Source organism: Abramis brama (assembly GCF_963993115.1).
Source record: "Abramis brama genome assembly, chromosome: 11".
Lineage (NCBI taxonomy): Eukaryota > Metazoa > Chordata > Actinopteri > Cypriniformes > Leuciscidae > Abramis > Abramis brama.
Window position 1 is genome coordinate 31910376 of NC_139973.1, and position 51262 is coordinate 31961637.

The following is a 51262-nucleotide window of genomic DNA, read 5'->3' on the forward strand; positions in this document are numbered from 1 at the left end:
GAGCTAATGTCAAGGGTCCATATTCCATGTGAATAAAAATTTCAATATTTCTCTAAGGTTTTAATCCAATTTAATTATAAAAAAGAAAAAAAACTGAGTGCACTTTAACACTTTTTCTTTTAAGACTAAATGTTACAACTCAAGCTATATCCAACCACTGTTTCCAAGACTTTGTAACTTATCTATCATGAACAAGGAATTGCTATCCTCAAAGCTGCTGTTATTACAATCAAAAAATGAAATGAAATATTGTAAAAAGATTTACAAAAATATTGTATAATAGTTTTTCCAAAAATGTTTATCTTTGGGTGACTTGTGTTTGTAACTTGTCATATTTTCAATCAAAATTGACATTAAATTGCCTAAGAATCACCGATATGAAAGTTATGAAGTTAAAAGGAAAATGTTGTCATTATTTACTCACCCTTATGTTGTTCCAAACCTGTTTAAGTTTCTTTCTTCTGTTGAACACAAAATAAGATATTTTGAAGAATGTTATTATAACTACAGTTGACGGCAGCCATTGAATTCGATAGTATTTTTTTTTCTATGGAAGTCAATGGGTGCTGTCAACTGTCTAGTTACCAACATTCTTTAACATATCTTCTTTTGTGTTCAACAAAAGAAAGAAACTTGTACATGTTTGGAACAACTTGAGGGTAAGTAGCCTATGACAAAATGCCCCTATCCCTTTAATATAATAAATACTTAAATAAATCTCTGCAGCGCTTTTCAAGATGTCTAAGATAGGTTACCTATCAAGATATATCTAAAAGGGCGTCCACAATTCTTTAATAAAGATTATAACACAATGTGAGTGTGAATCACATTATTGTGCATAATATGATTTACGAGTTTGTCCATGGTTTGTTCAAGCAATAGCGCCACTGTGTGGAAACAGGGTGGTGGCGCTATGCTGATGTTGTTCTATAACATTGGTTCCCAACCTGGGGTCCGCGCCCCCCTCAGGGGGGCGCCAGAGTTCACAGGGGGGGCGCGGGAGCGGATTTGCTTTGAGGTGAATAAAGATGCATAAAATGTTCCACTAACAATTTTATATAAAAATATTTTTTCAAAGTTTTTAAAAAATCATATGCTTACAATGCCGATTTCAATTACAATTTTGTTATTTCAAATGTAGGCGCGTTGCGCGTGGCAAGCGCGCTCATAATGTAAGAGACGCTGGCGCGACCACAACATTGCCCAACATCAAATGGCAAACGTAATGCAAGCGGAACGAAACTGCTCGCTATTGTGTGGTTGAAGGACCGTTTATCAGTTTGGACCAGTGCAGCGCGAGCCGATCGTGATCATGCAACACTGTTACTACACAGCGCTAAGAGATCCAGTAAAGAAAGCATTTGAATTCGCCACTCAAGTAAAAACATCGCTGCGAGATCTAGTGAGAAACATTCACATTTCTCCGTTATTAACGGATCAAACAGCGCTGACGTGGAAACCTGGAAGAAACATTGTGCCATAAACTATCCAGTGTCCACAGATCAGCAACATTCACCATGGATTTACTGTAGTAACACTAACTGCACCCATGGACGTTTGGCAGGAATAGTAGGCATAATGCCTTCAAGTAACATTACGTCGGTTTTATTTTTACATTATGAATACAATTGCTGCCCTCAAATGTTAATCTGAAATAAAATAAACCTTTGTTTATAACTACTACAATATTACATTTCATTTTTTCCAAGGAGCTGTTTTGTTTTATATGCTCATAAGAAGAGTGAATTATAGCTCCAGAATTGCTCAAAGTAAAAAAAAATAGCATACTTTATGATGTTAGTTTTAATATAAAAAATAATAAAAAAAATGAAATCAAGGAAATTTATCTGGCATTTCTTTCTTTTTGCTGTATCAAAAACGTACCGAACCGTGACACAAGTGTATCATATCGAACCGAACCGTGAATTTTGTGAACCGTTACACCCCTAATATATATGGGGGGGGGGGGTCACAGATTGTTAAATATGTACATAGGGGGGGCCCCAAGGAAAAAGGTTGGGAACCACTGTTCTATAAGATCATAATTTATTTTTCTAAACAAAACAATTCATCATAACAGCTATTTTCTCATAGTAAACGTTTTTGTTTTATTAGTTTGGTGAAGTAGACTTGAGCGCCTTTTTTACGCGGTTTTTTTTTTTTTTTTTTTTTTAGAGTCACCATTCATTTAATTCTAACCAAAAACTTTAACTGACGCTCATTGCGCCCACAGGAGTGCGCAGTGCTGTGGTGCGCGCGCACCTGACACCTGTCACACTGTGACGAGTTTCTTGCTCTTCTGATGCACGGGAGCAGAGCGGATCTTCACGAGCGCTGGGTAACACTCACACACATCACCGAAGCTGGATCAAGCCGTCCGAACCCCTCCAAACTTCCACTGGGCCGGGCCAGCAGGCCAGCAACCCCCGATCTGGACCGATGTGCTGGCCGAGATGTCTCGACACATTTATATTAGGAATAAGATCGGCGAGGGAATCCAAGCGCCTATATTTCAGGTGACCATGTTAGGACTTGAGATAAGATATAACGTTACATTTTACAGCAGCCTACTTTGTTCATTTTATTGGATAACTTTATAGGCTATAATATGAATATAATCGTTTTTGGTTGGTATTTGTCTAGTGCTTGTAAGTATCCTACTCTCAGTAAAACTGTTTTGAAGGATTTTTAACTGAAGAACCCTACACTTTGTTTTAAGTGGCTTCTGCAATTTTGTTGTTTTTATTGTTTGGATTGGGGCGTCAAGGGCACTTGTCTGAATTAAAGCGTTGAGACATGTTTACTACACTCTTGTGAATACAAGGTTCGAAAAAGTGGGTTTACGCAGCGATGCCACAAAGAACCATTTTTGGTTCCCCTCTGAAAGAAAAACTTTCAGTGAACAGTCCTTAAAAGAACCGTTTTCTAAAAAACAATTAAAGAACCTTTTTCCACTGTAAAGAAGCTTTTTGTAGAATGGAAAGGTTCCGTAAAATAAAGAACCTTTGTTTTAAAGAGTGTAGGCTACGCTAAAGTTTATCAAATCACGTAAAATAAGCACAAGTAAATGCCTATATTTAGTATATAGAGAGTATAATAAAGGAAACTAACTTAGATCACCTGACTACTTGAAGAACAGCCTTAATGGTGTGAAATGAGCACATTGACCTACTTTTTGGTGGCCCTATTAAACAGCCTTTAAAAAGAACAAGCTCTATGTCTATCCTCAACACTACTATTGAACTCTAGAGACGCCTAGAAATAGAAACAAATCAGACCTGGCTAATTAATGTGTCCCTGTAGTGACTATTTTTTGTCAGCCCACCCCCTGTCTCTCTATTGCTCCTTCAAATTTCCTGTTTATACAGCTGTCATTTTTTCTTCCCATGGGTATGGAAGGGTTAAAGGGATAGTTCACCCAAAAATGAAAATTCTGTCATAATTTCCTCACCCTCAAGTTGTCCCAAACCTGTATGGGTTTCTTTTTTATGCTGAACACAGAAGAAGATATTTAGAAGAATATTGGTAACCAAACCAATCCCCATTGACTTCCATAGTTGTTTTTCCATATGGAAGTTAATGGGGCCCATCAACTGTTTTGTTACCCATTCTTCAAAATGTCTTCTTTTGTTTTTTTGGGGGTTTTTTTGTTTTTTTTTTTGAGTGAACTATCCTTTAAATAATTCTGAGATAACCTCAAGCAGAATGACCACTCTGTACTTTTTCTGCTTCTATACTGTATAGCACTCTATTAATAAATTGCACCGATAATTTACATTGATGCAAGTGGCTCTTATTACCGACTATCTTCCTTCATTAATGGCGTCAGTGCAATGTTTTCTGTTGGTACTCTCTCTCCCATCACCCAAATTTGGCTAACTATGTTTCTACCCAATGTATAGTCTAGTTATATTTTACCCATTTCTAATTTATTTATTTGTCTATACTATAGTCTGCATACTATGTATGTACTGTACGTTTCTTATAACCTTGATAGCGGCTAGCAAGCAAATTTAATAATTTTGTCCAACAAATTCAATACTGATCCTGCTCCTTATTCTGATTGTGAGCTATTAATATCAGTAACACTTATAATGGTCTGTCATTAAGGGATAGTTCACTCAAAAATGAAAATTTTGTCATCATTTACTTACCCTCATGTTGTTCCAAACCTGTATGAATTTATTTCTTCTGAAAGAAGATATTTTAAAAAGAATGTTGTTGACCAGACATTTGACGGCACCCTTGACTTCCATAGTAGAAAAAAAAATATTATGGAAGTCAATGGGTGCCGTTAACTGTCTGGTCACCAACATTCTTTGTTCAACAGAAGAAAGAAACTCATACAGGTTTGGAATAACTTGAGGGTGAGTGAGTAATGACAAAATTTTCATTTTTGGGTGAACTATCCCTTTAATAGGTAACTGTGCAGGAAGTAATACAGGTCAAATGAGTGGCCCTACATTAACACTTCAGCTACTACTATTAAGTAATGTGGAAAAAAAACGTAACTAATTGGTTAGTAATATCATATTTAGGACTAAAATAGTTCCTTAAGGAATCAATAATTCCTGAATGTGATTAGCCTCATTAATAATCAACTATGACAAATTTGAAAGAATTACCAATTAATTACCAATCACAACATTACCGTGCATCTGAGATATAATCACTTGACTTTTTTACTCTGAATATGTTCATAAATTGCACCACAATTACTCAAGTGTTACCTAATCACTCTGCAGGAACTACTAGTGATCTAGAAAGTGAAAAACATGTTCAGAGTAAAAAAGACAATATCTTACATCTCAGACACAGGTTAGTTTTGTGATTAGTAATTAATTGGTAATTCTTTATAATTTGTCATATTTAGTTAACAGTTCTTAATGAGGAGAATCTCATTCAGTAATTATTGATTGAACGTCTAGGTTACTTGTAACGTCTCGGTTACATATGGTAACCCTCGTTCCCTGAGGGAGGGAACGGAGACGTACAGTACGTTGTGACTGACTGATAGGAATCTCGCTAGAGAGGCCAATCTACTTCGAGTGAAACTAAAACGAGCCTATACACATTGGCATGCAATCATTTGCATCAGCTGTTCAGCCTCGCAGCGCAGGTATAAAATGAGCAGCAGGCAAATAACATTTTAGTTTTTTGCTGAGGAGCCAAGCCTGATAAGCTGGCCACCCCGGCGGGCAGCAGCAGATGTGGCGACGGGACGTACGTCTCTGTTCCCTCCCTCAGGGAACAAGGGTTACCATATGTAACGGAGATGTTCCCTTATCGGTCGTTCACTTTAACGTACGTCGTGACTGACTGATAGGAATCCCTACAAAAGTGTCACAGCTGCTGCACCCCATCCAGCGCCCTGTGTAAGCCTCTACCCCTTCTTGCCTGGAAGGACCATAGGAGAGGGCTTAAACAGAGTGTATCTGACACTGTTGTTCCATGATAACCCATACAGTGAAATTATTGGATAACACTGGGAAAGCGTGCCCTTTCTATGGAGGGAAGGGATGCTGCGGAAGCCACAATCTTCAAAGGAGTTATGTGGAAAGATACATATGGACAAGCCTGAAGGTTGTACTGCATATGAACATTGGGTGACTTAGCCCAAGGGAAAGACAAAGGCTTCGATTAGGTGCAGCCGTGGAGAATACACATATGGGATCCCCGTAGGGTCACACATATGGGACCCAGCCTAAACCAGGTTCTCAAGGATTCAACGAATAAAGGCCTGGCACCGGACGCTCCGCCATGTCCGGGCCGAGGGTGTTGGAGGACTCACAGGTTTTTCACTCTGGAGAATATAGAGCACAGTAGGGTGCAGCAAGCTGACAGAGCCGGGCCTCTCAGTGCTTCTACCCGTTTAGGGTGAGAACACAGGAGGAGACCGGCTCTACACGTAGGCTATAGTATCTAGTGAACGTGTTAGGTGTCGCCCAGCCTGCAGCTCTACAGTTATCTGTTAGCGAGGAGCCACGTGCCAGTGCCCAGGAGGTTGCAACGCCTTTCATCGAGTGAGCACGCAACCTGAGTGGGCAGGGCACGCCTTGAGCTTGGCAAGCCAAGGCGATGGCATCCACTATCCAGTGGGCCATCCTCTGCTTGGAGACAGACAGACTGGCCTCCGTAACAGACAAAGAGCTGGTCTGAGGTCCTGATGCTTTGAGTTCTGTCCACGTACATACGCAGAGCGCGAACGGGACAAAGAGCAAAGCCAGGGCTGGGTCTGCCTCCTCCAGGGGCAGCGCTTGCAGGTTCACTACCTGGTCTCTGAAAGGAGTGGTAGGAACCTAGGGCACATAGCCAGGCTGGGGTCTCAGTACAACATGGTTGTCTCCCGGCCCGAACTCTAGGTACGATTCGTCGACCGAAAATGCTTGCAGGTCCCCTACCCTCTTGATAGAGGCCAGTGCAATCAGCAGCAAAATCTTCAAAGAAAGAAGCTTTAAGTCCGCTGACTGCAAAGGCTCAAAGCAAGCATCCTGAGGTGCTCGAAGCACCAGGGAAAGGTCCCAAGAGGGTATGGAAGGGGGTCGAGGAGAGTTTAACTCGTACTATCTTACAGCGGTTTGCAACGATTCTCCTTTCCCCCACAATGCATTGCATTACGTCACCTTGGGGAGAGAATTTACCAAAGCCCGCCTTGAGAGCATTGAGAGTGACTAGAGAGACGAGTAGTAGACGAGAGTATTCAGATAGCGCAGATTATAGATAAATAGATAAATACATAGATATAGATAGATAGATAGATAGACAGACAGATAGATAGATAGATATAGATAGAGATGGGCGACCAAAACGCACTCACTTCCCTACAGCACAAGCTTTCCAACGCAGTTTCCATGGGACGGCACCGCCCACACAAGCACCTGCCAAACACAGCGACAGACACGCAGCGGCTACGTTTGCAATAACATTTTCACCGGAGGAAGAGATAAACGCTTAGAAACGCCCATATAGCTAGCATGATGCCTTCTATTTCTAGATGACAAAGTTTACCAGTACTACGACACTATGACAAAGGTTACCGGTACTTATCTGAACTAACGTCATGATCACTGCCACTAGATATAAAGAAAACGTTGATTTTTCACTCGGTGCTATTCAATGACAGTAAAAAAAAAAAAAAAAAAGTGTTGTTATTGTGCACTGCTGCTCGTAGACTAGCTCCAGTGCTCATTGCTGCGTTGCTAAATGATAGCAACTCACCAGGACACTTCACCAACTCTCCACTCATTCTCCTCGGACCATGCATTTAATTGGCTTTGAAGGCCATCAGTTCTTGGCAATTCCTCATTTGCCCTCTCACGTCTGGCAGGTTCGAAATTATACGGCTGCGGGCCATCATACATGTTGGCTCTTGCCACCTCTTCCTCATCCCAGTCAGTCGCCATAGTTCTAATACTAGGCTGAGGCTACCTTTCCTCCACTTCTCCCCAATGTGACGTCATCACCGAATTGCGTAAAAAAAAACCTGTTAATACCAAAAACGTAAAAAACTGGTCTTTAAGACCATTTTTGAGACATTTTAAAAATGATATACATATCTTGAGTGATTTATGTACCCATTAATCGACAGTGGTGGTTAAGGCGAGACACTACAGGTGAATAGGGTAAAATTTTAAAATAATAGATATCACCATGAAACTTCCTCAGTTGATTACTTACACAAGTATATAAAAAAAATGTATTACAAGTTTTAGAAATGTGTATGTTTAATTATGCAAATTAGGCATTATCTCATTAAATATGCACGATTTTGCATATTTTTTTGGTAGATAGATCTGAACATATGATAAAGCCAGGTGCAAAATTCTTTTTTCATTTTGTTTACACAAAATTTCAGGATATATGCTTTCATTACCTAGGAAATCAAAATATACTGTCCATAGCCTTAAAAAATCGATTTTCGACATATTTTTTTGATTAAAATGTCACATAAATCAGGCCAGGAATGATTTATTAACAAATCCCTCTGAAAATATCTTCAGAATACTGCTAAGTGTATAACTGGAAAGTTTGGTGTACATAGGTGCTATATAGGCTGAGATGTTTGTACTGAAGAATGACAAAAAACTCATTTTGAGAAAACGGCAGTTAAAGATTTAAATAGCTCTAAATGAGAAATCGTCGTTAGCTTTAAATCCCCCTTTGGACATTCACGATTGGTTACTAATAGAAAGGAAATGCCCATATTTGGGTTACATAGCGTTGTGCAGGAGACTAAGAGCTTTACAGCGATACCGGTCATGACAGACTTCAGTAAACAGACGGAGGCTCACGGAGCTCGGCATGTGGCGTTGGAATACTAACTTCCTGGTAAATTCGGGAGAAATTTACTGCCGCAAGTAAACAAAATGTAATAAAATAAACATCTTAATGTATATTTTCAGCGTTTTCTTTATAGCAGCTTGAAAGAACACATATTAAAGGAGTAAACTAGCCCAAAATCTCAAAACTGACCACTGCATGAAAAATTGATGTTTTTGCCTGCCGTGTCTCGCCTTAACCTGCAACATGGGCTTTAAGGAACCGGAGCTTGTTGGTCTCCCTCATGTCGGCCAGACACAGCCAGAGATGACGTTCCTGGACCACTTGTGTGGACATCGCACAACCCACTGACCGCGCGGTGACCTTCGTCGCACGAAGCGCAAGGTCCGTTGCGGCACAAAGTTCCTGGAGAACTTGTGGGTCATGACCACCCTCGTGCAGTTCCTTCAGTGCCTTGGCCTGATGGACCTGCAGCAACGCCATGGCATGCACGGCAGAGGCGGCTTCCCCATAGGCTTTGTAAGCCTTGCCGGTTAGGTCCGACGAGTACTTACAGGCCCAGGAAGGGAGACGCGGTTCTCTGCGCCAAGTGGAGTTAGGGCACAGCTACATAGCAACAGCATGTATCCCTTAGCCGCCCCCCCATCAAGGGTGGTGAGGGAGGAGGAGCCACCGGAACGGTTTCTGGCAGTAAAAGGTGCCGTCCACATCCCCGTGAGCTCCTTGTGCACTTCCAGGAAGAAAGGCACTGGGGTGGGTTGTTGAGAACCAGCACGCGCCACCGCGAGATACCAACAACCCTCCGAGGAGGGTTAGATTGAGGCGCAGACACGGGGACTCTGCCCCTTTGCAGGAACAAGAGTCTCGACCGCAGCCCTTCCTACAATGGGTACATGACTCATCCACGAAAGCTGCCTCGGCGTGTTTGAGGCCCAGACACACGAGGCAGCGATCGTGACCATCCCGCGATCCCAGTTAACCACTGCATCCAGAAACACACAGATAGAATGTGCCAATCCCCTTCAAGTGGTACTGTTACATCCACCAGCTGGAGTGCCCTTGATTCCCACCAGAGGGCACTCCTTCTGTCTTGGTTATCTCACCATGGACTACATTTCCCACAACCCACTGCCCGGACTCATTATGCCTGATTACATCCACCTGTGTCTCATTATTTTTGTTAACCCTGTTAACTCAGTCATTCTTTGCTAAGTCTTGTATGTTGGTTACACTGCAATTCTGAGTCATTGTATCCTGTTCCTCCTGTGTCCTGGTTTCTCATGTCTTGTTTTTTATCTTCTGCCTGTGATTTGTGGAATTCTGTTTTGGTCTACTCTAGGCTTGGCACGATAGTCGGTGCTACCGGTGTTACACGGTGTTCAGTCGCAACATCGGTTTCATCACTTGCCCACCGCAGCACTGCAAAACAATTTTTTTAAAGCAATTACACAGTATCCGTATTTTCTGTCACCAGTTGACTAGCGTTGTATGATCACGCTCAACCATTCAAGCGCGACAAAACAAGAGACCGCGCTGTAAGTCCTGCCTATTACATACACACGCACACACACACACGGAAAAGACGCGCGTCAGCATCGAGTTCTCTTTTCGGCTTTGAACAAAACATAACACACACAAATTATGCCAAAATGTCCGTTTTGTCGAGTGTCCTCATAAGAGCAAATGATTTAAATAATATCATAAATAAGTGTAGAGATTTGTGAGAAAATGGGACGCGTGTCAGATGGAGTGTCATTAATGTTAATCAAAGAACAAAGGTAAGAGAGTAAATTACGCCTACTCACTCAGACCCGGCGACAGGAGGATTAGTATACCGGTAGCCTAATAATCATGAACGCACTCTCTTGTGTGCATGAATGAATCTTTTAACACATCTCCGGCGAACGGCTTCTTCACGCAAAAGAAAAACTCTTCATAAAGCGCAGTGAAATTCATGTGGCGTTTCCTGATGGAACGAGGTTGTTCGTTAACTTCATTTTATACGTGCAATTCACACGAGCTCTAAACAAATGCGAGACTGCTGCGATTAGTCAAACTTTATTAATGAAACAAAATCAGAGGGAATAGTTTCTTTAATGTATTTTTTCTTTTATTTTTTACCGGTTGGCCGGTCACACGGCTTTCATAGTTTTCAGTTAGGCTAGTGCGGAGACCAGAGCCGGGTTTTCCGATAACTATGTATCTTAGCTCTTAAGAACGTTCTCTGTGTGCAAGGTTACAAACGCTCGGCGCAATTCCACGCGCGTTTCCCAAAAATGCACTTAACATGTTTCGTTCGTGCTACTTAAGAGTCGCCGTCCATTCGCAAAGTGCTGAAATATAAAACGTTGTGTAAGTTAGCCTATATTTGTTATTTTATATAGCATGGTGTATTCTTATTCTTTTTAATAAACGTTCTATGTTTAATATAAGCGTTTTTCATGAATAATAACGAAACCACCATTCAAACACTGTGGTTGAATCCGGAATCGCGCCCTATATCCTCAAATATGGCGTTATTGTTCTCAACATGTTCTCAAGCAGTGAAAAATAGAGGACACTGACAACGCGCTGAAAGACAGGACCGAGCAGGTAATATGAAACAAAGTCTCAACTTTCAAATTTGGTCAGTCAAACAAAAATAAAATAGGCCTACCGTTTTTTGGCTATTTAATGTGGCGTGACAGATTCCCTCAGTTAAACCCAAGTTCAAATCCACCGAAGTTAATCAATAACTCTTCTGACTGCTTTGTTGCACAAAAATGGTGGAATTTGATTGATCAGATCGCATGTCAATCAAACTCAATACGAATGATGAATTGACGCCATGTAAAAAAAATAATTACATCACTCTATACCCCCCACCCCCACGATGAAACCGGTAATACCGGTGTTGTCACAAGTCGATTAACCGGTGGGAGAATATTATCACCGTCACATCTCTAGTCTACTCCTTGGACTTAATCATTGTTTGGACTGTTTGTTTGTGTATGTCCTGTGCCTGGTTTTGGATTACGGTTGTGGATTACCGTTATAATAAATACTGCATTTGGATCCTCAACTTTTGTGTTTCCAAGCTATTCCATGGTATTGCTAATTTCACTGACCTCCCAGACTATACTATCATTGACTTCTTTTGTTATGGACTCAACAACCTGTTACAATCCACACTGATCCATGGTGGTACTCAAGGCAGAGTCCTGCATGGGTTCGGGTACCCGCGGGAACCCAACGGGTGACCCGCAAATTTTGCTCAAACGGGTGAAAATAATCCAACTGTGTCGGATACGGGTGCGGGTTGGGTAGGACACAGGCTAATCACGGGTCTAAACACGGGTTTAAAACAATCACGTGCAAACTTAAAAATATATGCATATTTTTAGGAACACATCTACAAAAATATGCCTGTGTTTCATCAAGAAACACATGGGTGGAATGACATCTTGAAAAAGATGCAACATCACACCCATGTTTACTCTTTTAGAGGAAAAAATCTCTTTTGGGCTGAAATGCACAGGGGAAAGGTCGCCTGCACAGCGTGTAGAAATGTAATTTTAGAGAATGCACAGTGTGCAAAATCCTCCTTAGAAGGTGACCACCACTGACGCACCATCACACCAACACATGCAGAAGCTTCTTCCTGGTTCTGTTAAACCACTGTAAGAGATGACAGCAGAGCAGAATCTTCTCCAGAAACGCTCATCTCCGAAGCGAAAGCTTAATGAGACTAAATAAAGTCCCGCATACTTCCTTATATACCCGTAGCAATCTCACTCACCAAAGTCCATTGGCTTGTTCTGTACCACTTGAAGGTGATTGGGCTCTCAGACGAGATCCCAATTCGTCAGTCACTGGTGTAATGTCGAAAGTGACTGACTGATAGGGAACTATCTCAGTCCTAAATTTGACATTATGTATTGATTATTTATTCTTGCTTACTAATTAGTTAATAGTAGTAGTTGAAGTGTTAATGTAGTATCACCAGTAGTTGAAGTGTTAATGTAGTACCACTCGTTTGTCCTGCATTACTTCCTCCTGCATAGTTACCTATTAATGCCAGACCATTATTCTAAAGTGTTATGTTAATATCAAATATCAGAAACATGATTCCATTAACATAGATAATAATATTATATTCTCAAAAGTAAATGGTTGGGAAAGGATTGAAGAACAACCATATCTGAAACAATTCATTCATGTTTTTGTCATTGCTCCCTCTATAGGTGAACAGGGGAACATATTCACGCCGTAGTCGACTGAAGAGGTCTGATGGCAGCACCACCTCCACCAGTTTTATCCTGAGACAGGTAAAGAAATTGTCCATTTCTGGAAGTGATCAGGTAAAAAGCGATTCTCCCCTTTTTTGGCTCAATTAAATTATTACTTTGAGATTAGTCACTCAAACAGTAGAAATAGTAATCAGACACATTTAATGTAGCAAACATTTACTGTCCTTATTCTTTATTTTGTTCGGAGAAGGCTTAATGTGCTGTGATGCATGCCTGTTAAAACCTTTTTCTCATTTTTCTTTTTTTTCCAATTGCACTATAATCTTTATCACAGACCATAATGCAAATTTGTATAAATGACGTTCATAATTGATTAATTACATTTCTATATAGTGTACATAAATATTAAATATATACAATTCATATTTACATCATCCATACCTCATGTGAGATCACACTAACATCCACTATAGAGAGTATGTTAATAAAAGTGGTAAAAACAGTAAAAGATTTGTTTTAATTTATTTATGTAATATATAAATAAATGTGTGTGTGTGTGTGCGCGCGTGTGTGTGTGGATAGATAGATAGATAGATAGATAGATAGATAGATAGATAGATAGATAGATAGATAGATAGATAGATAGATAAAAATTAAAAATATTTTAACATTGAAGAAATTGTGCAGAATAATGATTAAATGAAGAAAATATGATCATTGCAAATAAAGGGGAACATACTGGAGAAAAACTGACTGTACATTCAAAAGAAATGACAGAAGGAAAGAGAGAATGAAAGAGGCAGAGGGAGGCTCTCTCTCTTTCTCTCTCATCAGCGTTCACAGTCAAGGAGAACACACGTCAGCAGCAGCTCTGACTAGAAGGCTGCTCGACCAATCAGCATGCAGCTGGTCAACTGTGTCATCAGCCTGAGATTGAGGAAGGGTTCTCTCTCTCTCTTTCTGCCTTACCCTCTCTCTCTCTCTCTGATGCGGGGAGCAGCGCCGTGCCGTGTGTGTGTGTGAGCGTGTTGCTGAGAGATGATGAAACGTCCGCGTCAGTGAGCCGTTGGGAAGCTTCTCCCTGCCTGAGGATGTGAGAGAATTGGAGGCTGAACGAGGGATCCACTCCATCCTGCAGGCAGAGCCGTCTGCACAGGCCTGCTTTCCCTCTTTCTCTCTCTCTCTCCATCCTTTCTCGTGAGGCATCTCTCACCCTTTTTTCCCTCCTTGTTCTTCCTCTGTGGAACAAGGGGATCGTCATCCCCCCATCGATTCTTTTTTTTTTTTGTGGTGGTGGCTCCCTCCTCCTCCTCTTCCTCCTCCTCCTCCTCCCCCTCTCTCTCTCCATCTCCACCACCTCCTCCTCCTCTTTTTTTTCTCTATTCTTCAAGAAGACCTTTTTGGAATAGCAAACCTCCATGTATGACAATTTGTACCTGCATGGATTTGAAGACTCGGAGGCGGTGAGTTATTTTTCTCTTGATCGGAATTGGCTACGGCTATATATAGTGTTTTCCCACTGGCTATGTGTGCGTGCGTGAGCGCGCTCGTGTGCGTGTGCCGAACACTGGCTCAGCTGTGCTGCACATACAGGGCCTGCGAGACTCAGTGTACCATGATTTTCTAAGATGCAGCCCACCAATTTCCGTGGGTGTACTATTGGGAGATGCTCATCAGAGGCTTGTGTGTGTATGTGTCTTTCTATATGTGTTGTTAATAGCACACACTCCCATTGAACATTAACTCCTATTCCATACGGCGTGTTTAAAGAATGCTACAGTAAAAAAAAACACGTCTCATTAATTTTTCAGTTTTTTTTTTTTTTTTTTTTTTTTTCAGGATTACGTGGCTTTCTTTGTAGGACCTACCTGATCTCCTTAAGGTTGAAAATGTTTAAGGTGTTATCATATTGGTAAAATTGTAAAGCTTCATTTACTGTCTGGCTGTTAAAGGGGCAGAGCCGTTTCTTGCTGATGTGTAGAATGTAATGAGTCACATGGCTTAGGCGCCCCACTTGAATGCCTTAAAATGAAATCGAGCCAGAAGTCTGGAAAAGCCATCAGGAATTGTGTGTGTATGTGTTAGAGGCCCATAGAACCCACTTTAATTCCCATCAGCTGTGTTTATATTTCAGTGTCCTATATGTATATAGACCATCTATTTAAGATACAGACTATAATCCATAATCAGGTTCCTTTGCTTTTTTGAATAAACATGGTATATGATGTTGTGTAACTTTTTAACTAGGGCACATAAAATCACTGAAAATTTCAGTTACACTTTAGATTAGTGTCTATTTCCCACTATTTACTACAACTTTTGCATCAATAAACTCCTAATTACTGCTTATTAATAGTTAGTGAAGTTTAGGAATTGGTTAGGATTAAGAGATGTAGAATATGGTCATGCAGAATAAGCCATTAATATGTGCTTAATAAGTACTAATAAACAGCCAATATCCTAGTAAAATGCATGATAATGAGTAACTAGTTAATAGTGAGAATTGGACCCTTAACACATTAAGAACGATAACTATAAAGATAACTATATTAGCGGACGATATCGTTCTGTTTATTCTGAGCATGTGCTTGTCTGTCACTTGAAACGCTCGGGCTTGTTACAACAGGATGGATTCTGATTGGCTGTCTATGATTTTATGGTTCACCAGCTGGATAGAATAGTTCTGAAAGTGATTCCAACAATATCGTTTTTCTGTGCTGTTATCATTATAGTTGTGGTGTGGACTGGACTCTGGTTTTCTTTAATATTGAGAATGATTTTAAGAACTATATCTTTATCGTTATGCTTATAGTTATCGTCCTTGGTGTGAATGGGCCTTTAGTGTTACCAAAATTTCAATCAGCAAGCATAATTTTTAAAAAATTTGTTTGTAGAAGTTGTGTAACATAGTCTGTGTTCAAATGACTGATTTTCTACATGCTTCCAAATTGGTGTCTGGGAGAATATATATTTGTTTACTAATAAATTGCAGACCCATTTGAACCACATTGGCTGCGCTTTGCATTGCAAACCCAGTTGAATTGTGGCTATAAAGCTTCTAAGCTTAAAAAAAGCTTAGTTTAGTTGAAGAGAAACCTGTCTGTTTAACTTCATTTTGGGCCATTATCTCTCTTCATGATGTTATACATGAATCTGTACAGGCCCTCCAAAGTCACTCTTCAGCAAAAAGACTGTTATCTCGTCAAAATCGAGGATGAAAGCCATTCATTTGAATTTTCGTTTTTTGCTCACAATCATCACTTCTGCGGCGGAAGATAAGCAAACTTGTGCATTTTTTGTTTCCCGAATCAGGCGTTTTGTGATTGGACTCACCGGCCTCAATTGGGTCCCTGCTGAAGTAAGCTTGTGTCGAGCGGCTGCCTTCAGGGAAAAAGTGTTTCGCCATAGGCAGCGTGCTGAAATTTTTTAGCCGACTGTGAGGCTTTTTCGCTCTCTCTCTCTGCCTCTCTCTAATGCGATATTGACCCGATCATTCTTTTCACTGACTTGAGCTAATGTTGTTTCCAAATTGGATTAACAGAATACAGCTTCCCAGCTTCGCTTCGCTTTGAGCAGTATCTCTCATTAATTAGAGGACTATGCACTTGCTGGTTGGATCTTCTTTATTATCTTAAAGGGGGAAAGTGTATATCCTACGGTATATGTTTTTATTTAGCCGATAGGGATCAGGTGCTTCTCTCTTGAATGTCATGGAGCCGTCTGAGGACTTTATGGAGATTTCAGGTGAAAATGTCCAAGTTATGTATTGTGAAGTTTTTCATGGTCCTGAGAAGCCCGCAGTGAAGGTATGTATTCTCAAAGGAAACTATCTTATGTTTTCGCATAAGAATGCTGAGAGGATATACTAGGGTTGAGTTTTTACTTTGGAGTAGTATTTGTACTATTGAAAACTTTTTACTATTTAGAGTAGTTGGTTGTAAAAGATACGGAAGTAATAAGGAACTTATTGATGGATGAGGAGACACGTTGTTGAAATGAATGTACAGCAGTAAAAGGTTTCGGAAGCTCATCAATTTATAGTTTTTGGTTTGAAGATAATGGGTTTCTATCCTGTTGATAAGATATGACATTTCATAGCCTGTTACTCTATTTTAGGATTCAATATGTCTATGTTTGTCTCAGACAGTGACAGATGCCTCAAGGTGGGAATTACAGTCCAAATCATTTGAATGCATGCATACTGCTTACACTGTTTTAAACTGTGAATGTTCTTATTCAATTATTATTATATACAAAAATATGTGATGACTGATGTTCATCCATAAAATGGTGTGTGACATTTTACATAACAGTATCCATGTTACACATTGCACATTTGTGTAAATAATTGCTATATCAATAACAAAAGAAATTACATATATATTATTATTACCTAGTCAATTAGTAAATGTATCTGTTATTTTTAAAGACTATGTAATATAGACTGTGAACAAAAGGAGCTTACCTGAATTCACCTTCAGCTCACAGGTGTATTTTCTGTTTGCTTAAGGAGCGTGTATCTCTATGGATGACAGCTCTGTCTAGTTAATAGAGGTACAGGTGGGGTTTTTTGCTGACCTTTGTTTGCGGTGGTCTGAATAGGCAAACCTGAGAATCACAGACGTAATGAAAATCCAGCAGACCAGACCAATGTGCATAATGACCAAGGAAGATGGTTCAAGGCACTGTAATAAAATAAAAAAATCTCTGAAATTTACGGTAAAAAACGGAAGCTGTGATTGACAGAACTGTGATTGCTACAGTAGCAACATATTAAGTTTTATAGATTGACCTGGGTAAAAAGAAAAAAACAATGAATACTAAATCAATGTACTAAAATCTGTTTTTTATTTTTACTTTTGTAATTTCTGCATAGTGCCAGCCACTTTAAAAACAGGTGGTAAAAAGAAAGCCACGTAATAAATCAAGTTCATAGCTTTTCCACGAACTGCGGTAAATACTAATATATAGAAGGTGCACAAACACAATCATGGTAACACACGACACTAAACATTTAACAACATAAATGATAAGAACCGTATAGACTAAAGAAACTTAATATTAACCAATTAACAGGTTTTACTGTAGCATTTTTACAGTCTTTAACCATTGAAATTGCAATATTTTTTTATAATCTGAAGGGTCTGATCTTGTTTTTTGATGCACAAATGTGGTCAAATGTCAAAATGTATTTCTACAATAGGAAAGATGGTTTCAGGTAAATCTCTTTTTTCAGTAATTCTCCATTTTGGAAAGTGGTATTTTTTTCCACTTTTTGCAAAGCTGTCCAATTCAAGGTTATTCAAGGTTTCTTAAACCCAAAACAAACATTATTCAGTTTCAAATGGCAATATTCCATCCTAACTCTGACATATAGAATGAAACATTTTACATTTTTACATTTGGCAGACACTTTTATCCAAAGCAACTTGCACTGCATTCAAGGTACACATTTGATTTCCCTGGGAGTCAAACCCATGACCTTGGCATTGCTACTGCCATGTTCTGCTGATTGAGCTACAGTTTTTTACGCTATACCTTTAAGACTTCTGTATGTAAATGTCCTTGATTTTGATTGGTTCCACATCCACATAGTATTTCAGACTGTCTTTCATCAGGGCACACCAAATATCTGAATACTGAACAGATATCAACATGGAAGAGTTAATGTTACTGAGCTGATATTTCAGAACAACCCATTTTTTAGGTTTTCATAAGTGATCTGGGTGGACTAAGCAAGAAAAATGTCATTTTAATAACTTCCCATATAAAGCCATTACTAGACTGCATGCATGTAAGTAATTTAGTATGTGCCTTCTGTTGGCAGGGTTCAGCTGATTCCTACACTAGCAGGCCGTCTGATTCAGATGTGTCGTTGGAGGAGGAGAGGCCGGAGGGGGGTAGTCAGGGCCGCCAGGAGCGAGAACAGCAGGCTGCTCAGCAGTTGGAGAGGGCAAAGGTCAGGACAGACACAAATCACACCTACTACATATTAATATGTGGAGTTTATCATATGTAACATACTTTATATTGTAATGCATTACCCCAACACTGTGTGTGTGTGTGTGTGTGTGTGTGTGTGTGTGTGTGTGTGTGTGTGTGTGTGTGTGTGTGTGTGTGTGTGTGTGTGTGTGTGTGTGTACTACCTACTTAACTATATTTTGGGGACAAATTTGTACCCAGGAGTGACCAAAACCTGGCAAAATATCCAGTCCCTGTCCCTCCCTTTAGGGACATCCTCATTTGTAAATCTGGTATAAAATAAAGTAATTAAAGGTTTATTAAAAATGTATAAAGTTTTGTGTGATGGGTTGTGTTCAGGGGTAGGGTTAGTGTAAGGGGATAGAATTTACAGTTTGGATAGTATAAAACCATTACGTCTATGTAATGTCACCATTTACATAGCTAAGGTGTGTGTGTGTGTGTGCGCGTGTGTGTGTGTGTGTGTGTGCGTGCGTGCGTGTGTGTGTGTGTGTGTGTGTGTGTGTGTGTGTGTGTGTGTGTGTTCTTATTTTTTATATATTTATTTTGTTTTTAATTCTAAAAACGTCGACTTCCAGGCCAAAGCGGTGGCCTTTGCCGTGAAGACAAATGTCAGTTACTGTGGTGCGCTGGATGAAGATGTGCCTGTGCCAGGAACTGCCATCTCATTCGATGCAAAAGACTTCCTGCACATCAAAGAGGTACTGTGGTCTGGTGGCCCATTAGTGAAAGGGTCACTACTGACTCACTGATGACTTTGAATATAGAAAAAAAAAATTACTAAAACTGGTATCATTGGTCAAACACTAAGAGGGGATAAAGTTTTTCCAAGCTTTTATTTCTTTTGTCCTTTCTCTGTTCCATATGCAGAAGTTTAATAATGACTGGTGGATTGGGAGGCTGGTGAAAGAAGGCTGTGAGATTGGTTTTATCCCCAGTCCCCTGAAGCTGGAGAATATCAGAGCACAGCTGGAACAGAAGAAAAGCCGCGTACAAGGGTAAGCAGACACAGAACATTCTTACCTAGTTGACGGAGCATTTGATTTTCCACAACCTCTTGGTCCTTAGTAATCTGTCTGTTCTTATAATATTCTCTTTTTTTAAATCAACCTGGCTATGAAATCTTGGAGAATTTTCCAAAAATGTGCACCACTCCATATTTCTAGGCTCATTTTTATATGTAATTTGATCCATTATTAAAACATGTTTTTGATGCCCTTTCGAATCTGTAGAAAACCAAATGCTCTATAGTTGCTATTCTGTAGATACTATAGATTCTGTAGATACAGAATATTGCATATTAGTCACTGCATGCCTTATTTTAGGACACAATAGACATTTTTAAATATATACTATATATCCCAGTCTGTACACCTTACCATTAAATAAGTGTTGTGGGTTTCAAGAACAAAGGTGGCCTTTTAAAGAGTTCTGAATTTTTACCCTTTTATTTTTTCTCCATTTCTATGCAATGTAATCTGGACTGTTATATTTGCCAAATACATCATGACTTGAATTTGACCCCAGATAATACATTTAATCACAGATTACTGTTCTTTCATTGCATGTCTTAGCTCCAGTAATGCAGTACCAGAGCCAGCCTTTCCAGTATCAACATCGATATCTAGTCCACAGTGCAGTTTATTCTGGCCAAGAACCACCCACTTAGAATGTCTGATTGAAAAAGCAGAGCATTCGATCATCATTTGTTTTTGTTTTTTGTCTTTGTTTTTTTGTTTGTTTTTTGTTTGTTTGTTTGTTGAATTTGTTTGAATGTTTGATGTTTAAAACCTGGGGAAAATATTTAAAATGTTAAATCAATGATGTTCTTGCCAAGAACCACCCACTCATCATTTGTTTTGGTTTTGTTTTGTTTTTTGTCTTTGTCATTGTTTTTGTTTGATTTTTGTCTTTGTTTAATTTTGCTTTGATTTGTTTGATGTGTTAAATATAAATCAATAATACAAAAATAGTAAAGAGTGTTACAAAATAGTAACCCTTTTTTAATAATGGTACCACAGTCTGTGCAAGTTGTTGTAGAACTAGAGCTGAAGAAATAAATGTTGTGGTAACAATTAGTAATAAATACAGATTTTTCTTTCCCCCATGGACATGACTCTGAAAATAAACAGAACATACTGTTGTGCACAAGGATATACTTTTTTTAGTGTCTCACTTGAGTATCTTTTAAAGATTTTAAGGTATGAACCTCGCACACTTTGTTTATTGTGGCAGCCTGGTGCTATATAAACAAGTCTTTTTTTCCAGGAAGACTGATAAAAATGTTTGCACAGTGGAAATTGCATTGAAGCTAATTAGATTTGAGCTTAAAATTTTGGAGAGCCATTTTTGTATAAAATATGCATCAGACCTGGTCCATGGGTGGGATGTCTGATGCTGAGACTACCAGAGGAGAGGCCCAGCATCAAATTATGAGGCAGTTTACTTGAGACTTGAAATACAGTGGAATTTTGAGATTGATTGACATTTGATTTGTTGAAAACTGGGTATCAGGTTAGGTGACACCAGCTCGCAGTTTGAAATCGGATGACTGACCCTCAAACCCAGGTGACTATCGATAACAATTCTACATGCAGCATCAGTTCTAGGTCATAGTACACGGACAGTGACTTAGAATCAGTGTGGGTCTGACCAGGTCTTATGCATTAGCTATTAAAACTTAGAGATTATAGCATGTAGTATTAAGATTTAGAGTAGTCCGCTTGTGTGTTTGGACACACAGACTAAAAATGTTCTATCTCTTTCTCTGTTTGTCTGCTCATTTCTTTAGTAAGTCCAGTGGAAGCTCGTCCTCCAGTTTGGGGGATGTGATGTCATCAGGTGAGCCAGTGATTTGGTGGGGGTGGGGCTTTATGAATTGGGGGAGGGGTTTCAGGAATCTCCCCGAAAATAGAACGGAATCGTAGGCAATTCGTCAGTGGATGATTTTACTTCAACACTGTCCTGCGTAAGGCTAAAGATCAATCGAGCAGCTTCTTGTGAGCATGGGACAGTGGACGATGAATGACTTGAATGGCATTCTCAAATTTGAAGAACTTGACAGTACTTTATTCTGACTTTCTTTTTTTCCCTCTCTTTGTACAGGCAAGCAGAAACAGAAAGTGGTAAGTGTGCCCACAGAATGGAAGAATCCCCACCTAACCTTCCTGTCCATTCACTGAGGAGACTGTCACCGCTGTCTTAAACACAAATTCCACTAAACTCATTGTGCTTAAAAACTAGTTGACGTATTGAACTGATATTATGTAAGCATTGTCCTTAAGCTGTGCTTTGTTATTTGCCTATGATCTTATATGCAGACTGAACACGTGACTCCCTATGATGTTGTGCCTTCCATGAGGCCTGTGGTGCTGGTTGGTCCATCCCTGAAAGGATATGAGGTGGGTTGTCTCAAATGATGTTGAGGTGTATCATCATCAAACAGAAAAATGCTTTAGTCACAGATCAATCTGGAGAGTTTTTACAAGGCGAATCAGCGAATTCATCACAAAATAACATTGAGCAGAAAATTCCCCCGTCAAGGCCGTAGAGCTGACGTTCTTTGTTTATGACTTGCTGCGCGTCTGTGTGTGCGCATCTTGCGTTATTGATACCAGCAAAATATAATATCTATTCCAGTCTCTCCATCTCCTCACACAGAGAAAACAAAAACATACTCCTCCTCTCCGCCGTTCCGTTACCACGGCAACAACCTTCCGGGGTCCAGGAGACGTCAGTGCTAGAAAGTAGAGCACGGTTTGAAATTAGAAAGAGACAGAAAAGGGAGAGAAGAACAGCAATGGTGATGGAGGGAGGAAATCTGTGAGAGACAGAAAGAAGGCAAAATGAATAAGAAAAACAAGTTCCTTTATAAGGCGTAACTAGATGCAGGTTTGCTTTAGTGTAAGGATTTCATTTATTCACGCAGCTGCTTGGTGTTTAAATTACAGTGATTTTAAGGAAGTTTATGCATTGATGAGACAGGAGTTGTTTCCTTAAAACAAAATTAAATGTTTAGGTCTGTTCCAAAGGTTGCCTCGCTGCCTACATGCGCAAATGACTTGTAAGGCAAATTCTTAACCGTCATGGACCCTTATAAGTGACCAATTTGGAACGCTTAACATATGTGGCACACAAATAACACATAGCGCAGGAGACTAGCAATTTATAAAGTACAACTGTCGGGTTTTAGGAGTAAAAATCCCATTCATTTTCTCAATAGGGGGATTGATTTTGAACGATAACTCGTAAACCGTTAAAGACAGACCAGCTGTGAGCTACATGGTTGTTAATAGATGGTGTATGCTTTTGTTCAAGCCATCAGCCTGCATTATTTCAACTTTTAAAGTAATTGATCAATAATTGTTCAACAGCAGAATTCCTGGTGAAAAACTACATTACCCATGATTCTGTAAATAAATCTCCACCAATCAGAAAACCATATAGTTTTATATTTCTGTTTTTATTTCAATGCTTCATGGATTTAAAGCTTATAAAGCTATGTAGTTTTGTACCTTTGACTGTTTTATCTGATTTTCAAATAATTCTTTGCTTTAAATTTACTTTGTAGCTGGTTGGTTTGTTTCATAGCTTTTAACTCTTAAACAGAGACTTTTTTTTAAATCCCTATGAGAAAAATGAATGGGAAAATACGCCAGGAACCAAGGCTGCTGAAAATGTAGACGGGCTGTTGCACTCTTATTTCAATAGAGTTTGACGTTAAAGCTACAGTACAATACCTTAATAAGCATTAACAAGGCACATGCAAACACTGTTTTAGAACAGAGCAAATGTTATTTAAATATGAAATTGTTATATAAATATGTATTTAAGTTTAGATGTTTAAGTTTAAAAATACGCTTCATATCTTTTGTACAGGTCACTGATATGATGCAGAAAGCTCTTTTTGACTTCTTGAAACACCGGTTTGATGGCAGGTAAGTAACAAAAGTGGTTTATAGATGATTACAATGTCATTTCAAAATATCATCTTCCTGCACAACTCTTGTAAAAGATGGAGATTACAAACAGGGTGTCTGATATGTTATAATTACAGATTTGCACTGCAGCTATCTACAGATCATGTATTTATCGTCCTAGGATAACTATCACACGTGTGACAGCAGACATCTCACTGGCAAAGAGATCCGTGCTTAACAATCCCAGCAAGAGAGCCATTATTGAGCGCTCAAATACCAGATCCAGTCTTGGTAAGATATAGAGAGAGCCTAAACATAACTGACAAAGGGTTGTTATAGAAATATTCCAGGTTCAATTTAAAGTGCCCCTATTATGCTTTTTCGGATATTACCTTGCATGTAGTGTGTAATGTAGCTGTTTGTAAATATAAAAGTTCTGCAAATTTTCAAAGATCAAAGTGTATGATAAATGAAGTTATTGCCCAACACTGAACTGACTTCAGCTGAACAATGACACTATTTTCTTTTTAGAGCTGCTTTACAGCTGAATTAAACTCTGTCTGCATCATTGAATCATTATTTTCCTGCTGATCGCTGTAAAGCTGCTTTGAAACCAGAGCCGGACAGTAACGGAGTACATTTACTTGAGTACAGTACTTAAGTACAATTTTGAGGGATCTTTACTTTACTCGAGTATCATTTTTGGGGAGTACCCATGACTTTACTCAAGTATATTTGAGAGGCAAATATTGTACTCTTTACTCCACTACATTTCTATCCATAACTGTGAGTACCCGTTACTTCTAAAAAAAAAAAAAAAAAAAAAAGGAAAAAATAAACATCTCGGAAACCCTCAATTTGTTGTTTCCCTCTCAAATGTGATTGGATTGTGCAGGCGCCACTGATTGGGACAGCCTATCAGCAATCACCTTCAGCTTTCCGCCAAAGTCAACTCCATGGTCAGATTTAGATAAGAGACGAAACCATGGATGAAACAATGGATGAAGACGCAGCAGGTCCATCCCGGGAGTATTTTTTTTCCCAGGATGGTAGGGGAAGACTCATGAATATTCATTAGGGAAGTCATCCCTGATTGGTCTTAACCCCAGTGACGGGTAGGTTTAGGGGCGGGGTTAGGGAGGTCATAAGACCCCCAGTGACGGGTAGGTTTAGGGGTGGGGTTAGCGGTAGGTCATCAGACCAATCAGGGATGACTTCCCTAATGAATATTCATGAGTCTTCCCCTACCATCCTGGGAAAAAAAATATCGCATCCCGAACCCGTGGCCCCACCTCGCCAGACTATTTCAATTTTCTGAACAAGTTAATGATAGTTTTCGCTTCAAGTGTTTGCTGTGTTTACCAATGTAAGCACTGTGGCAGTAGTAATGCAATATTTAGAACATGTATTCTTGTACTCTTGATACTTAAGTACTTTTAAAAACAAGTACTTTAGTACTTTTACTTAAGTAGACATCTGACTGTAGTACCTTTACTTGTACTTGAGTAAAATTTAGCAAGGGGTATCTGTACTTTTACTCAAGTAATGAAGCTGTGTACTCTGTCCGCCTCTGTTTGAAACGATCTGTATTGTATAAAGCACTATAAAAATAAAGGTGACTTTACTTGACTCCCATAAGAAAGAACTGATTCTGAACTGCCTTAAACGAGTTGTCGGTAATTCCAGTCTTACTTCCTGCACGAACCTACGTAGGTTTGTAACAAATTCATTGGCTGCCCGTGAACGTCTACTTTGACCCGCCCTCAAATACTGTAGTTGTAGCTGAGGCCTGGAAGATTTTGGTTTGTGTTGTCGAGAAGACATGTTGAGAAGACGTTGTTTTCTGCACAGTGTGAATCAACTTTCCATCAGGCTCAGGCTCGAATTAATACAGTAAAACCGACACCATTGTTAGTGTTCGTATCACTGTGTATAAGTGCTGATCAAGCCTCCGGTGCTGAAAGTCAGATTTAGTAATGGGCATTTAATTTCCAACACGTGCTGTAAGCGGTAGACCAATCACAACAGACTGGGCTATCTGACCAATCAGAGCAGAGTACGCTATCGGAAAGGAGGGGTTTAGAGAAACTGAATCCTTTATCGAACCGTTTCAGACACTGTAAGAGAAGTGGTAATGCTGCAATGTATATTATGAGAAAATGAAAGTGTTTTTTGCCCTTGGATGCATGTAAACCTATTGTAGGAGACCTCCAAAATCGCATAATAGGGGCACTTTAATCCAACATACTGCGATCAAATGCAATATACAATCGTATACACCACATTCTCAAGTGTCAAAATGAATCACTTTCAAGTTCTGCTTTTTTTTCTGTAAGTGTGCAAACTTTAAACTAATATCTAACTCTTTGTGTGATATGTACAGCTGAGGTACAGAGCGAGATTGAGCGCATATTTGAACTAGCTCGCTCACTCCAGCTGGTTGTGCTGGATGCAGACACCATCAACCATCCTGCTCAGCTGTTGAAGACTTCACTAGCACCCATCATCGTCCATGTCAAAGTGTCCTCGCCAAAGGTGCGACATTCAGAGACGCTCTTGTGTCATGGTTTTAGTGTTTTACTAGAAAAAGATCAAACTTCAAAATCTGAGCTTACTGTTCTTGCTGCGTAACCAACTCTTCTGTTCTGTAGGTCCTCCAGCGGCTCATCAAGTCCAGAGGAAAGTCGCAGAGTAAACATCTCAATGTACAGCTCGTAGCAGCAGATAAACTAGCACAGTGTCCTCCGGTGCGTCTTCCTTTACGTACAAACCTAAACACACATGGATGGAAAATACAGAAATGACTCCAGCTTTATGCATTTTTAACCTCAGGAGGTTACACTTTATTTCCATAGTCCACTTTAGCTTTAACTAACTATAAGTAACTTTGCAACTAAATGTCAACTAACTCTCATTAGAGTATTAGTAGACTGTTAGGTTAGGGTTATTCGAATAAGTTGATATGTACTTGCAAAGTTACTTATAGTCAGTAGAATGTCTGTTGCGGACCATTGAAATAAAGTGCTTCAGACAGTCTACTGATACTCTGACTGGTAGTTGAAATGTAGTTGCAAAGTTACTTATATTTAGTAAAATGTCTAAAGAGGACTATCGAAATAAAGTGTTGCCCATCACTCTAATACTTTGTCAATATTTTTGAATGTGTTTCCTTTTTAACAGGAGATGTTTGACATCATCTTGGATGAGAATCAGTTGGAAGACGCATGCGAGCACCTGGCGGAGTATCTTGAGGCGTACTGGAAGGCCACCCACACCTCCAGCAGTACCCCACTCAACCCTCTGCTGGGCAGGAACCTCGGCCCTGCTGCCCTGGCCCCTTACACTACGTCTGCCATATCCGGCCTGCAGGTGCGCAGACACACACGCACATCACACACAGATTAAAGGGTTAGTTCACCCAAAAATGAAAATTCTGTCAGTATTTACTCACCCTCATGTTGTTCCAACCCCATAAGACTTTCGTTCATCTTCGGAACACAAAGTAAGATATTTTTGGATGAAATCTGAGAGCTGTCTCACTCCTTCATAGGCTTCTACGCAATTTCATTCTGCCGGCCCAGAAAAGTTAGTAAATACATCGTTAAAATAGTCCAAGTGACTACAGTGGCTCAACCTTAAGTTTATCAAGCAACGAGAATACTTTTTGTGCGCAAAAAAACCCCAAAATAACGACTTTTTTCAATTATTCATTTTCTTCTGTGTGGGCCTCTGACGTGAGTTCACGAGAGCGCCACCGACGCATGCACGAGAACTGAGAAGATAATGCTCACGATCATTTGATGGGAAAGTGTGAAAGATAAGCCATTCATTTTGCGGCATTGGTAAGGCACTATTGCGTATTCTCGTTGGTTTCTCACAATTCGGACATCCAGGAAATGCACACTTTAGAACCATTTTAAACACTTCATCGAGACCCATTTGCATCATCTTCTCAGCTCTCGTGCATGCGTCGGTGGCGCTCTCGTGAACTCACGTCAGAGGCCCACACAGAAGAAAATTAATAGTTGAATAAAGTCGTTATTTTTGTTATTTTTGCGCACAAAAAGTATTCTCGTCGCTTGATAAACTTAAGGTTGAGCCACTGTAGTCACTTGGGCTATTTTAACAATGTTTTTACTAACTTTTCTGGGCCGGCAGAATGAAATTACCTAGAAGCCTATGAAGGAGTGAGACAGCTCTCAGATTTCATCAAAAATATCTTAATTTGTGTTCCGAAGATGAATGAAAGTCTTACGGGGTTGGAACAACATGAGGGTGAGTAAATACTGACAGAATTTTCATTTTTGGGTGAACTAACCCTTTAACATATAGGGCCAGATTTACTAAACGGGGCAAATTACCATGAGAGCGCAATTCCAAAAAAAGCGCCGATGGGAGTGGAAAGTTCTGCGTGTGATCTACTGACGACGTGCAAATTAAAGAACACATAGCAGCTGGATCATTTTCATAATGGCAAACGCAATATACCAATTAGCGTCTGGTTTAAGACATGCTTTTTTGGTCGGTAAATAATGGCACAAATACCAGGAAATTGACTAGCACAAACCTTAGTAAATCACCTTGCATGATTAATTACCGTTTTCGAATCCATTCAGCCGATCTCCGGGTCTGGGGGTCCCACTTTTAGCATAGCTTAGCATAATGAATTGAACCGGACAAGACCATTAGCTAGGAACTATATCAAGAAACTTTGCTGCCATACCATGGGTGAAGCAGGCGTAATGATATGACGCAGCACCTGATAATAGTCCCCAGCTCAGTAGCCTATTATCAGGCGGCATGCGCTGCGTCATATCATTACGCCTGCTTCACCCATGGTACGGCAGCAAAGTTTCTTGATTATTACGCAGGAATGAGAGTATAGTTCCTAGCCATATCAGCCTAGAAAATCACAACTTTTCATTTTCCGTCGGTCTAAGTACACGATGTAACTACAGAAGAGTCAAGTTTTAAATAGGAAAAATATTGAAACTCTTTGTTCATTTTTTTGAGAGAGATGCTAATGGTCTTGTCCAGTTCAATTCATTATGCTAAGCTATGCTAAAAGTGGGACCCCCAGACCCGGAGATCGGCTGAATGGATTTGAAAACGGTAAAACTCAACTGTTTAACTCTGGGGGAGTTGTAAAATGAGCCTATTTCCAAAAAAAGTGGAGTATCCCTTTAAAGGGAAACTTCTACAAATGCATATACAATAAGGTCAGCTGCAAAAATAACCGTGTCCACGCCTTTTCAGCGCTCATTTAGATTTTATTTTCCTCTAAACCACTAGCACTTTCCAAAAATTTTGTTGATCCTTGACGCGATCGTGGCCAGCAGCCCAAAGTTGATTCTGCGCTAATTTGTTTTTTTAAAAAAAAGTTTTTTTTAAATGTTGTAGATTTAAGTAGCAAATGAGAATCGCTAAAATTATTGAATATATTTTGAGACAAAGATCTTCTTAATGATTTTCATTAATGCTAATTAAAGCAACAGTTTTTCAGGAACGAATATGTAAAACTACGGTATTTTGGGTAAAAGGCAGTCTTGCTGTTGGGGCGAAAAGCACAATAATTAACATGATAATAAACAGCTGGCTGGCTTTTCCATTTGTTGACATGACATGGTTAGATTCACATGGTAAATATCATATAGTAAGTTGAGTGTCCACCTTAGAGGTAATCACCATATTTATAATGAAATCATCATATTTAAAAATATGATATTAATCATATCGTATAATAAAATATTTATTGTTACTCCTGTAAATCTATATTAAATTGTTATGGGATCTCCTTAATAATTCCTGATTTCAGAATCTTTTTGAAATAACATATTTTAATGACAATATATTTAAAATTAATTGTTTTATTTATCTATATTTAGAAAATAGTACAAACTTTGCTAAAGTGGTCGTTTTGAACAAGTATTAACTTAGACATTATTCAAAACATATTATTTTACCTAATGTATTTCTATAAATAATGTGTGCCTTTTGCCCCATGCTGGTGAGCCTTTCATTTACTCACCCTTAAGATGTTCCAAACCTGCTTTCTTCTGCTGAACACAAAACAAGGTATTTTGAAGAATATCGGTAACCGAATGTCTGAATTTTTGTATCCATACTATGGAAGTCAATGATGTCCATCAATTTTTTGGTTACTGACATTCTTCAAATGATCTTCTTTTGTGTTCAGCAGAAGAAAAAAATTCCCTTTGTGTTGTGAGCATAAATAGCGTTTTTTATATATAGGGTACAATGGGGCTAAAGGCACACCTCAAGAAAAATGTGCTTTTCACTACTCCCATTTTCATTTTTGGGTGAACTATCCCTTTTAGTATCAGTGCTGGCTCTTACTTTATTTGGTACTTGTACATCAGAATCAACAGGGACAAAAAACACGGCACGCCAACCACACCGGGGACAACTCCACCCCCAACGAACGGCGCAACCTGATGACCTCAGATGAGAACTACCACAACGAGCGAGCGCACAAGGGACGTAACCGGGGCTCCTCAGGCTCGCAGCACGGCGGCAGCGGTCGAGACCACCACTACATGGAAGAGCAGCAGGGCTACCAGGACCCCTACCAGGACACCTACAAGCCCCACCGCAACCGCAGTTCCCCAGGCAGCTACAGCCAGGACTCACGACACCGGCTCTGAGCCACCCTGCCCCGTTTCGTCCTCCAAGCCTGAGCCACAGAGCCACCGAGCCAAGATGGCTTCTGTCCACAATTGTATACATCTTCCATTATGTTTTCCTTTTGTTAGGGTCTCTTGAGCTACAAAGCAGAAACTGTTTAGCCCCTCCTGAACCTTCGCCATCTGACCAAAGCCTGCATTTCCACCTGCTTATTCGAGGCTCAGTGTGTCTGCCCGGGGAAAGAGGACCTTTTAACATGCAATTAGAGACAGTTGTTATGCTTTCACATGTTAATATGCTTGTTGACTTTTCGTTTTGTCTATTCTGTTGAAAAAAGGCAGGTTTTCCTTCTTCCAAGCAACCATTTAACTTCAAAATGGAATTGAATGATTGGTTGGCCCTTAAAAGCAAATATTCTGTGAAGCTAGCAATAGCAGAGAATCGGAGAGTTTCAAAGGGTGTATGCAGGATCCCTGAAAACCGAATAAGGAGCTCAGTTAGTCTTTATGTCATTATTGCCAGCATGTTACCTGACCGCATGCTTCCCTTGTCATTAGTGCATAACTTGAGCGGACAGACCAATAAGCAGGACCCCGAGAAAGTGGCTGCCAAACTGGAACATTTCAATAATAATGTAACACAAACCTACTGCCAGCTATCTTTTTGTTACAGAAATGGAACCTTAAATACAGTGATCTTTAGAGTTTTCCAGAGCCTCGAAATCTTAGGCGGAGGAATTTCCACATAACTTCTGCCGTAAACAGCAGGAATTTCAGATTCAGCCACAGACAGCCACTCATCTGTGCAGTTTAGCATGACGCACTGCATCCAGTGCCATGGACTCGTTTCTTGCCAGGCATTCATTTCCAGTTAGGAAGACAGCTTAAAGAGATGCGTAACACAGGAATGCTGAAGAACAAAAATGTCGCTGTGATCTAGTCCTCAGTAGAGTTAGCAAGACTTTTTATGATTCATTTTCATCATTTAAAAGCAGAAATTATGGCACTTTGGTACATTTTAATTTAAGTAGATCAATCTTTTCTCTAAAAAATACCATCAAAGACCTCAACACTAAATGTAACTCTAGGACGAAAAGGTTAGTTTAGCTCTGATTCTTTAGGAGTGACTGGCACCCTGTTCTCCACCCTGCCAACTGGAGCAGCTGCCGTCCAGATCTCAAATTCTTACAAACTAAACCCGCAAAGTGTTGTTTTTCTGATCATACGTTTTCAGGGTGAAAGGGACTGGCCAAGGACAAGTAGATCCTCATATGGAAGCAGTTCACACCTAGACCTGAAACTTACAGACACAAAGCCTTGGCAAACCATGGATTTCCTCGCCTGCTTATTCTCGCCTTATTGATTTATGCTAGTTTGTGCATTTTCAAAAGAATACATTTTAAAGAAAAAACTAAACTCTGAAAAACGAAGGGCCGCAACGAGTACATTCTGTATGCATTTGTCTATGAGCATGCTTCTCTGTTAATTATATAATGAGGATGAATGAACATGTGGAATTTGGCAGTCGATGCCAAAAATGGACTAAACAAAAAATCTGAAATCTCTGAATTTGCTGCCTGAGACAATCAGATGGAACTTCTCTGTAAAACCGGAACGTTGTTCATCCCTTCCCATCATCCTGCTCTCTCCCGTTTCACAGCAGCTTCATCTGAGCTCCAGACAAAAGAATAAAAATGTGTCAATTTTTCCTTTTTTTTTTTTTGTGAAAGTTGAAAATTGAAGATGGAAATGCAAAATTGCATGCATATCATTTTAATTTATTACAAATTTGAAAGAAAAAAATGTTTTATGGAATATAATTGTGTAAAAGGCAAATCTAGCAGTATTTAAGTTCTTTTACAAAAAAGAAAAGACGAAAAAATAAATGGTCATTTTGAAACTGTCATATTTATTTATTCATTTTAGATTTTTTGGACCCGTTGGTTTATTGGCATCTCAAAGGACATGGTAATACCATGGTAAAGGATGAGTGACTATTAAGCAGGTGCATTCTGAAAAGCTTATTTTAAAATACATTTCTATATGGTTTAAAACACGTGTCAATACTGCATTGTACCACCTCAAGGTACTAATATACAATAAGCTATATGAAAGTTTACAGGGCTCAAACTCATAAAACGGTGATGCATGTTTAAAAAAAAACTATTTAATACTTATATATTTGTTAACTGTACAAAATCATTACAAAAGGATTGACAGCTTGCACCTTACAAAAACACAAATTGATAGAAATAGAGATTGGCCTCACAGAATTAATCTCTTTTCAGGAAGCCACGTTTAAAAATACATAAAAGTTAAATCAATTACACTATCGAGGAACACAAGATGGGTTTTGTAGAATGCCCCAGATATTGTTAAACCACAACAACCAAGGAAAGCGACTTTTATTACTTGCATGCTAAAATAATTAGAAATAATTAGGATATACTTTTTAAAATATGCCAATATAAAATGCTTAGACATAACCTACGCATTTTATATTTGCACATTTTACAAATTAAATCCTTTAATATACTAATTATATTCCTGTATATTGGCTACAGCGACAAAAAAATAAAATGAACTGAATGTTGGGACGGATAGTTAAGGGACAGAAGCCAACGTAGAAACCGTCTAGGCCAAGATGCACCTCAAGAATCATATATTATTAACTCAATATACAGGCTTTTAAATTATGGTAACTTTTTAATGTCGAGTTAGCTAAATGTATGTATGTATACATATATATGAGAGAGAGAGAGAGAGAGAGATGGTGAAAATGACCAGTGTGTGCAGAGCTGTAATCTACACACAAGATGGCGACTTTGAGTAAGAATTAAACTATTTGAATACCTACAAAACTTCCATTTCTGACGACTTTATTATTATTCTAAAATGTTGGAAAATATTAGAAAAAATACATTGAGTAGATGTGTCCTACCTTTGGATTGGAAGTTTATACAAGAAGCAGTGGCTTTCCGACGAAGCAAATCATGCACACTTCTCATAAAAATCCATTCTTGTTTCGAACAGTAGGCAGCAGTGTTGTCTTGAATGTCACTGATGTACCACTCCCCTATTAGCAACCTTTTCTCCTCCCTCTCAACAACCTATTTCCCTCCCCTTCCTCTAAAATCTAGATTAAAGGCACTTTGTAGTTGTAGCATGCTTTAAAGACACTCTGTAGGACAGAATGTTCCCTCTGTGGCTCACACAGAACCCAGAAAAAAAAAAATTTGACTTTGGTTCATCCAGCCTGTTGTTTGTCAGCCTGACAGAAAAATCCAACTTTTTGGGAATGCAGAAAGCACAGTAAAAAGCGAATTATAGTTCTCTGACTCCAGATTTTCTTTAATAGGGTTAGTCGTGTGAGGAAAATAACAAAAGCACTTTGTAGACAATCTGCTGTTTAATGCACAACACTTTAAAATAAGTACTTTTGGCTTTACTGATGACATCAACATCTACTTTTTAAGGAAAGTGCTCTTTGTGGTTGCCAGGCAACGTTTAATTTTCTCTCATCAATGAATGAGATGTTAAGTGCTCGTATTAGAAATGGCCACATGAATAGCTGTATCACACACACACACACACACACACAAGCTTTTATAATAATAGGCAATAACATTGGTGAAAGTGTTGGGAAATATGAATTAAAATTTTACCAGAAATTAACTTGTATGATTTACCTCATAAAATAAGTATATTTAAACAATAGCAACATATGAGAGGTGTGCATGAGAGACTGTAAACAATAACAACATATGAGAGGTGTACATGGATGGCTGTATGTCATGCCTGCTAGCCCTTTAGCCATTACTGTATTCACGACACTTGAGTGCCTTTGTTGCTTTTATAAAACATTTACTGCATTATAAATAAATAAGTAATGACACATTTTCAATAGATCTGTTCACAGATACACTACAAGACACAAAAGTTTGGGGTCAATGTTTTTGAAAGAATTCTCACCAAGGCGGCATTTCTTTGGTCAAAAATACAGTAAAAACAGTAATATTGTGAAATATTTTGTTTTCTATTTTAATATTTTTAAAATGTAATTTTTTCCTGTGATGGCAAAGCTGAGTTTTCAGCATCACTTCGTGCTTCAGTTTCAAATGATCCTTCAGAAATTATTATAACAGGCTATATTATATTTCTTAAATTTATCAATGTTAAAAATGGAAACCATGATACATTTTTTCAGGATTTTTTTGATAAATAGAAAGTTCAAAAGAACAGCATTTATTTGAAATAGAAATCATTCAATTGTCTTTACAATCAATTTCATGCATCCTTTCTGAAAATATAAACTTCTAACTTCAGACTATTGAACGGTAGTGTATATTCTGCCAACTAAACAAAACTAATTATCCGCTACAGTGAACAGGTCAAAGATGTTTCTAATGGCGTATTGCAAAATTGGTACGCTATAGAAAAATCTGTTTTGTAATAAATGTTTTTGAGGATTCTAGAACTGGCATGCAAAACATGGAGGGGTGCTTACATAGAACTAACTCTTTTTTTGTTGGCAAAGACAGCATAAACATTACATAAGCCGTGTTGCCTCCTCTCACTGACATTGGCCCGAGGGAATGCTCATCCATCATCAAACAACATCTAGCCTTACTTACTGGGCTGCAGACTGGAACATGCTCTGCGTGGATCCATCGAAATCTGATATTTTTAGCACAGAGGTCTCTAAAATTAAGTCAAAAGTGAGAGATTGATTTTCATGGATCTTTTTGATCAATATTATATATAGTCTAACATGGGAGGTAGGGTTCAGTGGGAAGCGGATGTATATTTTAATGCTGTTACACAATACATGCTATTATAAATGGAAACTATTATGTGAGCCTACAGGCTCTAATAGAGAGATGGCAGTACAGCAACATAAGCACAGATGGTCACACATTTGGGTTTCATGATGAGTCCAGTCACCTCAACATGAGCGTGAAAAAACGAAGCCTGTTACCACATGTCCAGCCTCTTTTTCTGCCTGGTTTACTTAGCTCAGAGTTCTACAAAGAATGTAGAATATAGTCATATAGACCGTATGCGCCAGAGAAACAAGCTCGCAGCCATCTTTAGAATTTTGCCTTTGAACTTCTGTTCTTACACCCCACTACTGGGGTAAGTTGGCCCCCTACCTGGGGTAAGTCAACTATTCTATTTAAATTAGAATTTTGACAATTTAGTTGAATAACTGAATAACCGATGACAGACAAAGGAGAATCCCAGTAAAAGAGATTCATCTGAAAGGTAAAATTATTCTGTGACTTATATAGGCATGTGAACATTTACATATCTGATTGGCCATTTTTTAAATAAAGATATGTCATAATAGTAACACTATGAATGCAACTAACCTAAAGGTTTTAATGAAAGCAAAGATGTCTGAAATGTACATCTAATTCATGGAATACTGAATAATAACCCCATTAATTACATTAATTATTGACACTAAGTAGTATAGCGGGGCTATAGCATATGATGTCAGTGCACACAAGGATAGTGAAATGTCTGATTGAATAAGTCACTTAACAAAAAACATAATATCTAAAGTCCCTGTGGAGGTTTGAAAATCCAATCCTAAAAATTACAGTCGTTCAAAGCAATATTTGCATTCAAACAGGGTCAAATAGAAGTTAAACTTAATCGACAGCACTTAATCGAGGCATAATGTTGATTCGATGGATTAAATGGCCATAAATGATGAGAACGTCTTTACAGCTCAAATAATATACATGTTTAAACAGAAGAATCATGCTGCCTTCATGTGCTATCGGAATTATTGTAAATACGAGTTTCCGAGTTGAAAAGTCATATTTACTACTGGGAAGCCCAAGTTCCTGAGTTGGGTGGGCAATAACTTTAAACATGGTGAAGGGGAGAGCAATTGCTGCTGTGCTTTATTAGTTTTTTCCACAAGGGTTTTTTCACCTTGTCTTGTCGTTAATCATTTTAAGTGTATTGTAGCCTATGTTTTATACACCGAAAATAGCATGTATTTGAGAATTCCAGAATTGTCAGCAAGCTGACTAGATACCTTCTTCTGTGAGAATATTGGATTACTAATATTAAACTATAGGCGTATACCGTAGTGAATCTAGATAAGACAAAAATTTGGTATTTATGTACTCAATAATGAAATTTTGCAAATTTTTAACCAAAGATATTTCTTGTAAACTTTACATGATGCATTAAATGCTTCACAATTCTGCTTTTAAATCCTTTCAAAATCGGCCTAATGTTCTTCCATAGAAATTGCTTCACTGTAACCTTGATTTTGCTTCTTTTTTAAAGAAAATGGGGGATGAGTGATCTTTTATGTGTGGTAATCAACATTATGCCACAGTTGAGCTTAACTTGTATTTTCCTTTAAGTTTAAAACAGGCTAAAACCTAAACCTAAGACCTGCAATAGATGAATATTATAAAGTTTAAAGTTCACCCATTAGAATTTGCTGTGTTAACATGTTTCGCGTCTGTGTCAATAATAAGCCTATGTGCAGTGAAGCAGGTAGACAATGAACATGCATTCTTCCACTAGACTCAATGTGTGATAAAACTGAAATCAGTCCAAACAATAAAATCTTTCTTGTACTCGAGTATAGTGTCAGCCAATGATTATCTTTATCTCTAATTGCAGTAGGTGATAGGACCTTCCATGCAAGCCATCACAGTGATTGAATATTCAATGATGAAGTTGAAATGGTTGACTCCCTGATCCCGGATAACCATAATCGGTATGCGTGTGTTTTTGCTGAAAGCATGGTCTAAAGGTCAGTGGAAATTTGACAGCATGCTGATGGCTGTCGATTTTTTTTTTTAAGACAGGATGTCTACTTTTTTATTGTACTCCTTTATTGTCATGTTTCCTGATTTTTAATGTTTAAATGGTTATAACTTTCAGCATTGAACTGCACTATCATCTCTTACGGGGAACAAAATATTTCAATTCCGAGAACTTTAAATAAACAGTATTTGTTATAACACAAAGCACTCATGACATACTCGATCAGACATAATGTGTTCTTTGTGAGTAGAACATGTTTAAGACCTTTACAAGCCAATCACTGCCGTCTTTTATCAGAGGTGACGGTAACATCACCTCACCACAACTTCTCGCCTCCATTGAAAAGGTCACTTAACTGTAGACAGTATTCTTTTTTAGATTTTTTTTTCTTCGCTTTTTGTTCCTCCTCTTCTTCCTGATCCACGTTCCTATTTGTTCATTTCTCTCGTAGTGTGGAGAATAATGTGGAGCTGACATTTTCAGCAGCTTGCTCTGTTTCTTCCACCACATTGTAAAAAGATCAAATAGCAACATCAAAACAACTTTGCGTCACCGGAGCCCTGGCAGGTTATTGTGAAATGCCATCCGTCATCAGGGGCACACTGGTGGAGTGTGGTGAGGAACTTGTAATAGGTGCCCTGTGCCAAGAGAAGATTCCTAACAGAGGTGTTATATGGCTTTCAGCAAAATAAAACAGTTGTGACTAATTATATTTAACAGACTTCTTAATGATTACAGACTGGCATACTGTTTGGAATAAAGACATAACTATAACAATAACAGTAGGCTATATTCTAAAAATAATTTATTAACACTTTACAATACTGGTGCACTAATATGCATTAATTCATCCTTAATGCACAGATAATCACATGTTAATGTATGACTCATGAAGAACTAAACCATTTATTAATGATTACTGCATCAGCAATTAATAACGATTCTATATGATTAGTAGATTAAGTAATATATGAATGGTTATAAATTAAATGTGTCATAATTTATTAATTCCTTAATAAAATATAGTATTAACTAATAGTGTTAATTACCATAATTGGTCAAAGCTTTGTACTTCAGCTTCCAGTTGTCTGCTTCAATTAATCATTAGCTAACAATTTGCAAAGGTATCATTGTTATGACGGTAACACTTTAGTTTAGGGTCCAGTTCTCACTATTAACTGTTTGCTTATTAGCATGAATATTACTAGGATATTGGCTGTTTATTTATTTATACTTATAAAGCACATGTTAATGCCTTATTCTGCATGATGACCGTATTCTACATCCCTTAATCCTACCCAGTATCTAAACTTAACAATTACCTTATTAACTAAGCAGTAATTAGGAGTTTATTCAGGCAAAAGTCGTAGTTAATAGTTAATAGTGAGAATTGGACCCTAATCTAAAGTGTGACCATTATGATTTTACTTGTTGAGGCACATGACTATTAACTTATTGTTAAATAATATGTCATTTTGGTTTTGGCATCCGCACAAAGCCATGGATTTCAATTTCCAGCCGTCTCGGGTTTCCACTGTGCGAGATCCAGTATCTGCATCCATTCATGGCGCAGGAATATGTCAGGTTAAGATTGAGGCATTCAAAGGCAGAACACTGAGAACTTGTGGCTGGGATCTGCTGTTTCATAACACTGTGTCCAGCCTGGACAAAGACAACAGAACACATTATAGTCAGTGATAGTACACTGGATCTGGCACGACGCTACACGATACAACAAAACCCTGACAGTAAACTATTGTGACATTCAACTATTTTCTGACATTTTCCAAGCTCTTGCGCTACTTCTGTTACGAAGGACAAACGGACTTGCAATGGACTTGTCATGTCCAGTGTAGACAGCTGTTGTGGCATGACTTGACAATGGCCGCATCCAGTTTAAACACGGTCAGTAAGTAGGCCAATTGTCCACTGGTGCGGACACTAATATAGTTATAGGTATAATTATCGTCCTTAAAAAGAAAACCTGAAGACCAATTAATCTGATGGCAATATCCTGGTCAATGCCGAGGGCCTGGCAAAGATGAGCAGCTTTAAGTACCTAGGATTGCGCCTGCAAAGCGGAGGTATATATCAATCTTTCCCACTGTAGGGCCGAACAGTTCTAAGAACGGTAAGGAACAGTTACGGTTATATTTCCACTTGAACTTGTTTCGACAAGGCGCGATTACAGAATTCTCGACTGACGCTTTTGTTATACATTCCAAAGAGCCCCACATTGGAAAATGAAACCGTATGCGTACTGACTGGGCCGGATCAACACGGAATGGAGTGGTTAAGCAATGAGAACGGTTTGGTCCAGCAGTGGAAATGTGGCTATTACGAAGCGTTTAATGGATGTGCTGGAAAGAATAAGCCTATATATACCAATATTGCGCCAATAATGATAAAATGCAGTATGTCCTATGACCGACACCAGGCACCGTTGCTGACACCGTGCAAAATGACATGCCATAATTCCGTGAACAGCAAAGAGTAATGTCACAACATGTAGTCATCTGGTAATTAATGTAATTTAAATGCAACATGGCATGAACGCATCAAGTCTTTGAAAGTATTATCAAGAACACAATCTTGTTTGTACAAGATATAAGTTCACATAGGTATGGTTGCCAGACTTTCAGAAACCATTGAGCGCAAAGCAGACCGCGAGGCATTCATTGTGCCCTGTATGTTAATTAAAAAGAAACACATTTGACTGCTGTGCAGTTTTAGTGGCCACAGTTGACACTCTTTATCTATCGCAGACTTGCTTAAATACAGTAAGTGCTGATATACAGTACAACATCACACACACTGTCTTTGGCTTAATAATTGTCCTACTGGTAGCTCTCAAGGTGAAGAGGGCAGTGGTTTAACTTTGTGTGTCTGTTACATGAGAGACAACAAACAAGAAAGACATAACTTATAGCTAATACATGGCAATCAAATCAAATCGATCGAGTTGGTGTACCTTTACTTTTTAAATGCAGCTAAAGCATAAAACCCATATTGAGAGATGTAGTAGATGATACTAAAATACTATTAAAATGTCTGTAACCATTAAAAATAGTCATTTTTGCCTGCCCTATACCTTCCCTTGTCCTTCTTGCCCTAGTTTATTTTATAATTAAAATAAAACATGCATTATTTTAATTACTAAAACATTTAATTGTGCACTTAACACATATTATTGCCACATTAAAGAATGTAACATTCCATCACATTGTGACACAGGAAATTTAGAAAATTTTAGAAATTTAGAAATGACTACATTCGTCAGGTTTATTAAACTACTGAGGCCTGTTACCAGAAAATGATCAAATCAAAAATATAAGTTTATCAATAACTTCAAACCAACATGTGGTCTCAAACTACAGTATACCACAAGTGACTATTTAGACAAAATCTACAGCCAGCTATGTTAATTGCAGCCCTGTTACGCAATATAGGAAATTTAGAACTTATTAAAACTACCACGTTTATTAGAACTTACTTAAGATTTACTTATTTTTATTTCTAGAGAATTCACACTAATCAAGATTTTGACTCCTAATGTTGCAAAAATTGCTGCTCATAAAATTAAACAACACATAATTTTTAGTTTCACATCCTGAGGTGGATGAACAATATGTTTAAGTATTTCTTTTTGAACACAATTTGTGGTTTTGTCTGTCTGCATGTGTTGAACTCCCATCTCTCTTATGCCCCAGTTACCCGAAGCAGTCGTTTAAACACGTCGGCACGGCAGCTGGCCTACTTTGGTTTAGTCTATTAGCCAAAGCTGGGTCCCCACACACTCAATCAGCTGCATTTTGAGACAAAGGTTTGGGGGAAGGGGTTGATGTTTCTAACAGAGGCTCTAACTCTTTTGGGGTAGCTGTTGGCCCTCCTGAGCTCCTGATCTCCTGATCTCACTCTAAACACTGCCGGAGCCCTGTGGGCTTAATGTGTTTACTTGCATTTCCTACACCTACCTCATACTCCTCCCCCAGGCAGCCAACAGTCTCCCGCCCCAGCCAACACGGTGCCCTCCTCGGCTTCATCAGCATGCGTGAAAACCAGCAGCTCCGAACACAAGACCATTGGTGAGGGTGTAAATGGATTCAAATAGAGGCGACAAAGGAGATGGTGTGAAGAGACCGCCTCTGAATCACCGGTCCAAGAGAGGCAGACAGAACTGGAGTGATAGACAAGTGTATTGGCTATTGAAAAATATTGTGTTTTTAACAATAACTGCTTCCCAGAAAACGGCAGTCAATAGAATTACGCTTTCATATATACTGTTATTTTGAGCCACACAGTTATTTTAAGTGGTGACACAACTAGGACATGTCTCATGCAGTTTATTTTAGTCGTCGCAGAAGAACTTTCACAGAAAGCCCACACATTTATATTCTTGAACTAAACTGACATGCATTATATTAAAAAAAAACTACAAATAGTATTTTATATTATATTTCAAAGGAGTTTGCTATGAACGATTGCTATTTATTTTGTCTCCATGAAGCTATTTTTGCTTTGTGGGTCACTCTGACTCTTGAAAATCTAGCATTTTCATGAGTCAGCTCTGTTCTCCTTCTCTTTTGCTCTTTCCTCTCTCTCTCATGACCAAGGTATCTCCATGGCTACAGGATCCTCGGAGGTTCAGGTTGCAGAAGTGGGTGTGTGGGTAGGTGTTAGCTGTAGCTGTGGTAAATGAGCTTGAGCAGAAGCATTGGAAATGCGGAAGATCACGTGGAAGTGAACATAAATTTGCTTGATTCAGAGTCTTTTAGCAACTCCTCTTAACTCCTCTGTTTTAAATGAACGTGACAGAAATGTCAAATCCTGAATGAAGGATTTGACATTTCAAATCCTTGCAGCGAGGTTATTGGCTAAGTGAGGGGATGTCTGCACTAACTGGAATAGAAAGAAACTTTTTACAAAGTCTTCAACCGCTCGAGACATTACAAATGAAATGATACAATTTTTGCTTTTAGGCTTATGCATTTAGTGGATGCTTTTATCCAGTGACTTACAATAGACCAGTGGTTCTCAATTCCAGTCCTCGGGACCCGCTGCTCTGCACATTTTGTATGTCTCCCTTATTTAACACACCTGAACCAGATCATCAGCTCATTAGGAGAGACTCCATGAACTGAAGTTCTGAATACAGAACTTTGTATTTCACAGATACACTGTAATAAAAATTATATGATTAAGAAGTTATGACAACATGTTTTTACATGTTTTTGCTTTAACTCACCAAAATCAGTTTTTCTAATTTTTTATGTTATACAAGATTTAATAATAATAATAACTTTATTTTTATATAGCGCCTTTAAAGCAGCTTTTCAAGGCGCTTTACATAATAGAACAAACAAATTAAAATACAACACACACAAGAGAAAAAAAAAAAATGAAAAAAAAAAATGAAAAAAATGGGGGGAAAAAATTAACTCATTTTTTAAAGTCAGTTTAATGTAATTTAAGTTGAAATGACTTAAACATCCAAGTTAATTGTATTCAGTTTAAGGCAGAAACTTTTTTACAGTGTATAGGATTACTTGATTACTTGCTTGTTTATTTGATGCACCCAGATTTGATTTGTCCCATAAATGTAATCATTTTTACTGTTGAATATTTGTGATGCATTTACTTGATTAAATGCTCCCATATCCCTTTACACACATTCACATAACCACGCTCGTCCGTCATCAATCAAAGAGAGATTTTCGAAATTACAGCTTTGAATGAAAGAGAATCGTTCCCTTCAATTACAGGGAGTAACAGGCAATCACAGGTTTGATGTATCCTGTATAGTATGACACACCAGGGACTGTGAAATGAATTTAGCTCTCCCCGAAGAAGAAAACAAACACTGTGACTCACACCCAGCACAGCAGCAGATCAAGGCTCTGTAACATATTAAAAGTCAATTAATAACATACTGCTTTTTCGATCTGAGACGGAAAAAAAGTTCAACCTCACCATGAGTCAAAGACGAACGTTCATGAACAGAAAGCATATGACTCAACAGAAATGTGAAGCTGCTTTGGCTACATTGTACAGAAGAAGCAGATACGTTCAGTGCTGCAGCATGGTGCCATTTCAATTGAATTTAGAGCATATTGTTATATAATAGAAGCGTCTGAGAGCTATATTTAGAGTGGCCTTGCAGCAAGTCGCGTGGAACGCTGATGAAAGCTATGGCAACCTGTTTAATTTCAGGTTATGAAGAGCACTATCACTCAGTTTAATGAAGCTGTACAGCAGGTTCATTGACAAGGATATCAGCACTCAAGCAGAAAAAGAGCCAGTTTTGGATTGTTTTTTCTATATTTAAAAAAATAGCCAATGATTTTGCTGGTGAATGGGATATTATTAAAGTCGCAATGAAAGTAGCAACAGATCTTTTTTTCTATATTTTGAGGTCCTTCCGAGTGAAATGGATTATCGATAAAAGGAAGAAAAGTAGGGTGGGGACTTGGTTCTATCGAATAAGGCAGATCTGAATGCAACCTTGAAGTCAATTGTAAGAATGGGGGGGGGGTTATGCAGGCTAAATGAGTCTGGGATACATCACCAGAAAGAAACCTGTTGTTTTACCAAAAGGTCGAGTTATGATAACACAATCTCATGTCAATTCTCAACTATTTTTCTTTTGACGAATTGGTGGCTAATTTGCATGAATTTGTAAAATCTCATTTGAACGTTTCTGTATGAACTGTTATGTTTTGGGGTGGACCTTAATGCTTACTTTTTTCTAAAAGTAGTCTGTTTTCGAATCATATGAATTCATACGAAATCATCACCTTGTAAATTAGTTATGTTTTGGAGTGAAATTGGGTTGGATATTTTAATAAAAAAATTACGAGGTCAAAAAAATTATAATAATAAAATATATGCATGGATGATTTGTTTATAATAAGATCAATAACATGCATTTAGAAAAAAAAGATGAAGGGGAAATTTTCATTTCATGCTGACTTTAAGAATAACAGTTGAGAGGCAACTGGCAACACCAAAGCTTTCATGAAAGGAGCCACCGTGACATTTTGTCCTGACTTGTTTCTTGTAGAAGATGAGGTTTATGGGATTTGTAACATATCTCCTTGATAAAAGTTGTCATTTTGCCAACTCTATGTTCATGTGTTACTTTCCACTTACTGTTTAAAAGTCTGTATAGGCTCCTTTTCTTCTTGAGGATGCCTGCATCTGTGTGCGTTTGTGTGTGTGCCCGTGTGTGTGCCCTTGTGTGTGTGTGTGTCTGTGTGTGTGTGTGTGTGTGTGAGAGAGAGAGAGAGGGGCTGAAAAATGACTCACCCATTTACAGAGGGGTGTAACATTCACATGCCATCGACGCAGCAGGAGTGCGCACTACTTTTCATTCTCGCATTCATTCACACATTTTGTCTAATAAACCATATTAGTGAACAAGTTGAATGAATTATACCCTAAAATTACATGAAAAAGTATGTGAACCTACATGTTAACTGACACTAAACTCCAGATTTCGAAGATGTTGAAGAAGCTGTAATCGATACTCTTTCTACCCTGCACTGTGAATGTTTTATTGTTCAATTTTATTTTTAAATTGAATAGCTTCAGCAGACTGTGTTTGTTAGTTTTTGTTAGTCTGGATTTAGAGACTTCCAGCACCTGTAGAAATGTTTTTTTCCATTTCATGTCCAATGTAGACAGCATAAACAATTCACAAACATTTTAGTAAGAAGTAAAAAAAGGTTTATGAATACTTTCTTTTCTTCAAACAGAAACTATCTCCACGATAGCCCTAAAAATGTTTATTCTTTTATGGACTCCAGGTAAGTAATATAGTAATGCAGATCAGACGATTATTTGTGCTATGTACCATTTCTTTCAAAATTAAATTAATTTAAATGTAAGTATAGTATACATATTAGCTTTGAAGTTTTTAAGGTTGTAACCTATAGGTAGGGGAGACCAGAGATCAGACATCACTGTCTGATGTGCAGATGTTTCTTTGAGGAACAGGCATGAATAATAGATCAGACAACAAAGTGTTCTCTCACAGTGGAGTTTCCCAGCAGGGAGCAACACTGATTTTATAATCTGCCTCCCTATTGGGGATATAGTTATGGTGCCATGATCATTTAAGGTGGTGCATTCATTTGTCTGTTTTAAAACCTTGTGTAAATATGAGTGATCTGTGAATTGGATGAAGAGAGTGAGCAAAAACAGATAGTGTTTTGGGGAAATGTTCTGGTAAGAATGAGATTATCACAGAGGATTCCAGTCATTGTCCAGAGTGACACGTCCTCTCTTCTGTCACCCAAGATAGAGGTCAGTGGTTTTCAAAGCTCAGTCAATATTCACACTGAAAAAGCAATGGATTAGACTACTGTAAACATATTCTCCCAACCATTTTACATTGTTATATAATTTCTAATTCATGTAAAAAAAAAAAATAAAAAAAACTTTGAAAAAATATTGGCACAGTTTGGAATCTGGGGCTTTAAGTCTATAGTTTAAACTCGAAGTATTTACTTATTATGCTGAAATTATATTTTTTTAAAAATCATGGAATAAAATTCAGATCGGCCCCGCAAGTTTAGAGCCTCAGCTGGGCATTCACTCTCGGTTCGCTTCTGGCCCTTTAAAAGTCTCTTTTTGAGTTGGAGAAACATCTGGTTGTTGAATGAAACCCAGTCATTCATAAAAACAGGAGAGAAACATGCTCTGATTGGCTGTCTACAGCCTCAAGATCGCATTGGTAATGCAGTGACAGCTATTGGTCAATCACTTGAATGACATGGTGGACTAGCCAATGAGCGAGACTTACAGTGTTAAGCCGATGCTCTTGGAAAAGCAAGCGATCCCATTGAGAAAATTTCAGTCGCGTCAAGCTGAGGGAGAGTGCGATCCTATTAGTGCTTTCAAAAGCAGTCTGTTTTTCTCTTGGATTTATCAAAGCACTTTTTTTTTTTTTCAAAATCAAAGGATTTAATCACCGTTGGGTGAGTATATTTTGCACGCTGCTCTAGCGTTGTATTGTTTAATTATGACCCGATGCAAGTTTCGTCTTCTGCTTTTATTTTTATAAAGTTGCATTACTTAAAACGGTGCGTTTAGTTTTGCTGGTTCTCAACGCCATTTTCTTTGTGCGCATATTTGGCAACCATTCCCCCAGTTTCTTAGTACTTTATTAAGCTTATTGTAAACTTAATCATAATCGCAAGTTTGCGCTCTGCAAAAATCCATATGCGGTTTGGCGAAGTGCTTCTCGCGCGTTTGGTGTTTTTATGAATGGAACATCTGAGGTTTTTTCGGGTAGCGCGCACGATGGATCAAATTTCACTTCATTGAGAAAAACAAGCGTCCGAGGGAGGAAAGGGAGGGGGAGCTCGCGGCGATAATGGGCGCTGGGGGGGAAGGGATTGGACTTCTTGAACTCGCTCTTATACCTGTTAACTCGCTGTTGTAATGCTATAATCTCGCTTTACTTATTCAACAACTATAGCTTCCTCTGGCTGTCTTTATTGTCGCCAATAAAAATCTTTAAAAGCACAAACTCTTCTTTTTCAGCATGAAATGTGCATACGCACGTTCCTCCTGTTTTATAAAGGTCTGATAAGCTTCAGGAAGCAATAATGTTAAGCTATGGATGTTTAATTAGTTCTTGGTCCAGAGAGGTTGGCTCACTGTGAGGTGTTTTCTTGGCCTCGCGGCTGTAATACGATTTTATGGCTTGAACACTTGCGTCAGGGAAAATAAACACACGTGTGTGACGAAGCGTGAATAGCTTAGGCTTCTTATTTTATTCATGGCGTTCCACTATTTAAATCCGAACCTTATTCGTGTTAATAAAAGCTCCTTTTTATTATTATAATTATCACTTTCGTTTAGATTCATTCTTAGTCTCTTGGGCAACAGATGGTACTGTATGGTTATGTAAGGACCCCCATCTGTACCGTGTGTGTGAGAGAGATAGTGTGTGTGTGCGTGAGAGAGAGATGAGGCTGAGCAAGTGTAAGTGTCCTGCACTAATGCAGCACACTTCATCTGAGCAGGAGCTGAGAGTGAGTGTGTTACACAAACAAACATGCTAGCTGAAGTTTTCACAGATCAAAGGGACAGTTGGTCCTAAACTGTCAGGTCCCGGGACGATCACTGACAGCTGCATCAGATCCTGACTTGTCTTTCTCTAAGTGCCACTTTTCTCGGCTCTTCTTCCGACAGGCGACGATATCACCCGTGGGCCCACCCCCCCTTTATCCCTGTTTATTCCCGCTTTCCCTCCTGCTGCAGCCCTAGGCCGCAGTGAAAAGCAAGCGACATGGACGGATTTTACGACCAGCAGGTCCCTTTCGTGGTGCCCCCCAATGTACGTCTCTGCTTTTCATGCCTCATTTTCTTCACTTTTTAGATATTTCACTACTGAATATCCATTTGTGGATGGCTGTACACAGTGATCACTGGTTTCAACTTCATTATTTGATCTTGGTCTTATTTTACAGAAGTCTCACATGCAGGAAACATTTTGCAGAACTTTCAATGACCGAAAAAGGAAGTTTGTTGACACTGAGCTGGCACAGGATACAGAGGGTAAACAAATGAGCATGCAATCAATCCATCCAGATCTCTCTAAAACACATCTTTTAACCCAGGCCCAAACAAGTCAGCCTGTTTATTCACAAATCAATCTTTGTGTTCCACAGATCTCTTTCAAGATCTCAGCCAGCTACAAGAGATTTGGATTGCAGAAGGTACGTCAACGGCTCTAGAAAAGTCTAGGTCATGGAATACATTTCATAACTACTGTTAACACAACTTGGTGGTTAATGCATCATCTCAGTGGTTGATCTGTGGGGCTCCATTCAAATTGTATAAGACAATATGGCATGTATAAACATACAAATTATTTATATTCATGTTACTGACTCTGAAGCAGGTTTGCAAGCCAGTCAGTATAAATAGTTTTCCTTCTCCATGTGCAGCCCAGGTACCCGATGACGAACAGTTTGTTCCAGATTTCCAGTCGGATAACTGTGAGTATCTTTTGAATATTCATGTAGCAAGGAAGTGGGGTTGGTTGCAGAATAGCACATAGAACTTGCCTTTATGAATTATAGAAACTCTCGGCATATGAAAAACATTTATTTATTTATACTGCACAAATTATTAGCACTGGATAATTTGCTATGGACATTATGAAGCGTTTTGAGATGCCATACTACCTTCCTCCTTGAAACCAAGAAAATTAATCACCAAGAGTGTCTGTGCCAAACCTGATTCTTAGCCATGAGTTTAAGATGTTTCTATGGTGTGTGTGTGTTCACACACATGTGAGGCCCAGTCTGCCGCTGCGGTGCTGTAACTCATGGCAGCCTCCAGCTTGGTGACATTTTAATGGGGCTGGATCCTCGGCGCACACACACTCTGGTTATTATGTGCTGGTGAACAGTGCTCTGGCTGTTTCCCTTGTTAGCTTTTCTTCCCATTTGGCTCTGAATAAGTCTTAATTGTGTGCATTTCAATGGTGTTTATTGTAGAACGTGAATGCACATGGATGTGTTTGCATAGAAATTGTGTGTGAGAGGGTATGTGTGTGTTTGTTTGGCACAATTCCTCTTATCTGGCATCGTGCCTGTAGTTCTCACAGGCCCCTCTTTCACCACAGCTGGGCAGTGGGGCCCTTTTCCAGAGGAATCACGCGATAGTCTGCGAGTTCTAACTTGCGGCCTCCTTTTCTAGAAGGAAAGGCCTTTTTTCCTTCCCCTCTTTGAAAGTAGTTCTAGTAGTTCAGTGCTAAATATTTGATCAAAAATCTGACACCAGAAACAAACTAGGTTAGGTTCCAAGTTAAAGAACTATATTTTTGTTCTGACATTTTAGTTTATGTAGACACAATGTATTAAATGAAATGAAAAACTTTCTCTCTAGTGATGTTCCATGGACCTCTTCAAACTAAAGTAAAGAGGGAACTGAGCCCAAGCAGGGAATTTTCCCCCTGTGGACAAGAGCAGAGACTCTCTCCATATGGAGAGAAGTGCCTATATAACTACAGGTATGTATTTCCTTGTCCTTTCCCCATCTTTCCCTTCTCCGTATTCCCCTCACTCATGCTTTATTTGTGTTTTGTCGTTTTTAGTGCCTTCGACAGGAAGCCGTTTCCTTTCAACAAGCCACTGACTCCTCCTTCTACACCAGCATCACCCTTTGGCTCCTCCACCAGCACAGCAACACATAATGTGCAAAAAAGAGCAATGCAACCAGCCCAAACTCAGACACAAGGACTGCCACTATTACCTGTCCTAAACCACAGTTCTACCCCACCACATCAGAGAGCACATACTCCACTCCACAGTCAAAGCCCACCTTTTGCTGTGCCCTGCCAACCAGTCAATCACCCAGATGCCTCCTACAGTACAGACCACAGGTATGAATATATAACATTTTGCTATTTATTATTATTTATTTATTTTTTCGACACTTCACAGTCATTTTTTTGGGTCACGGTGATCGATTTCTAACCTCATTTCTATCTTTGGCGTCAGCTTGAACTGCTCGTGCATGTTAAAAGTACTGTAATCAGCTCAGGTTGAGCCTTTCATTGGGTATTATCTTGTTAAAGATGCCACACTGACCTGGAAAGCAGTTCTATGTTTATCCCATTCAAGTCTCCAAGTTTAACTACTGGAAAAAAAGAGCTTTAACATCAGACTTATCCCTCATGATCTCAATTGCCTTTGATGTTAATGCCTTCTCAAGCCTTCTCATGTCTTTTCTCCACTTTTTTCCCTTTTTCTTACTCTTCATCTTGTTAGGTTCCATCGGCAGCTTTCCGAGCCCTGTCTGCCGTTCTCACAGTCCGATGGTCGTTGTCAGACACTTTACCCCCCACACACCCGTGGCCATTTTTCCCGACATAGCCGCCCCCCTTATCACCGGCAGATGTCAGAGCCGTTGGTGCCAATGCCTCCCCAGGGATTCAAAAAGGAAATGGTGGATCCTCGTTACAATGACCAGGGTGTGCAAAACATGGGGCCTCCTCGTGCACCGTTGATCCACCAACTGTCAATCAAACAGGAGCCCAGAGACTTCGGCTTTGACTCAGGTGGGTGTAAATCTCTCAGAGATTTTGATGTACTGATGACTATTGAACTGTCAAAAAAGTGAAATTTTAAAAGCAAAAAAGGCCCATTGTGAATAGTGTAGCGACTTGTGAAGCACAGCTCACACAGAAGTCACTTTCTGTTGGTCAACAAGGCAAAATTCGTGAACAATTTAATCTGAAGATGAAATGTGCATGGGGAAATCTTTTGCCATGAAGCGGAATTCCCCGTAGTGTGGATTCCTATAGAGATTACTCCTAGAAACTCCGATGAACTTGAAATTCCAAACTTCACATTATATTATATTGTATATATTTAAAAATGATTATTAATGTGATTTTATAAAGTGGAACTCTGATGTATATATTTTTGAAAAAATATTTTTAAGGGGATTTTTATATAAAGGAACACTGATAAACTTGAAATTCCATTGTTGTTCATTGTTATATTATATATATTTTATTAATATTCATGTAATTGTCTTGCAGAAGTACAGAATTGCCAATCATCTTTTGGCAAATCAGCAAATTTCTATGGAGCCAACAGCGAGGGTGAGGCTTTTATCAGTTTGGTTTCACCTACTATTTCCATAAAGTACAGATGTTTTATTAAGCAACAGCTTCTGATTAGTCTTCTGCTGTAATGAGAGTTCTTTCTCAGACTGTCCATATTAAATCCAATTATTTTTTTCTCTGGCTGTCGATTGCAGGTTTTGGGTATGATGGAGAATCCCACCTCTATTATGATGATGCGTGTGTGGTCCCAGACCACCTGGAGGGAAAGCTGAAGCAGGAGGGTGGAGTTTTCCGAGAGGGTCCTCCGTATCAACGAAGGGGGTCTCTGCAACTCTGGCAGTTCCTGGTCACTCTGTTGGACGACCCATCCAACCGCCACTTCATTGCTTGGACTGGCCGTGGCCTCGAGTTTAAACTCATTGAACCAGAGGAGGTCAGTGTGTTATGAAAGCCAATAGCTTTATAGCCCATTTTTATTTCAGCCAACAAGCAATATTAACACCCACATTTTCAATAGGTTGCTCGCCGTTGGGGGATCCAGAAGAACAGGCCTGCAATGAATTATGACAAGCTGAGCCGTTCTCTGCGTTACTACTATGAGAAGGGCATCATGCAGAAGGTAAAGGCACGTTCACGTTCCAATGTCATTTTTCTTCTTTCAATCCCTTAATAATTAGATTGTAAAATCCACCCCATCAAAGCATATCAGCTTTTTCCAAACAAGATTTTCTAAAACATTTCTCTTTCTCTTGTTCATATGCAGGTTGCTGGAGAGCGGTACGTGTATAAGTTTGTGTGTGATCCCGATGCACTCTT

The 51262-nt window shown here is 38.9% G+C and overlaps 2 protein-coding genes across 5 annotated transcripts in view; both read left to right on the forward strand.

The window, feature by feature from the left end:
• The first annotated feature begins 2330 nt into the window (after nucleotides 1-2330).
• cacnb4b (calcium channel, voltage-dependent, beta 4b subunit) lies at nucleotides 2331-31960 on the forward strand. 2 transcript variants are annotated; one of them, XM_084128472.1, is made up of 14 exons: nucleotides 2331-2516; nucleotides 12504-12587; nucleotides 18337-18468; nucleotides 19070-19192; nucleotides 19362-19489; nucleotides 21283-21332; nucleotides 21597-21616; nucleotides 21812-21892; nucleotides 23370-23428; nucleotides 23592-23701; nucleotides 25794-25945; nucleotides 26062-26157; nucleotides 26591-26779; nucleotides 29791-31960. In XM_084128472.1, exons 1-14 carry the CDS (start codon nucleotides 2454-2456, stop codon nucleotides 30073-30075), a joined length of 1572 nt encoding a protein of 523 aa, XP_083984598.1. In that variant the 5' UTR covers nucleotides 2331-2453; the 3' UTR covers nucleotides 30076-31960. The 2 variants fall into 2 exon arrangements, with proteins under 2 accessions (XP_083984598.1, XP_083984599.1); XM_084128473.1 differs by lacking the exons at nucleotides 2331-2516; nucleotides 12504-12587 and adding an exon at nucleotides 13527-13972.
• Nucleotides 31961-45701: 13741 nt separating this feature from the next.
• etv5b (ETS variant transcription factor 5b) overlaps nucleotides 45702-51262 on the forward strand; it is a 6296-nt gene continuing 735 nt past the window's right edge. For 2 of the 3 annotated variants that reach the window (XR_014608206.1, XM_084128470.1), the window contains exons 1-12: nucleotides 45702-45833; nucleotides 47056-47200; nucleotides 47334-47421; nucleotides 47535-47582; nucleotides 47814-47864; nucleotides 48760-48883; nucleotides 48968-49255; nucleotides 49644-49933; nucleotides 50420-50482; nucleotides 50641-50879; nucleotides 50964-51065; nucleotides 51210-51262. The exon at nucleotides 51210-51262 is cut by the window's right edge. Coding sequence is in view for 2 of the 3 variants with exons in the window: in XM_084128470.1 (XP_083984596.1) it covers nucleotides 47153-47200; nucleotides 47334-47421; nucleotides 47535-47582; nucleotides 47814-47864; nucleotides 48760-48883; nucleotides 48968-49255; nucleotides 49644-49933; nucleotides 50420-50482; nucleotides 50641-50879; nucleotides 50964-51065; nucleotides 51210-51262 (1394 nt within the window). In the remaining variant the exon portion in view is untranslated. Of the gene's footprint in view, nucleotides 45834-47055; nucleotides 47201-47333; nucleotides 47422-47443; nucleotides 47583-47813; nucleotides 47865-48759; nucleotides 48884-48967; nucleotides 49256-49643; nucleotides 49934-50419; nucleotides 50483-50640; nucleotides 50880-50963; nucleotides 51072-51209 lie in introns of those variants that run through there. The other variant, XM_084128471.1, reaches the window with a different exon arrangement.

Excerpts from the sequence above, each read along its gene's own strand:
- cacnb4b (XM_084128472.1), top strand. The coding sequence starts at position 2,454 with ATGTCTCGACACATTTATATTAGGAATAAGATCGGCGAGGGAATCCAA. Across the intron at positions 12,588-18,336 it reads CCAGTTTTATCCTGAGACAG|GGTTCAGCTGATTCCTACAC; the intron begins GTAAAGAAATTG and ends TTCTGTTGGCAG. Across the intron at positions 26,158-26,590 it reads AACTAGCACAGTGTCCTCCG|GAGATGTTTGACATCATCTT; the intron begins GTGCGTCTTCCT and ends CCTTTTTAACAG.